This window comes from Vanellus vanellus (assembly GCF_965231255.1).
Source record: "Vanellus vanellus genome assembly, chromosome: 1".
Classification (NCBI taxonomy): domain Eukaryota; kingdom Metazoa; phylum Chordata; class Aves; order Charadriiformes; family Charadriidae; genus Vanellus; species Vanellus vanellus.
Window position 1 is genome coordinate 128,303,195 of NC_138905.1, and position 72,089 is coordinate 128,375,283.

The 72,089-nt window shown below is 40.9% G+C and overlaps 1 protein-coding gene across 1 annotated transcript; it reads left to right on the forward strand.

Annotated features, from left to right (window-relative positions):
- Nucleotides 1–19,391: 19,391 nt before the first annotated feature.
- Nucleotides 19,392–42,626, forward strand: TMEM47 (transmembrane protein 47; the record flags this gene model as incomplete). The annotated part of the gene is made up of 3 exons (XM_082489248.1): nucleotides 19,392–19,617; nucleotides 33,358–33,498; nucleotides 41,385–42,626. The coding sequence occupies 3 exons, from the start codon at nucleotides 19,392–19,394 to the stop codon at nucleotides 41,561–41,563; spliced, it is 546 nt and encodes a 181-aa protein (XP_082345374.1). The 3' UTR covers nucleotides 41,564–42,626.
- Between the last annotated feature and the right edge of the window lie 29,463 nt (nucleotides 42,627–72,089).

Here is a 72,089-nt window from a genome sequence, read left to right on the forward strand (position 1 = left end):
TTAGACTTAGATTTTTTTACACAGTGAAGCGGGAGAAATGGACTTTCTCAGTCTTCAAACTGGGCAAGTCTTCCTGGCTTGGCACAACACAGCCCACAGTTGTGCATAGGAGAATATACTCTCCTGTATCTCCTACTGTCCTGCAATTCCCAATGGCAAATAAAAATGGGAAGACAATCTTGCATTTAAAAATCAAAACTCAACAAAAATTCTTATTTTTTCTTAAGTTGCTAAATACATAGCACTGTTTTCAGTGAAAACTTAGCTCTGTTTATAGCTCTTATTTTTCTGTGTGCTCATGTTGTATCTACTATGTGAGTTAATGGAGTTGTAACGTGCCATATACAACAAATGAAAATGATGTTGTCATGCAAAGTCACATGATTGCTACCTTATAAAGTACTGGAAAAAATAAGTTCATATTTTTGCAAATATATCTGGTCTTTCTCTTACATAAACACACATTCCCAAATGCAACTGTTAAAAAAGGACTCCCCCTGATCCAAAGACAAAAACTGCATGTTCACATAGAGGCCCAAGTTTGAATTCTTGCTTACCAAGTAGTGGAAAAGACTAAGTAACCAGGCTCGTACGCACAATTCATTTTTTGAAGCATATTACCGGGTTGTAAAATTAATAGATACAAAAATCTGAAGAAAGAAAAGCAGATACATAAGCTTTTAGAAAGGTAACTCTGTTGTATCACTGTAACACACAAAAAACCATGACAGTATCATCACAAGGAAATGTTATTATTCTGTGCAATTTTCACATTCTTTCTAACAGCGAGGCTTTAACTTAATAATGTAGGACCTAAGTTAACAAAAAGAATAAGAAAATTTCTTGAGTCCCCAATACTCCATTTTTTTCCTTAAATATATATATATTTAGTTCTAGATGTATAGGATATTAGCAAATATATTATAGCACTTTTTACGATGTAAGAGATGTTAATAACTGTAATTGCCCATATGCTAAACTTAAAGTGTAAGTTCTTTGCAGACATTTTTTGCAAACTGTCACCATTAGAGGCAGTGATGGTAGCAGGCAGCATGAAGCATGGTGAGGCTCTTCATGTCAGGCCTTTTTCAATTTCTGAATTGGCTCTTTATGACTAGGAGTATACACATACCACAGCTTGAGACCCCTTAATTTATGTCAGGAATCTGGGTGAAAGCAGTGAGCTCATGTAGAAGGACTGCAAAAGTTTTTGCTTAACCAAATGAGAGAGGCTGAGATTATTTTAAATAACATTTGTGGCAAATCACTATATTCCAGTTGAACAATAATGAAGAAAACTCACTGATCTATAATGATTTCTGTTTCTTGTAAAACCTTTGATTGTTCAGCTGGAGAAGATCTCTCAGATCTTGCGGTACGACCTCCTGGGTGGAACATGATATTCCTGTACAGTAAGCCAAGAAGAAATGTATCTAAGTTATTTTTGAACACCATTAATGAGGTGACTTAGGTTCATTAGTAGAAAGCATTTTTCCATTATCTAATTGCCTGTCTGCTAAGAAATGTTTCATTTTATCTAATCCTGATCTTTTAATTTTACACCATTAATTCTGATTTGATTTTTAAAAAGAAAGCAAATAGTTATTCCTTCAGCTTTCTCTTCAGATGTAAGCAACTGGTAAATAGCTTCAAAGACAATTAAGTAATGCCAACTTGTGCTCCATAATATACGATAATCACATTTGCCATGGCTGTTTTTCAAATAAGACCAAAAAAAAAGCAACTTAGAAAGGTACTTGGTTTAACAAAAGGGTTTAAAAACGATCTCCTGAGTAGCCAAATCAAAATATTAGACACAGGAACCAAACCCAACCTCTTATAAATAATGTATTTCCTACTAAAGTGAGGGATACATTTAGTTTGTGTTAGATCTGAGTGGATACTTTCAAAATACTCTGGCAGACAAAATATTAGAAATCTCAATTATATATTTGCACTGAAGAACATACTGCTGAATTAGATTTATTAGCACAAAATCCCATGATAAGCCCTCAAATCCATTTGAATGCTGCCTGTAACTATTGCAATTGTGACCATCCCCCTGTACTCAGCACTGGTGAGGCCCCACCTCGTTCAGTTTTGGGCCCCTCACTACAAGAAGGACATTGAGGTGTTGAAGCGTGTCCAGAGAAAGGCTACAAAGCTGGTGAGGGGTCTGGAGGACAAATCTTATGAGGAATGACTGAGGGAACTGGGGTTGTTTAGCCTGGAGAAGAGGAGGCTGAGGGGAGACCTTATCACCCTCTACAAGTACCTGAAAGGAGGCTGTAGAGAGGTGGGGGCTGACCTCTTCTCCCTGGTGACAAGCGATAGGACGAGAGGAAATGGGTTCAAGTTATGTCAGGGGAGGTTTAGATTGGATATTAGGAAATATTTTTTCACTGAAAGGGTTATTAAACATTGGAATAGGCTGCCCAGGGAGGTGGTGGATTCTCCATCCCTGGAGGTGTTTAAAAAAAGGCTAGATGTGGTACTTAGGGACATGGTTTAGAAGTGGTTTTTGTCAGTGTAGGTTAATGGTTGGACTTGGTTGGACTTGATGATCTTAAAGGTCCCTTCCAACCTCAGCAATTCTATGATTCTATGATTCACAAAAGCAGGAATTAGAAAATGTGCAACAAACTTCTAATTCAAACCCTGAACTGTGCCTTTGAAATGTGTGCTGTAAATAGGAAATCATCTAAGACATCAAATCGGGAAATAGTAAGTATCTTTTATGACTTGTTTTCATTGTGATGCAAAGTCAAAGTTTTTCAAGAAACCTTTTAAATGATAGGCAGGAAATGAAGGTTTTCTGCTGAAGAACATTGCAAATTCGCATCTCGGTGAGTGATTATGAGCATTGCCTGATGTCAAGAGCCAGCTTATACCCTACTCGGCTCTCCTTTTAAGTCCCAGGCCTATAACACACTGTTTTCTCTAAACTCGTTATAGTTGGAACTAAAATGTGCCAATAAGTCATAACATTTTCCTAGAGACCATCTGGTGTCCAAAGTCACGGGAATGTTGGCTGCTCTGCCTGACCTCACATGCAGTTAATCTTAAATGTGTTACTCTTTGTTGAGCGGAGGAGAAAATGAAGTCAAGAGTGTCTCCTTCGGTTACAAAGAAGGGAAGTTTAAAAGAAAAAAGAAACATTTGAAATAGACTCCAGAACAGTACGCGATAAAACCTAACCCTGTGGAGCTGAGGTTGAGAGCTTAAAAGCTCCTTTCTAATTTTCAGATGAAAGGCAATTATTACACAGCAAGCTTCGAATTAAAAAAAAATAACAGTAAAAGTTGCAACACGAGAATTGAGACAACAGACGAGTGACTATAGAGAAAACACCCCTTTGTTTCGGTCACAGCTGAATTTTTAAAACAGATCTTCCTTCCCAAGGAGTGAAAGTCCTGCCTGCTGCCGCTGTGAGGGGTCCGACCCTGCAACCCATCTGCCGCTGGACGCTTCCCCGAGAGCCGCTTCCCCGCAGCCGGTGCGTCTGCGTGCCTAAGAGCCTCCTGATGGGGTATGCACACGAGGGGCGCATCTCCTCACCCTGCTGTGGCAGGATGCTCTGCATTGTCCCTCCAACAAGAAGCTGCCCCTAGGCAAGAGCAAAGTGGATTTGTGCCTCCTTCACATGTGTGACACCCTGAGCCTCACCAGAGGCGGCAGCCATAGCCACCAGCTCGATAACCAGCACCTGCACCCTCTCCTGTAAATAACCGCAGTCTGCACGGCTAACCGGGGATGTCTTCACCTAGAAGTGTTCTTGGGACATTTTTCCTCTTTCTCTTCAACACAAGACTAAATCCACATCTGTCAAGCTGCTCAGGGATGGTGGAGAATTGTTTCTTCCGTGCTTTAAGGAGAACCCCAACACATAGACCGTGCTCAGAGCAAATCCTTTGACCACATTTATCGTCATCCTACAGGGAAATGAATAAAGCCCTTGTCTGCCAGTGTTTTCTGCCAGTTTATTCATACAATCAGACATGGTTACTTTACTTGTATTTACTTTTATCCACTGAAAGTAAATAGCATTCTTTTTCCAGAAGATATTAATTTTATTTTATTTTTTCCAGAGAAAGCAGCATACCCCAAATTGGAAGATGTACACTTAAGGACATTATAACACTGAAAATAAAACAGCAACCACAAATCCAGCAAGAAGTCTGGGAATTGTTCTGAAAGGCAAATAATAAAATGCCGTTTTACTGGTGATTATGCCTATTCTAGACAGACAGTGACAGCTGAGTGTCAGTGATGGATGAAGCAATTCCTGTGTGCATATACACAGGCACTAGCAAAACCACCAGGACTTTGTATTCTTTCCAGTAATGTTAATTGGGGTTTTGCCATTAAAATTAGCTTGAGCAGATTTAGGCCTCTAATTACCATGAGTCCAATTGTACGTATCTACAAGAAAGGACTTAAATAAGTAATATTTTTAAGCCTCTTCAACTATGTGAATGAGTATTTGACACCCAACCAAATGATTTTAAAGTGAGATACCCAGAGACCACCCGAGCTCAGACCTAGATGGAAACCAGGAATTAATTTGTTTCCAGAGGCATTAAGCATATAATTGCAGGGTGAATTGATGTCACCTGGCTAAAAGAACCCAGATCCGCAGATGTCAGGTGTCCAGTCAACCCAAAAAAACGCCAAACCAACTGCACAGTACTGAAGATGGATATAGCATTGTTCAACCTTGGCTTTAGACAAGTAAAATGCTTAAAGAGAGCATTAAAGTTGCGGGATGAAAGAATGAAATATCCCTGTGGTAAGTGGGTGTTTTGAATTAAATGGCAGATGTGTGAAGCTGCTGTAAGATTTAGTACATTATAAACCTTGAAAAGATATATTAATAAGCCTACCATTGGTAGTATATGTAATGGCCACTGTTACATAAAAACATACGCACATCCTCTTATTTGCACAAAATTAAAAAAAAAAGTGCTGATGAGCCAATGTTGCGACCCTCTTTACATTTGATCGAAGTACTTCTTGTTATATCTTTGACTTACTGAATTCTAACATGGGGAAAAGCATTTAAAAAGTACTCTGGTCTGACAGACATAACGTTTCAGAGACTGATGCTTAACATAAATGACAATTCATCTTTTGTACGCCAAATTTCATAGCTAAGCACTGTAATCTAGTTCTTGATTGTAACCGTTTGATAGCAATCTATGCACAAGGCTCAAGTCTAAAACTCTTAGATCAACTTTTATAAAAGAAGTTTGGCTGACAAAGTCTGAGAGAAGATAGAAATACCAGGATTCCTGCTAATAGTAGTACTTCATGTAGGAAGTAGAATTTATCTGAGTGGGACTAGAGTATCAAGGTGTTCACAAGAAGGTATATTAATAATGATTCATTTAAGGCACTGAAGTCCCTCTCAGGTTGCCCCGTGGGAACATCCCACACCTTTCAAAGAAGCAGAGATATTAGCAACCCAATGATAATCCCAATTGCAAGAAAACTAAAGTTTACTTTCATTTCAAAGTGAGCTTAGGCATTTTGAAGTGCCTAAGGTATCTGATCTTACTTATTTCAGGAGTTCCATATTAATACACAAAGTTAGATAATTTATAGTCAATCATGAAAAGTTTTGCCATTTATACACAGATCCCTATCTTGTCATTTATTTATCCTGAGGTATATCAAGGTTAATAGGGTTATACTAAGTCTCATTACCTATGAATGCAATTACCAAAAATTTGACATGTAGTCAACCTTCAGCAGGTCCTGCTGCTGGACACAAGTTGCTATATTAGAACCTCTCTGCCCAAGTGCAGACATTAATTTTTACCAGTGTTCGTATTAAATGTTTGATTCTGCACAACAATAAAGAAAATTGAAGGGAACAGTGGGGATCAATGTTATTCATATTATGTCTACAATATGCATACATCTGGGGCTTTACCAAGGCAGAGGGATATGAATTTCTGACAGTTACTCTTTTCTTCCTTCACTTGAAATATATGTGGTGCAAATATGTATTTATAGGCACATTATATTTAAGCATATCATATGTAAGTTGTATGTGTTTCTATGCATGTGTGTATATCGGTGTGAAGGTAAAGTAAAGCCATCAAATAAGAAATTTTGCCTTTATTTACATTCTTTTCCACAATGGGTATGTAAAAAAGTGATTAAAAGAATACTGCAACTCAAAATAGATTATCAGGCAGTTCCCTCATCTAAATGAACGCCTATGTTTCTGGAAAAAATAGATTGCCTTTTTAAAAGGACGAAGGTACCTTCTGCTGTGACTAATCTTATCCAACCATCTGAGAAAGGCATAGCAGGAAACAATTTATTGAGTGTAATTATTCAGTATGCAGGTAGCAGTAAATAACAAACATGAGCCTCTTAGAGTATACAGTCAGTAGAAGAAATACCTAATTACTGAAGATTTTTGCAAGTCTCTTTTTAGACCAGAGTCAACATCCAGCTCTTAGGAACAGAGCATCACGATCTGCTACGGAAAGACTGTGGACTAACAAATCAGCATTGGATATTGTTGCTGTATTTCTGTGACAGTGATAAAATGGACAATATAGCCGAATATGGATAATATAGCAGTCTCATTTTATGAAATATAAGAACTCATAATTGTTCAACCAAGCCGTTAATATAATATAAAATAATCCTGATTAAATGTTTCTGCTGCATTATCCTCTTCTCTGGCTATATAAAATGTATATTGTTTCAATTACAGTATTTTGGAATCTATCAATTCATCATCTTCTAGATGGCTATTTTCAGAAACTATATGAGCTTGAGATATAAGATGGGTGAAAATGTCATTTAGACTTCATAGTCCCTCCGAAAGGAAATCAAGTATTCATTACATTGATCTCTTCAGCATATAGAAAGGGAGTCTAAATGTGCCTTCCAGAAATTTGGCATACGCAACATACAGAATGCTAAAACTAATATTCCTCACTTCCTACTGTTCTGCTCCCTTTTTGTCTTCTTTGGCTGCTTCAAACAGTGAGATGACTCTTCTGGTAAGAGATTTGTTCTTATTTCTTGGCTTCTTTCTCGTAAGATAAGAAGTTACTGGAAATAGACCATAGCTGTTGTTCCCCTGAGAAAGAAACTTCCTATTTTTGGAATGGGTTCCTTCCTGTCCCTCACTCTGTCAATGGCTATCAATACTATATTATCTTCCAAGGACCTGAAAATCCTTGAATTTTATTATTTCATTTCAATCTCACATATATTTTTAACTTTGTTTTTTAAGTCATACTCAGGTATGTACATGCATTAAAATTAATAATAATTAATAATTAAAATTAAATATTTTCAAAGATATTTAATTTCTTAGTACTAAGCTGCTATTCTAAGCACCTTAACATCAAGGAAGTGTAAAACAAAGACAATGCTGGTCGCATCACCTCTGTTCTGTACTTCCTCTTTCAGAGCCTTGAAAGATTTGCAAGTATATCACCTGGATTGTTTGCTTTACACTCTCTTTTAGATTCTTTGGTGAATATGTGAAGAATTTGTATGGCTGACAATCCTATAGACAATGCCACATTGCCCAGTATTCTGAACGCTTGACCAAAAAAAAAAATCAAAGGTGTTAATGGGCTAGTAAATAGTCACACTGGGTTTTGGCATATTTTCTTCCATGTTTGCTGGTATTTTTCATAGTGGCAAGAGCTGTTCCGATTGCAATTTTATATTTAAAATTAAATTTAATCACCTTTACCTAAATGCAGACTCAATTTTGTCATCTTTGTTTATTGTTGATACCACATCAAGAAATATGGAATAATCCTCCAGTAATCGCATTTTATTCAAGAGCGTTTAGTGGGTTTCTAGGTGACTTGGATGTGTTATTCCATGATATTTCATCTCTTTCATTCTGCCTCTTTTGCTTGACATATATATTATTTAAACTGTAGGCTGGTGTCTTCCCATATCTTTTGCTGTTTTCAATGTCTTTCCTCCTATAAATATTCTTTGTCCTCCCTCTTTATGGCTCTTCATCGTCATGGTATGAGCTTAGTCCCATTGCTTCTCTCAGTATTGTCATTCTCATATTTACAATATTGGTGTTATTGGATGTGGTATCTCCTCTGATGCTAACATATACATTCTAGTGTTGCTCTTTTATGGAGTTTTTTTATGCTTTGAATTGACTTATAGCTTCACTAGTATTAGACTTTGCTCAGACAACTTCGGATGCCTTGCATCTATTATCTACCCGAGCCTATATTCTTCTTAAAACCCTATACACACAGTTTGATCACAGTATGAACAACATCAAGCATAAACTCCATGTGTTTCCTTTTCCTCTTTCCGTTATCCTTTAAACGTTACTTTTTTAGAACGGTATGCCTATTAAATAAGCCTCAATTTTTTGTGTCTCTATGTGTAATCCATCTTTTCCATGTCAGTCACAGATAGCACATAGACTATTGGGTATCCAAACCTTTGAATTCAGTAATGCATGAATGTATCTGAGTTTCCACAACTGATTGCTCTTAACATTGTCACCGGGATTACAAATCCTATTGTATTGCACTGACATTTCTGCAGTTTCAGTTTAGCAGTTCAACCTCGCTGCTGCTTCCTGCACATTCTGAATACCTCCTTGTACATAATCATTCTTTTCATCATTTTGTAGGTATTCTTGGCGTTCTATTTTTTTTTATTTTTACAATTTCTGTTCAGGATCCTTGACATTTAATCCCCACCCTTCTTCAGCTTCCACTCCAGCCTTCTTAATTTTCCATTGCATTTCTCCTTATTACTTCCCCAACTTTTCATCAGCTTTCCTCATAGATAGCAGTTCAAAGGGATTTGGAAGGCTGTTGTATTTTTATTTTTTTTTTAGTTTCTCTGTACTCTCTGAAGAAAAAAACACATAGTTCTGAAGCAAGGAAAAGGCAGAGTTCCCAGCCTTCTAAGTATGAAAGGTCAGCCTGATCCAGGAGTTTTCAGAAAACCTTATTAAACTCTGGCTACACATTACATTGTCTTTCAAAGTTCTCAAATGTAAATGTGTAACAGCCACCAAAAGCAAGAACAAATGTATATGGCTCATTAATACAAAGAAATAAACCAATGCATAGAGCGGAAGTCAGAGTCATCATTTTAAAGTGCTTTGAGATAGGAAGGTTATTGAGTATTTGACAGAAATTATCGTCTCCAAATTGCATGGCTATTTCTAATTCTCACAACAGTCCTTTGTGTCCTCCACCCACTGGGAAGTACTATTCTCATCACAGAACTCATTAATTTTAATTAAGAAATAAATTTGAAAAAACAACACATTTTGCTACTACATTTTGAAATTCTCATTCTTCTTGTTTTTTTCTTGGAGTGGGAAGAGGAGACAAACTCATATGACAAACGTTAATTTGCATAGTTTTGAAGCGAGGGACATGGAGTCACTCCAAGTCAATATGGAGATGCGAGTTTATCATGTCCACGTACACTTGTTCATACATAGCACCATCTGATGCTTATGTGCTAAACAGAAATACTGGCGTTAAGCTAAAGTTGTCACACAATTCAGCAAGGTTTGAAAATAATTATGGCACAGACAGTTTGGATCTGATCCCAACCCTCACGGATGTCACACAGTTTCCGTAAAGTTGAAACTTAAAAAAAAAAAAAAAGACAAAAAATAACAAAAACCCCATAAATTTAAAACTTTGGGTGGTTATAGACAACAAAAGGGAGTAACTCACTTAAAATAGCAAGGAGCGGAGAATTATGGGTAAATACTTTGAAATTAATTTCTATTTTCATTGGAAATAGTCAGGCTAAATTCTGCAGTGTTTAAAAGTTTGTGCTTTCCGCTAACTTTCTTCTGGCAGGCTGTGAGGCTGGTTCCAGCCCTGTTCTCTGCCAGATGGAGTGCAAAGAGGGAAACATCTGCCTCTGTCTGCCAGGACACTGAAGACATGTCTAACCTAAAGTATGTGAATACTCCTTCCAGAGTGGGAATTGGTGCACAAAAGAGGCCAGACATTGTTTCCTTTTGTATCAGGATACCTTTATGTCACTGCACTCTACCAAAACAATGTGAAGTGAATTGCTATAGATGAGAGGCTGACCCAAAGCTGCTGTAAAATCACTGACATTCACACAGCGGACTTCCCTGTTGGGCACGCTATTTCAGGGGGGAGGCAGGGCAGTGGGATACGAGTTGATGGAGGCCAAAAAAGAAGAACAAACTCTTCCAACCAACCCCTGTCTCACGCCATTCTTTCACAGTGTTGGGAATTAATGTGTTTTCGGTAGCGTGCCACCGTTTCTAGTCAGTTTTTGGATCCCAAATGCCATTTTTAAAGACCCAGACATAAGATGCAACACACCCAAGGAATCCGTTCTTCTCAGACCCCAGACCTGCACGGCCAACCTGCAGTTGTCTTCACGCAAAGGCAAGCACCCAGCACATGACTCCCTCGCTTCCTAATACTCCTTGTACATTCCGGCCGCATCCACTGGTGAATTGGTTCCTTCGCTCTTCACATTGATGGGGCTCTTCAAACGGTTGAATTCTACTCAAAACAGAAAAGCAGTTTCTAAGCCACATTTTGGAGATGGAGGGATGCAGAGTGCCAAAGGTCTATATCTGTTCATCTCAAAATGAGCAGCGTACCACAGACATCTGTTCTTAGTGTGCCTCTGCATACGCTGCCTACAGCCAAGGCTCCAGCAGCCGGGCAAAACCAGCAGCGCTGGTGCCAGCAGCTGGCTGTCATCCCACTGTGGTCCCAGAAGGACATAAAGCTGTGGGGATTATATAGTGTTTCTGTAAGCGATAAAAGAAAAGGGAAAATCTCGGCGCAGCCCTGGACTCCTGAAATTGAAAAGGGACTTGAATGTTTTTATTTATTGATTTTTAAAAAGCAATACCAAAACGCAAATATTTCAAGGGGCTGCGAAGGGGAGAAAGGGGAATGAAATGATACCGCAAAAAAGTATGGGATGTTTATTACCAGTGTTTGTTCTGCACCTAGTCTGCATCCCTAATGTATTCATCTACTCAAATCAATAAGAGTTTGGGTTATGCAAAGAACCTGGGACTGGGTTTAATTTTCATGCTAGTCAAAGTGATTTTTCTTCAATCTATCATACACTGTATTTGACATATGGCTTTTCTCTCAATCAGTAATTGACTGGTACATGCTTTGTGCTCCAGTGAAGGTAGATTTAATTCACTGGACATCAGTGTGAGCTATTTTTGTTTTTGAATGACAAATTTAATTTTTGTAAGTCGTATTGTACTATTGTTTCTACTAATTTCACATTCTTCACCAGCTTTTGGGTCCCTCATTTCATAACTAATGTTTTACTTCAAGTGAACAAGGATCTTGAAGACATCAAAGGTGCCTTCACATCTCTCAATAGACCATGACAGCATCCTTCATTCTCCATATTTCTTAATGTGGAGACATCCAGTGAAGGAAGGAACACAGGACTGTGGTAAACAGATTTAGGAATAGCGACTCACTGTTTTCTTCAGTGATATTACCAGTGGATTTTCATTGCCGAGATTAAGTGGACTAGGGGATTGAGCAATTTACCTAACCAGCTAGCTGAGTGATGCACACGTTAAAAGAAAGTGTGACAGTCATCTTCCATGAGATTTTTTTTTTTGGCTCAAACTTAAATTCACTATTCTGTTTTTAAAGGAATTTTGAAACTTGATTTTGTCTGTATCTTTTCTTTATAAAGATGGAGGCTTTTGATGAAAAATAGCTCTAGAGAAATGTCCTAATTAACAGCCACTATTTTCTCAATCTTCTAAAAATTTGCCCTATTTGCTGAAGCTTTGTATTCAAAGAAGTTGTATTCTTAAGAAGTTATTTTGAGTTCTTAAGACTGCTCACTGCAAGCCATTCTTGGCTGTATTTCTGACTGCGAGCTTCCCTTTACTTTTATTTTTACTACTTCTTGTATGACTGAGAGAAGCCAAATGAAAATCTTTTACTGGCAGTGTTAATATGAACAACATAGCAACTGGAGCTGTAGAGTACCACTCCTTGGCTAAAAACAAGTGGTGAGTGTGCAATGTGGAGGAGGGAGCAGGAGGAAGGGGAACTGCTGGGTCTCAATTTTCTTTTTCTTAAATGTTAAACATGCATTAAGTTACTCTGGTAGAAGAGGAGATTACGAGAAACAGGATGGGTCTAAAACACAAGCTATAGATTCTCAGAGTATCCGAAACAACAGCCAGGAGACCGTCCTTTCCCTCATTCAGGAGAAAGATCTGAATGATTTGCTCGAAGGCAGTGCAGAGTACAGCTGTAATTCCCCCATATAATAACAAAACAATAGTCTTGCTAGACTACTAACAAGGATTTTAAAAAAAAAAAAAAAAAGGTTATTTAGAATTAGCCTCCTGGATTGTCCTCACCAGGCATTAGCTGCCCTTCCTCATCTGCATTTCTACTTAAAGGCAACACAGAAAGAGAGGAAATGTGAGGAGACGAAAGGGCTGGAGCTTAGGAAGAGGGAACTGCAGGACTGCTGCTGGGGGACGTCTTGTGCCTGGTATTTTTTGTGTCAAATGGACCACAGGAAGGTAAAAGCCTGAGGGAGCACAGACCTGGGATATGTCTCACACCTGGAATAGCAGCGAAACTTCCAGCCTTGGCTGTCCTTCCCACTAGCAGGGGAGTTAGATCCACGGTATGGAGGCTGGGTAGGAATGGCTTTCTAGGTGACCTTCGCGTTACTCAAAGTAACCAAGGCACATGGATATAGCACAAATCCTGACTTCTTGCTGTGTTTTGTAAATTCCCATATACCCCTTTTTTCAAATGCTGATTTTCGTCATTAATTTTAATTAGATTAGCTCTAACATTGCAGTTAGAGGCGTTCTCTTAATATAGCAGAATAAAACAAACCAGCTTGCTTTCTCTAAATACTTTGCCATTTTAAGTGTAGTACCAGGAGAAAAAAAACCCACGCAAACCAAAACAAAAACGAATGTCACGTTACAAATGCAATGAAAAAACCAGCAACATCAATCCAGCCAATGAAAAATGTATTTCTGTTGATGCTCGAGGGCATATGAGAAGTGTTAAAATATATGAGTGAGGAAATGCACTCAGTCAGATGTACAAATGACAACGATTTGGGGAAAGATTCAAAACATTGTGAAAGAAATTCCAACAGGCATCAACAAGCAGAACAAATAGACTTTCTCAGATATGATGTCTGGGAGGTTTCGCAGTAGCTCATTTGACCATACGAGGTGATGATATATCAGGAGATAACATTTTTACAATCCCAGCCTCTGCAGAAAAAAAAGGATATTAAAATTTGCAGTAATGATGCTCAACATCTTAGTTTTGGATAAACTAGTCACATTGAATTTTCTGTGTGTCACTAGCTCAACCATACATTTTCCCTTGGTATATCTACCACCTGTTGCAAAGAGTAGTTTCTACTTAACTTTTTTATTTTCTTTAATGTGTCATATTCAGCTTCATTGCGGTCTTCAAATGACATTTTGTTTTCTTGTATGGAAATAACACTATTTTCTATTCCTGCTAAGGATAAACTTTTCCCATGCTTTTTCAGTATCTGCCTCATATTTTTCTCAGTGACTGTGCACTTTGTGGCACAGCCAGTACTAAACTACTACTGAGACACTAAAGGTTTTTCTTCTGCTGCATAGTGACGGGTTCACCGTAGTTAAGGAAAATGCAGTAGCTCTTAGGTGGTGAGGTACTTCCCAGTTTGGGTGCTATTTGGCTTTGGAATCTAATTTAAAACCAAGCATGCTAGCAGCAGCGACCTCAACCCATGCATAATTCAGACCCTAATCCACTTCAGGGAAAGATAACTGAACTGCTGCCTCAGTACTGCTGCTATTATCGCAGGGTCTAGTCCTAAGATACTATGCATAATGGAAGAAGTCCCACAGAAATCAACATCTTGCTTACACGGATACCTGTTTAAAGGTTGCAGGGCTGGAAACTTCTCAGGGGACCTCTGCCGCACGGTTCTTCCTGTTGGATCTGCAAAGAATTGACAACAGAGGTAGAAGGCGGCTTGGTACCTATGGGCCTGGGCTTCAACTGCTTGTTACTGCTCTCATGTAAGAGTCTTGTTCACGACTAAAGGGGGAAAAGGCTTGGTGCCCTCTGTTTTCCTTACGCAGAGTCTGTCATGTTCAGGTCAATCTCTTCAGCTCTTTGTCTTGGAAAGACCCTTGACTTGGCATACAGCTGTTGCAGCTGTGACTTATGAGAGCATGGGGAGTACTCTCTGCAAATTTGCAGACAACACTGAGCTGGAAGGGGAGTAGCCAATGCACGGGAGAGCAGGACTGTGACTCTGAAGGACCTGTTCAGGCTGCAGTAATGGTCTGGCAGGAACCTCACTAAGTCCAAAACCCCAAATCTTGCACTTGGCGGGCATTACCCCATGCGTCAGTATAGGCTGGGGGGTGACCAGCTAGGAAGCAGCTTTGCGCAAAAAGACCTGGTGGTCAAAGCGAGAAGCAAGCTGAACAAAAGACAGCAATGCACCCTTGCAGCAAAGGTGGCCAACACCATTCCAGGCTGTCTTAGCAAGAATGTAGCCAGCAGGTCCAGCTGGCTGTTCAGCATTTGTGAGAGCATTTCTGGAGTGCTCTGTCCAGAATTTTGGCTCCCTAGTACAGGAAAGATATTGACATACTGAAATGAGTCCCGGACACGGCAATGAGGATGGTCAGAGCACTCAAAGTATGAGAAGATGTTGAGAGAGATGCCTTTGTTCAGTCCAGAGAAGTAAAGGCTCAGGGAGACCTTATTACTTCCTGACCAGACGACACAAAAATGATGGTGCCAGACTCTTCGCTAAGGTGCGTAGTGATGGGACATGAGGCAATAGAGAAAAGTTTAAACGTGGTAAATTCTGATTAGATATTAGCAAAAGCTTTTTTACCAGGAGGGCGTTCAAACACCAGGGCGTGAGGGCCCAGAGAGACTGTTGGATCTCCATCCTTGGAGATGTTCAAGCTGTGAGTGGACACAGCCCTGAGCAACCTTATCTGATTAGACATGATTAGAGCAGTGGGTTGGGCTAGATCACCTCTGAAGGTGCCCTTGCCACTTCCAGGCTAAATTATCCTTTGAGTCTATGGCCTATGGATGTAGTGGTACAATGTACAAGAGAGAGAGTGCCAAAAGAAAAAGAGAAGTCAGAGAGAAAGAAGTGTGGGGGGTGGGAAGGTGGAGAGGGGAAAGTTAAAAGAGCCAAAACACTAACTGGAGAAAAAACAACAGAGGAAGGGTAAATGCTGATGTTGTGGTGATATCCCAAGAAAAAATACCTGTGTTGAGAAATAAGGTGTCATTTTAGAAATTAACTAATGCAATGTTTACTTTTATAACATCCCTAAGTATCTTAGAAAAATACTACTCATTGGAAATGTTTTCCATTAGAATTAATCTATTTTAAATTATATGTAGAATAATATACTGTATTTTAAAAGATATTGTTGTTTCAAAGTGTAGCACTTAGAAGTCTGGAAATGACAAGATTTACACTGATTTAATTCAGCTGCTTCTACACATGTACTGAATAGCATTAATGGTGGCATACTAACTTAACACATGAGAATAAGCTATGTTTCCAGAGGATCGCTGCCTCTCCAAGGAAATGAAACAGGCAGTCAGTACTTCTCAGAAGCTTTTCTATTTATTCATTGCATTTTACCTCCACACTGACTATTTATTGAGTACAACAGCATTAATTCTGTTGGGATACTTCTATGGTCGTGACTTTATGGTGTGACTTTAGCATATGGGTTATCACAGACAGTAACAAACACCTCTGTCAGATTTGGAGATGGTACATTTTTTCTATTTCATAAGAGGGATTTCATGTCCAGACTGATCGAGGTACATCAAAACTGTCCACTGATGGTAAGAGAAATTTGGGCGCTTTTCATCTAATATTTGAGAAGATTTAACAAGCTTGTAATATCTTACATGTTTAAAACATTCGTGTAATTGATTTCATTTGTCAACATGAGCCCCAAACCTGAACCCAGGCAAGTCATTCAGACATTTCAAAAATGAGTAATTTGTACAGTGGAAATGCATGCTGTATGAAATCACACTGACTGGCAACTTATGTCATCAGCAAAGGTCAGGTCTTCATAGTGGCACTGGGGAGATCCTTATGACTTGAACTAATAGCTTCAGTAGCTGTTCCTTCTGTGGACTGACCCCCCCAGGGAGGCCGAGCAAAGACTTTTCCAATTGATTTCATATCCATTCACTAAAGGAAAAAAGATGGTCACAGTACTCCTTAAGTCAAGGACAAATATCCGAGGCAATGGTGCTTGTTACTTCGTTATGAACTCCGCTGTTTCAGTTTTTCCTTGCTGTCTTTTCCCATGTTGCCTCTATTCACTTAATCTTTGCTTGTATATTTACGCTGCCTCTGCCTCCTTCGTTCTAGCCCTCCCTGCCCTCTGTGAAGCCCAGGTTCCCTCCCTAGCCCTTGAACCCTTGATGCCTGACAGTGCCCTAGGATGAACCATCCCACCACTCGGGCCGTTTCTCCCATGTTCCTCGAGCAGAACATCTCTGAGGCGGGAGGACATCTCCATTCCCGCAGTGGGCTCTCCCAGCTACTTCAGGAACCGCGGGTGGCCAGAAGGCAGAGGCTGGAGCCCGCCTGAGCATCCATTTGCTGATACACCATTCATTTGGACACAGAAAGCTGTAAATGGATGCAGCACGCTCACTACAGATGAAATCCTTGGAGAATTTAAGATGCAAACACATCTCTCCTGAGCACAGCAAACTGCAGTGCGGTGTGCAGGTTGTGGTTGGGTTTGTGGTTTCGGGGGGGGGAGGGTGTATGTCAACTTTCTGCTTCTCAGTGAGAAACCTGTTGAAATTGGTTGTTTTGGGTTTTTTGTAGGCAGTGAAAATATGTATTTTTCAGACTACATATGACTGAACTGTAGCTGGAACTTAAAAAAAAAAGAAAAAATCAACCTGAGGCAGATATCTTGCAGAGGCAACTCTAGCCCAAACAGCAAAAATTTAATAAAGTAAAACCAAATTAAGTCTTGTAGAGAAAGTGCTGGCAACGTTAACTATAGGCACCAGTGCTCTTTCTTTATATAATATCCCAAGTTTTCCTATATACTAGTAAATTGTTAACAATTCTCTTCCTTTTTGTGAAATACTAGAACAGGACCATGATTCTGCATTTCATACAGTTTTGAGATAGTGTGTTTAGCTTGGCACACCTATGCTCTTTATCAGTTTTTAAATCCTGTCATTTTTTTAATTGTATTTGCTATGCTCTTCCAATAATTAACATTTTACAATTGGGAGACAATACAAACATGACTCAAACAAATTAATTGGCTAACATAATTAATGTCTGGTACATACCTACTGAAGTAATACCAAACGTTACAAAAAACAAACAAAAAAAAACACCACCAAAACCAAAACCCCACAAAACCCCAAACCCAAATATCTCATTTCCTTCCAAGTTCTAGCAGTGACAGGTCAAGGAAATGTATTTCTTCTTCCATATTAATGACAGACTGGTGTTAGTTGATTCACAGATACCTATGGCTCAGAGCCCAGAGAAATACACCTCACTTCTGCTAACATCACACAGTTTGTATATGCACTCTGATACACCTATTGCTGTATCAGGGTACTGAGCTTTGGTGGTTGTTTGTAACAGAGGCGGCACCTAAATATTAAAGAAAAGGAGAAATTGTTGCAATACATGTAAGTATTCTCTAACCAGGACTGGACCTCATACCTAACTCCTATAAACAGCTGTAAGAGCAAAGCTGTTTGTGCTCCGAGGAGCTTGCCATGTAAATAATATTCTTTCTTTCTGTTTCTGCCTTAAAGGACTATGAACAGAGGGAAATGAAACTTGGAAGAAAGTTGTATAAACCATTATGATTTAGTCCTTTTGAAATTAATGAGAACATTCCTATAGTTAGAAGAAAGATCATGATCTTAGAAAGAAAACTGAAGTTTGGGAGGGGGTGTAAATAGTATTAATAGGGATATAGTACTTAGCACTTACGGGACAGATTTCTTCTGTTTCTTCACCAGATGATGGCTTTCCTGGCTTGATTTTTCCCTTACCATTTTATCGTTCTGCCTGAAACGTAAGTAGCAGCATTCGCTTTCAAATCTGTGGCTTGAATCTTCCTCCTCTGCTTTTTTAATAACCTTAATGGACGTTATACTCTATCTTCGTATCTGTGTGTGTTTCTATCTCACGAGGGAGAGCTGCTTTAGACAGTGAATTATACTAGTACCCGTGTTTAATAACTAACCAAAGCATTTGCCCTTGGCACTCTCAGCACCGTAATGCTAATTAAGCAAAATAAACAGAAACGAGATGAAAACCGGGCAAAGCACTCATCCTTCCTCAAGATTTAATTTGGGATCAGAAACGCGGCTGACGGGAGAGGTAAGGGGGAATTGCAGGTACGTCCACGCACGGAAAAAAAAAAAAAAAAGAAAAAAGAAACACTGATTTTTTTATTTTTTTTAAACCTTCCACTAACAGCGTGCGATTTAAAGGTCACTTCAGCAAAGGGAATCAAGGTCAGACACCGCTAATCCCGCCGCACCCGAAGCGCCCTTTTCCCTTTCTCCCCCTTCCTCGCCGCACCGCCGCGTTAACGCCGAGCTGGCGGCGGGTGGGGGGCGCGGTGGGGGGGGTGTGGTGGTCCCGGTGCTGCCCAGATTCCACCCCCCTCCTCCGCCGCCTCCCCCCCACGGCGCGTCCCGCGGCACCCTTCGCTCCCACGCGTTACGCCCGGCCGCGCGCGCGGGGCCGCCGGGCAGACCGGTGCCCCCCCCTCCGGTGGAGGGGTGGGAACGTCGGAAAGCGGCGGCGGCGGCGGCGAAGGGGGAGGAAGTTGCCCAAACTTCGCCGCGGCGGAGCGGGGCGGAGCGCAGGGCAGCGGGGCCGGCGGGGGCCGCGCCCCCGCCCCGCTCCCGGCGCACACGGTGGGGCGGTGGCGGCGGTTCCCGCCCCCATCCCCGACGGAGCGCGGGCCGGGCCGGACCCCGCCGCGGCCGCCGCCTCCCCCGGCAGGGGCGGGCAAGGGGAGGAGCGCGTCGGGCCGGGCCGGGCGGTGCCGGGGGAGGGGGGACGGGAGTAGGGGGAGCTGCTGCACCTGATACACCGGGGCGGGAGCGCGGCGAAGGAGGGAGGGAGGGAGGGAGCGGCGCTGCCCGCCGCCTGCGAAAGCCTCTCCCCGCCGTTAGTCAGCGCTGGTCTCGCTGCTTCTCCCTCCTCCCGCCCCTTCTGCGCGGAGCTGGGCTCTCGCTCTTGTTCCCCTCGGGGCCGGCGGCAGCGCGTCCTCCTCCTCCTCTTCCTCCTCCTTCCCCCCGGGCTCCATGGCTTCGGCCGGCAGCGGCATGGAGGAGGTGCGCGTCTCGGTGCTTACCCCGCTGAAGCTGGTGGGGCTGGTGTGCATCTTCCTGGCGCTGTGCCTGGACCTGGGAGCCGTGCTCAGCCCCGCCTGGGTGACGGCGGACCACCAGTACTACCTGTCCCTCTGGGAGTCCTGCCGCAAGCCCGGCAACTTGGACAGCTGGCTCTGCGAGTCGACGCTGCACAGCGGTGAGATTACGGATGACCTCCCTCCATCCATCCCCCCCCAGTTCCCCCTTCCCTCTCTCCCGGGTCCGCTACCCCCCGCCGGCGGCACCCTGACCCCGCAGCCGCCCTCTGCCCGGCCCCTGCCCCGTCCCTCCTTCGGCTCTTTCTGCCTTCCCCCCCCTTCTCCCCGGCCGCCTCCCGCTCCCCCGGCCTCGCCCCGGGCGCTGAGACTTACCCCGCCTCCCCGTGCCCTGGCTGCCCCTCCAGCATCCTCCGAGCCACCGCTCCCTCATCCCTGTCCCCCCCCCGGGACCATGTCCCGGCCCCTTCCCGGGGCCAGTTCCCGTGTGCCCGGCGCCCTGCCCCGCCACCCACCGCTCCCCCTCCGGGCTCTCTCGCCTCGCCTGCTGCCGCCCCGCACCTCCGGCCGCCGCCGGCAAGAGTCCCCGGCACCTTTGTCCTCCCGTTCCCAAGCCGCTTCGTCCATCCCCATCCTCCTCCCCGGTCCCGGTCCCCGGGCAGCGCGGCCCCGGCCCCGCTTCTCCCTGGTTTGCGGGTTGGGGCGAAGGCGGCGGCGGTCTCTGTACATGGCCTGTGCTGGGGGGGGGGGGGGCGGTTGGAAGCACCGAGGGTCCCTGCTCGGCTCGTCCTTCTGCCAGCGAGACGGTCTAAGGTGCAGGAGAGGTTGGCTGCTGTGAGCGAAAGGGGTGGCTGATTTCCTATCTGCCTTCTGAGTGCGTTTTCACAAAACATCCCGAGTTTGGACTAGTTTTTGTGATTTATTTATTTTTTTTTTTTCCGAGTGGCAGTTGTTCTCGTACAGTGAGAAGCTGCTGGGGATCAAGGATCTTGTCTTTATGATTAAGATTATTATGGGGACCCCTTCGGCCCCATCTCCCGAAGTGGCTAGGCTTGGAAAGTTGGGGCTTGCTAAGCAAAAATGATCGCTGTTTTGTCCCGAGCGAGGGAGGACGCTGGACTTGGGCTCTCTCTCCGTCCCCCGGGTGTGCTTGTGGGTGTCTTTCTCCAGCAAGTACTGATCTTCTCATCGCCTTTCATACTCCTTTGTCCTTCTTGCCACACTGCCTGTTTTGATTTCTTAATGCTCATTCGTTCTTCAGCTTTCTAGGCCTTTGGTCATAGACATATTTTTTTTTTTTACGTTAATTTCACTATTGCTTGCAGTACTTAAAAAACGGGTTGTGAATGATATAAACAAGCTGCTTGTTGAATATCTTTCAGTAAATTCTTTTGTGGTACCATAATTGTTTATGCTTTCGGCGGTTGTTTTATTTACTTTATGCCTGATAGCAACTTCTGGAGTCCCAATAGAAACAGTGACAAATGAAGCCAGCCCCCCCGCCCCCCTCTTTTCATCCCCATCCCTGTCCTCCCTGCACACATGCTTGCATTGCTAAATCACCCATTTGGATGCTGTGCTCTCCGGTTGGGTAAATCATACAGGGACAAGATGTTTGTTTTGCAAAAGAAGGCAAAAGAAGGCAAGGGGCTGACTGTATGTTCTAGATGCTTTCCTTTTTCCTTGCTTCTCTGAAATCCTTGTATAGATTCTGGGAAATAACTGATTTCTGCTTGACTAGAAATTGCACAGGTTCCTTTGCTGCTCTGCTTATTTATTTATATTTTTTTCTGTCGTTGTGTGGAGTAATATTTAAAGGGTTTTAATGTTGTTTGGGGTTTTGTTTTAAATCAGGTAATGCCAAAATGACTTGTAAAGAAATGTCTGTTTCAATCAGTTACCAGGGCATCTACACAAACTTTGGAGAGCTTTCTTTTGCTTCCCCAGTATAAATGGAAATTTATGTAGGAATGTCAGCTTCTACGTGTCTCCTTAGCAACGTGAATCCTTTGCCCCTTCTCCCTGTCTCCTGAAATAGTATCCCCTTGATTGCAGAAAGACTTTTCAGATGGCTTGAATGAGAACTTGCTCCCAATCCCCCCCCACCACCACCTCCTCACATGCTTTATTGGGCTCCCCCTTCAATCCATCACCCCCCCACGCATGCGTGTACACACACACACACACACAAGAAGTGGGACATTAAGAAAGCAGGACAGCTCATGGAACAGCATAAAAAGACATTAATCTCTCTCGTTCCTTTATTGGTCACCTGTCTGTTTATGGGAAGGTGGAAGATGAATGGGTGAGGATGGATAGGAATGAAATGTGGTGGTGTTGGATACTGTGTGCTGAAAATTTGCCCTCTCCTGGTGCTTTCTTCTAGCCTGTGCAAAAATTCCTGCCTGTCCAGTTTTATTCAAGTTCCTTGAATGAGCTTTACTTATTTTCCTTAGATACTTTCCAGTCCAGTGGAGCCAGGTTTCACAAGCTACTGGGGAAGAAGTGAATGATTGTTTTATTTGAGGTGACTGGAATAAGCCCTTCATTTTCCTCACGTTTGGCACACAATGATGCACTCAGAGGAGACCTGAAATACGAGAAACAGTACTGTTCTCCCTTCGCCTTCTGCGAGTGTGTTACAATTCCCATTAAAGTCAATGGGAAGGCTCCCAGTAAGTTCACCAAGTTGGATTTGGCTCGTATTCGAGACCATTTTGTGTGCTTGCTTTAATATTTGAAGTGCGCTTGCCTCCTACATCAAGAATATAGCAAGTGGTATATTTTGGAGAGAGAGGAGAGCTCCCACAGGGAAAGCTCTTTTAGCTTGATACCAGTGCAAGCAGCTTTGTAGCCAGCTAGCTGTGAAAAGCTGTAGCACACACAGGAAAAAGGCATCTTCACCCATGGTTTTAAGAGATTTACTTCATCATCCCCTGAAGGAGAGCACCTCAAGTGGCACCATCAAGGGCAAGCTCATGTTAGGAGCCGTTAAAGCATATTCGAGGTTTAATTAAAAACCTTTGTAGTAATTAGATGTAGGACCCCTGACTGCTATCAAAAGGGCAACTTAGTAGCGGAAAGCAGGAGGAAACCTACAGAGCATGATTAGGTTGGGTGTTATAGCAGGAAATAATCCTTCCCAGTTTTCCTTTAGCATTGCTGCTGCTTGGAGTATGTGTTCTTGCACTGTTTCAAGGGTTTTTTTTTATAGCTTGCAAACAGTCCTTTGCTCTTGCACCGCTTTTAAAGTTGTTTAAAGACTTCACAATATTGCTGGTTCAAGTATGTAAAATAGTCAAATTAATTTTTAGGTATCTGAAGATGAAAAAATATCTCATCTTAATTTACTTTTTTCCTTCTGAATCTTTAGGGCCTATGTAAATCACCTGTTCAATTTTTTTTCCTGTAATTGCAGGAGCTGGAAAGGTATCCTTGCATATCACTTGTCTACCTCTTCCCTTGATGAAATTCTAAAATTCCAACTAGTAGCAACTTCAGGAGCTGAAAAACTAACAAAGTTGCCAGTATGGAAAGCTTCGTGATAAAATCTTGAGATCCAGCAATGCTGCTTTACAGTTTCACCAGCTGTCTGGGCATAAAATTATTTTCTATGATCAAAGCTTAACTTGGCTAATGCACAAGTTGTCTTTAAGTCAGCTGTATTTTAAACTCATGTGCTAAACTAAAAAAAAAACAACTTTCAGGGTTTGGAGTGTTCCTTTGGTGCCTTGAAACAAATTTTTTTTTTTAGACCTCATTTGAAGTGGATTATGTCTAATTTGTGATGGTTCATTTGCAGATTTATCAGGAGTTGAGTTATGTATGAATATTTATTTCTATCGCAGCATCTGCCTAAAATTAAATGCATTTTATGTACAACTGTGTGGTGTGTCTGTACCTGTAGAGGTAGTTATCTTCTTCCTGCAGAATTAATAACAGTAAATTTGAATGTATGCAATAGACTGCAGCTGTTATAGTTCTTTAAATCAAACATACACAAATATGATGTGGAAGACATAAATGGTTCCATAGAATCTGATCTGCAAGTAAACATTGTGTGTGTTGGCTTCAATACATGTATATGCTATTCATAGAAAACAACGGCTCCTTTGCAGCATTTCAGTTTATTGTGAAAATAGCGCATATAAAAATACGTTTGAATGGTTTCATACTGCTTAACTGCATTCATTCTGGTTTAGGGGGGGCATACGACTTTGTTACTTCTCATCCTGTATATTTGCTTTTGCAATGTTCAGTTTTCTGTAAGATCATTATACCCTAAGAACTATCCGTGAATGTTTGAAAGACAGAACAACCTCAAGGAAATAAGTGCAACAGAGTCTCTCTGTGTGTTTAAACTTAGTGGTGAACACCATAAAGGTAAGCTTAAGTTATAGCATAGTTCAGTAAACCAACCTGAGTCTAGTTTTATGCTTATAATTCTGTTTTAATTTTTTTCTTAAAATAAAGCATCAGAGGCTGCTCATTTGGTAGCACTTGAAGGGGTTTAACCTTAATTATACATTAGACGCAGGTACGTGAATTAACATGGCTCAATAGTCTCGGATGCTGTCTGCTTGTTTTGAATCTAAGGAGTTGTGTTCCAAGGGGAAATAGCTAGCTCAAAAGCAGCTTCCTCCTTAGAAGATCTGGATCATTGCTCAGAGTTGATGTTGACACATTTGTAAGAAGCTCAGCAAGGCTGATAGTTTGCTATAAAATGTCATAAGAAGAACAAATGCAGTTTTACTGAGTCTGAAGAAAGTGGCTTATACAATGTAAGGAGCAATTAATAAAACATTCCGTCTGGTTTTGAAAACTGTAGTCTGTTGTTTTGCATATTGCTCTCTTTAATAATCATCCCCAACACTTCATCTTAAGGTAGACATAAAATCGAAAGCCGTACTACTTCAGACTCACCGTCTAAGACCCTGAGTAAGCTGATCTAGTTTGAAGTTGAATCTGGCTTGGGAGATTGGCCCTGCTTTCCATGGGGAGCTGGACTAGGTGACCTCCAGAGGTCCTTCCCAACTGAAATTATTCCGTGATTCTATGATGAATGTTGCTCTGTTTATGCCTGATGTCTGCCTGGCTCCTTCAATGTGTTCAGAATGCCTTAAATTTCTTAACAAGCCCTCACAGTAGCCTCAGATAGAATATTTTAATGCTCCCTCCCTTACGTACGGTCCAGTTATTTTAGCCTCAGACTTCCCAAGGCTCCGTGGGAGCAGCAGGTCTCAGATTCCTGTTCAGTAGTCTGGACCTTTTGTATGATGGAGGCTACCATTTCAGCCACCCTTCTCCAACCAGCTAAGAGATGTGGTCAGAGCACATTCACGTGTAATGTGTGAGGTTTGTGTGAGTTTATCTGATCAGATCAAGAGCACCGTACATCTTGTCATTGATAATGCTCTCAAAAAAAAAAAAAAAAAAAAAAAAAAAAACCAAAACCCCAAAAAAAAACAAACCCAAACCAAACCAAAAACGACTTCTAGCCTTACCGGGTTATTGGTACTGCTGTTGTTCATTGCAATTTTAAAATCAATCATGTATCCTGTTGCTTTAAGTCTTGTTTATTTAATAAAGAAGTCTTGCACCAGTAAGTTAAAAGATGTTTTTTTTGTGTTAGGGATAATATAAGTGGTTTAAATATTTGATGAGATTTTATATTTAGAATCACGTAGAGAGTAACCTTGCCTCTGTTACTGATCTGTGGCCAAAGATGACCACGTAAGATTCAAGGTAACAAGCAGGAGATGGGATACAGTCTATCCAGCTGCATTGCTTTATGTGTTTTTACTTGTTCCATTTCTATAATATAAAGGCCATCATTTTGATGGGAAGTACTCTTTGAACTATTTTAAATGCTAGTTGTTTATCTCAAGGACCATTGGAACGGGTTTTGAAAATGGCAAAAGATTGCCAGTTTGCTTGAAGAACATCAGTAACTGTGGGAAATAATTACATTCCTGTTCCAAAGCAAAGCGTACGTCTTCCTTCTTCAGATAGCTTAAATGTAGTAGTATATATAGAAGAGGTCAGAAAAGGTGAGCTTTTCTTGAAAAGCTTGTGTAACACATCTCCCACACTTCTCCTAATGACATAATTCTAAGATTTCCAGGTTTTTGTGAGGTTCTTGGAGTTGTGGGTGTGTGTTTTGTTTTTTTTTTTCTTGAATGAACGAATATCCAATAATTAAAATGCCATAGTAGTGAGCTAATCTCAGAAGAATGCCATGTATCCAATGGAAGAAATGCCTCAGTACATACTGTACTATTCTGTGAATGAATTATAGATTACATGACTTTCTGTAAGGCTGTGCTTGTCTTGAAGTCCTCTGTTGGCAAAAGTGATGCGCAATGCATGTTGCCTTTAAATAATAAAATAAAGATCTATGTAATGGCAGCACTTAACTCTTCATTTGAAGATGCACTTCATTTACAGGATTTTATTCGGTGATTTTAGAAATACAGGCAGGCCACAGCTAAGAGAACAGCTGTACAAAAAATACCCCGAAGTGTATATTTTTTGTATAAATAAAGAATGTAAGCTTTAATCTTCAGGAGAGATGTGTGTCGTGGGCAGATGAACAAGCACCTGCTATGTTTCAAGTTGCTTATACATCTGTGACTCCCCCCAGGCATTAGACCGTCTTGTCCTGCAAAATCCGTCTCCTTTGCACAACAGCAGAGTTGCTTACCATATTTTTATTGCTTTCGTTGTTCAGGGTGATCTCCTGTAGAGACAGGAGTTAAGACTTGGGATGGTGTCGAAGCACACAGGCGGCTTGCATCAGGGCCACCCATAGCTTGATGAACAGGGCAGCGGAAAACAGAGACATCGGGCAAATCAGTGCAGTCCGTATCTTATGCGAGACTGCCACAGAGATAATCCTGAGAAACTGAGACCATTTCTTCTTCACGTGCTGCTCACTTCTCTGGGAACCAAACTGTCTGCCGCATGCTCAGTGGCATCTTCGGGTGGAAGGTGGGAGAGCTCTGCTTGCCACAGAAAGGTGAGCGGAGTCTGCACCGCGGCTGACCAGTGTCCCCCCCTGACCTAGCAAGCACGTCCTTCCCAGGCTAAGGAGGGTTGGTGGTAGAGCACATACTACCCAGAGTGTCCTGCCATCGGGCTGTTATCTTGCCTGGAACAGAGCTGGCCTCTTTTCCTCTGATCTTTGTTATCTTGCTGTGGAGAAAAGGAAAGCCATAGGAGGAGCCTGAGCCACAGGGACACAACTCTAGGTGGCTGCTGAGGACTTTTCCCTCAAGGCTGAGAAGGAGCCCTGAGTCTTGGCTGCCTTACACTCAGGTATTTTTGTGTATCAGTGGAAAGGTTTGTAAACAGCACTGAAAAGTTGGAAGGGACCAGTTAGGTAAGAGGCACTTCAAAGCAAGACTTGGATTTGGATTCCCTCCTACCTATTTGTTCACAGACCCCATAGATCTCATGTTTATCTTTTCCCAGCTTGGGTCTAGCCGATGGAAGAAGTTTCAGTCTACCCTAGTGGTTAAGAAATTCTTCTGGGCAATGGCAGCAGAGAGCTGGGAAGCAAAGACCTTGTAGTTTCTGAGAAGTCCTCTAGCCCCTGGTATTTGAGCTATATTTGAGCCTGCCTTTCCTCCTTCATTAGTCAGCTGCCATGGTTAGCCATGAGCGTTCTGTGTCTTGGCAAGGCACAGGTGGACCCTGGTTCGTCCCAGTTAGCTGTTTTTTGGACACGTCTGTGTGCTCTAAATGACTCTCCGCTCAGCATCAGGAACGCTAAATCATCCTACAGGCATCTTGTACAGTAAATGGAAAGTGACTGATGCCTCCTGTGGAGCCTCTGAATTGTCCTTAGGAGGCACTTAGGGATTTTGGCACCCAGCATAAAATGCTGAAATTTCTGTTTGGGTGTTTTCAAAATCCTGGTGAATTAGAGCTATGAGAAAGCCTCACTGTTAAGACCGCCTGTGTTGTGCAGGACTTTGGATATCGAGGGCTTTGTCCCGTGTGCTACTGTGTGTGGATGAAGACTGATTTCTTGGGTAATAGCTCCGTACATAAATCTCCTGTTGAAGAAGCAGCCGAAAACAGTTTTGTCTCTTCTACAAACAGCTTCTTTCTAACATATCTGTGACCTCACATAGTTATTTCATGTGTTCAAATGCGTGGCTTTCAGAAGAAAGGCTCGGTGTTGCGTGTTTGAGTTCTGTCTTAAGGAAATTATGCATTCAGCCACGGCTGGCTGGTTCCCACTGCTCTGGTAATGCTTTCTAAGCGTCTCAGTGACTTGAGGATCCACACGCATGAGTCGTTTTCATACTTTGGAAAAATTTTATTCTCAATCAGTAAAACAAGAAGAAAATGTAAAAGCCAGAGTATGTCTGTGCAGGAGCCAGCAGTAATAAGCATACTAAGCAAAGTGACAAGGAGCAGAAAATATTTATTTATTGTGATTTTTGTACAAGGGTCCACTGTGGAAAGCTGTGGCTAGAGCACCTTACTGGAGGTTTGGTGTGGATCCTGCCAGAAAGCGCTTTTCTCTGCAGTGCGCAGAAGTGTACGCTACGGAGTCTCAAAAGATGATACTTGTGGCACTGGCTGTACAAGAGCGGAGGAGTATGGACTGAGGAACGTATGGACACTGGGCTTCCCAGCTTTAGCCAATATCCCCTTCATCCAGAGCAGAAGTCATCTGAGCAGCTCCTTAAAAAAACGTCGCTTTGGCTCAGGTGAGGTTCCAAAGGACCGACTTCTCTGTGGAATAATTTTATGTGAGAACTTCATGGTGACCACAGTACACATTTTACCTCGGTATTTCCAATGGATTCAACGGAGCTTGGCCTCACACAGAAGTCTGTGCATCTGGTGGTGCTGAAGAAAGAGGAAATCTTACCGATCGTGCGACAAATACACTTTTAAAAACTAGATTCTACCTTTGTGTTTTTATATAATTGCTACACTTTTTAAACTTTCCTTGGCTATTCGATGGCTAAGTTGGTAAGTGTTTGTAAACTTAGAAACAGTTTTGAATATAAAGCGATTAGGATTATCTCTAGCTATCTTATTTATCTTAGTTGATTGTTATGACATTCAGTGTGTTATATTTAATTTTCGATGTGTGGGTGCCTCAACTTTCTATGCTTTACTTGACATGTTCTTTCAAATTCATTATTCTTGAATTTGAATGCCGTATTACAATTTCTAAAAATATTTATTGGCTGAGGGCAGATAAGTGGAAGCTTTGCAGGGAATCAGAAAAACTTACCTAAGAGTGTTGTTCTGTTTTGTTTTTTACCAAGGTTTTGTGTAGTGCTAGAAGAAGGTCAGTCATTACCTTCATCATGTAACAGCTGCATGCATTTTCTTACTTCAGCCTCCATGAGAGGACTCAGTGGGGAACCATTGTATGAAAGAAAGGAATACTTGATCGTTTCTTAAGAGATTAATTCAGTTCACTTGCATCATCTGAAAGAGCCATGTACACAAATGTTTCACATGCTCCACAGTATGTTTTTATGTCCACCACTTCTTTTACTGTAGAATACCATGTCGATAAAAATGTTTAATTTGAGGGGAGCTTGCTGAAAATGTGAAATCTATAACAATGCTAGCCTTGCATTGCTCTTGTGTTAACAAATGACCTATTTATTAAAAATAATCGTTTCAGAACTTTGAGTTGTTTTCTTCTTTTATGGCTTTTCCTGATTTTATCTTAGTACTGAAGTATTATTTTGCCCAAGAAATAGAGCAGATATAGAGCTGCTCTTAATTAAAAATGAATATACAGCTTAAAGCCTTAGGTCATTTCATTTTGGGGGGGAAGAAGGGAGGAGAGTCACACATTTCAGTGTGCAACTAACACTGTGATTCTGTATCATTAAGAAACCGGCACAATTTCCAAAGAGCAATGAGACCAAGCTGTCCTTACAAAAAGGCACTGACTTAAAGTGCCTTATGAGGAATTAACTGAAAAGAAACATTACCATCATGGCTTGGGGGTTTCTTTATTTTTTTTTTTACTGAAGATGGTAATTTTTATAAATTTTACACCATATATATTTTGAAAATAAAAAAGTGTTAAGTACCTAGGTTCATATTTATATATGTTTCCAAATATTGAAATACACGTCCCTAAACTAATGGGCAGATTGTTATAATAAAAATTATGCAAATAGTATCATTACCATCAGAACTGCAGTATAGATTTCCCATGGCTGTAGACATTGTGATGCTTCTTGTGCAGTTCAAAAACATGTTTGGATTTTCAGACCTAAAAATAGTGTATATGAAGTGAGGCTTTTCTTAAGAAATCTGTCATGAGTTACTTAACGATTGTCAACATATATTAATTCTAGTTGTTCAGATGGGATAGGTGGCATTATTAGTGTAATTTTTAACGTATTGCTAAGATCATGACCGCTGGAAAAAATCTGAAGTTATGCTTTCTGTTGGCTCTACAGTTATAAACCAACAAAGCAACTTAATTTGGGCATGACTGTGAGATGACAGGGCTTTTTAAAACCTAAAAGTTTATTAAGATTTGTGGGAGTGCAATTTTACTACTTCCTAACGTTTTTCTTTGATAGTGGTTGCGTGGTGTAAATAAACTGTAGTGATGTACAGTGAAAAATACCGATGTACATTCTTAAAGTGTAACCAGATTGTGTTTTGAATCCAGGAAACTAATAATGAGCATCTGTAAGGTCCCATTTTGCTCATGTTTATGCACTTTTCTATCTCTGTGAGAACAAGCAGCCTCACTGAACTGCCGAGGCTCCTGAACCTAGTAACTTATTTGCAAGATTGGTGCGTGTCTAGAAATGGTGCAAGTATATTTTGAATACTCTAAAGTAGGCTTGTGATGTTTATGTTCTGTGTACCAGTAACACTATGTAACAGAGCAATCTGCTGTTCCCATTTTGATGCTGCGTGTTATAAATCACTCCTGGGTAGTCCGAGGAAAACTACAGATTCTTATTGTAGAAAACTGTGTTTGCTGGTTATATTGCTGTAGCTATCATCTAACTTACACGGTGTTCTTCCTTCAGAGGTAGTGACTCAGTTTTCTTTGGGTGTTTCTTGTCTTTTGTGGCCTGGATTTTTTCTTAAAAAATAATTGCTGTTAAGTAGAAGGCCCATGCAGAAGGTTTTACTTCCTTAATCCAACGTAAGCTTTATTTTGTCCCCAGATCAATTGGCTTTCAGAATTGAAAGTTAATAATTTTCTAAGGTGACGGGGAGATGTAGACATGTGGTTTCCATGGTAGGCAATGTAGGAAAGCTCAGTCCGGTATCCTTTGTACACTGATGTCTGATCTTCATGATGTTCTTTAACCAGAATCCTTCTCAGCTGCAGCTCAAGGTAAAGGCTGGTGGCATTGTATGCTCCTATAAATGGAGGCTGGAGGTAAAATAAAGAGGCAATTCCAGACACTGTCGCCCAGAGCACAACGTTCAATACCTGATCCTCAGCTAGTGGTGAGGAACATCAAAAGCCTCGGTTTTGTCCTACTGTCAACATTGCTGAGTAGGTTCTCTTAGTCAAGAAATTAATTTTGTTTAAGTCAGTTCTTCTTCAGTTGGGAGTGTAGGTGTTTTCCAACGCTGATTTGTCCTTCTTCCTCCCACGTCAGTACTATAGTAAGGTAGTTTGTTTATTTTTTAACCTTTCCAAATCCATAGATATATCTGTCGTGGAAGCTAAATTATATTCTAACCCCACGCTTATATAATCTTTGGCTTGGTTATTTTAACTTGTTTGGTGGTCTTGCCAATGTGGTTTTGGAAAGCAATAGGATACTCAACTTTTTTCTTCATTTAGTTGAAAGTTGTGCAACATTGGAGTAGTGTTTGCGTTTGACTTCGGCGTGAATGTCAAGATCAATGTGAAGATAACACTTAATATTTTATTATTTGTAGTGGCTTTCAAAAATCTTAGTTTCTGAGTTTTCCCGTCTGGCACTTTGATTTATTTCAACAATTTTGTATGGCTTTTAACTTCGGGGCAATATGGATTTATGTGTCTAGCCTTTGTATCTGTGTAATTTTCTAGTGCAAGGATTGCTTTCATGTTGTTCAAAAGTGGTCCATTCTGCTTATTTATTTCTGGATTTTATATCTGTAATGCACTCTGATATTGGAAGAATACTTTCTAAATCATCAGTACACTAACCACTTGGTGTTTCTGAAGGATCACATCAGCATTAAAACCCACTCTTTCTAACATTCCTATCCCTAACTAAAATCGTATTTCCATCTGAATAACCGTAAAGCAGTGGGACACACGGCAAACTGACATTAGATATTGCAGGCTGAAGGTAGGAAAATGAGAGATTGTTCCCAGCCTTGGTGTTTGGTCCAGTAAGAAAACAGGGAGTTAAAAGAGCTTGAAAAGTTGGGTACTTGGTAATTAAAGTACTAGTAAACAACATGCCTGGATTTCTAAAAAGAATGAAAATAAATGTGTGTACTTGAACAAACACACCTTTAAAATAATTTTCTCTTTTTGCAATGCTTTTATAGCTCTTCTCTTCGCTTACTTCTTACAATCCCCTTCGTCCTTTTCCATATAATGTATGAAGGCTTTGTGGTGAAAATAGCTGCCAGCCATCCATTCCCAAACCCCGCAGCTGCGCTGTCAGTATCTTCAGAAGATCAGATTGCTCTTGAACCTGGATGTACTGTTTTTTAAAAACACTGGATTTGACTCTTTTGAAAAAGAGAATGTGGATTTTTGTTGTTGTTCTTACTTTAGTAACCTTAAGACCTCTAAGTTTATTTTGGAAATAATGAATCTTATTTTCTCGGAACTATGTAACGCATTTGGCCGTTTTATTCTGAATATCATATGTATTGCTAGTATTTTCGAAGTAATGAGATGCATTGGATCCATATGTCCTTTTCCCACAAGCTGGCTTTAGGTCATCTTCCTTGAACTACTGAGTAGTAGTCATAAACAGTAAATAGTGATCTGAGTGTACTTCTTGATGCCCGTTATTGCAGAGAGACAAGGTCTTAAATACTGTTTTGCAAGGAGAGACAGCACAGAGCCCCTGCCTTTCTAAAATCCTACACATGCTTTTAAGTTAGATCTTTGATGCTGTATAGACCCATGATGGCCATCAGCTTGCAAATGGATTTTGTTTTATGTGATTTAAGATAGCAAGGATGTTGTTTGTAACTGCATCCATTATGTATGAAAATAACTAGAAAATACGCTGGGCCAAATCCAGAAGTTGCTTTTGGGGGAAGAGAAGACAAAGATACTTTAGAATAACTGATGTTTTAAAACGGACTTCAGATTTGACTCGGGCTATATCTAATGATCATTACAGCCTTTATAAGGGCTTAACTTTCACCTTTTTTCAGTGTTGAAAAGGATTTATTTTTTTCTTCCTTTGAGCATCTCCTTCCTTTACCTTAGTTTTGCTATTCATATTATGTGGCCTTGGTACTTCCCAGGTGATGTGTATACGATAAGCCTCCGTGCATTTCCCTTCCTGTGTCACCCTAATCAGCTCAAGCAGAGGTTTGACTTTCACTCTCACGTGGGAGAAAGTTACAGCAGACTGGGGGTCAGCTAACACATGCTAGCTAATCCTGACCCAGCCTTGATTGCTCATGCTAAATTGGACAAAACCAGGGGACCAAATTATTCAGTCTTACTCCAGCCAAAATCCCAGCGAGGCCAACTAAGCCTTGAAAAAGTGTGGGAGGTTGCGGTACTTTGCTCCTGAGTTGCGTCTGTGGTAGAAAGGTGTTTCACTAATTAGGAGAAAAGGAATCCAAAGCCCAGTTGTTTATTTACCTGAGCCTTGATAAGGGCTCTGCGTTCCTCATATTCTGCTGTTTCTGCCTATGGGCTTGTTTTACTGAAATTGTGTTGTTATTTTTTTTCCCCCCCCTAGACTGGCAGATAGCTACTCTGGCTTTGCTGTTGGGTGGTGCTGCCATCATTCTCATAGCTTTCCTGGTTGGGTTGATCTCTATCTGCGTGGGATCTCGGAGGCGGTTCTACAGACCAGTTGCAGTCATGCTCTTTGCTGCAGGTAAGCAGATTACTGGCACCATTATGAAAATTTCATGAGAGCAGCTTCACTTTTGTGAAGGAGGACGTGCCTTGTTCTGCATACTAATCCAAAGGCTTTTGGTTTACTTCGGTGTTAACTCCGGTGAGGTTTTTCAGGATACCGGTTCTGCACGGCATTAATCGTTTCTGCAGTTGCGCTATTATTGGTTCATACACAGTTATCCATTTCCATTATATTTATTGTTTCGTGAAGTACCTGTAGCAGGGGCAACTACAGAGGATAAATTTCAAAGTACTATTTTTAGGCTGTGACTTTGTGCTGCTTAATGTCCCCATTTTTATTCTTCATACGAAGCCATTTCTGTTATTTTAATGTACTTGCTTTTACAATTTTAAAACACGATAATTAATGCTCAAATGTGAACTCTTGAAGCCCTATGTGTGAAAATAAATAGGATTATGTTGCAAGGTGTTTATGTATGCCTCTGTGCTACGAGGAATTCGTTTCATTGTGTCAGCTTGCTTACTTAGTTATTAATTTAACAAGCTGTCACAGTGCAGTCCCTGTTTGGTTTTAAAAACATGAAAATGGAACAGTTTATATAGACTATCACAAAATCTTAAGGGAGACCTATGAGTTTGGATTGTCCGAAGACTGGTCCAGTGAGGTATAATTACAATATCAAATCATCTCCTTTTGTACGTTCTGGTGTTTTGGGGCTTAGTCGGCACGGATGTGTCTCTTTCTCCTGAGGCTCACCACGCACGGTTTGCCTTCATCCTGTCACTCATATCTGCATTGGAACCAGCAGCTTAAGCCCTTTCAGATAGGCCGTAATGAAGAGGATGACAGAACCTAGTCTTCGGGATGTATTAAAAAAGGCACTTACAAGGATATGGAAAGATAAGGGCGCAGAATTTGCAGGGTGTTCAGGAATGAAGCAAAGCTCCGGGGAAGACTCCTGCTGCCCCCTGCTGTTAGCGGTGCCTTGATTGAGCCGCAGCGCTTTTAAGACGCACTTTTATTTGCTCGAGAAATGTTGGTAGGTTATATTTCATCTGCTTTTAGGAAATGAATGCAACCTAGGATCAGATTTCCCGAGTGGAAATCGTCTCTTTTTTGTTCTATGTGTCGCGTTGCTCGCCTGGTTGAATGAATAAAGGGCACCGGTGTCGTAATTTTAAAATTTAGTATTAATTCTGAGATTATAAAGCACGCTGGGCAGTTAACTTTGGAAACAGGGTTATTGATTTTCTGTAGTGGTTTCTTATTTGGATTTTGACTTAATTTCTTGTAACATTGTGTCGTAATTTAGTAATTGTTCAGCCATACGCTGCCTATCTTGCCATATTGCTCATTTAGTATACAGTTAAGTTTGTACTAAAAAAAAAGAAAGCAAAAAAATCCTCAAATACTGCTGTTTGGCTTAATGCTTATCTGTTTTCCTTTGCATAAAATTAGTTCTAGTCTTTACTGCAAAAGTTAGGGAGGAAGGGAGGTTTAAAGCCTACTGGCATCAAGAAAGGAAAATACCCTGATGCTTTAGCTCATGAGCGGTGTCCACTTCTTTCCTTTGCCTCTGTGTGTGTGTGTGTGTGTGTGTGTGTGTGTGTGTGTGTATGCACATGCATTTTAAATAGCCATGACCTGAAGCATATAAGAAGAGAGATGATGAGGCCGAAACAGCCTGCCCCATTCTTCTTCATTATCTGGCAAATCTGAGGAGAATCCTTTTGGGACTTGATGCTGACATTGCTAGTGTCATTTCCTACAGATATTATCTTTGATGTCAGCTATTTTTAGAGGTGAATATGGACTGGCATATCTTGAGAGAATTATGGAAAGAGTCCTCTACTGAAGAGGGGAAACTTAAGATTGCGGCACGGTGGAGTTTGTGCCTTATGCAACTGTCCATGGATTCAAACTTTCACCTGTGGATTTCCCAGAAGATCTTTGAGGATAAAACCTGCCCCAACCTGTGAATCTGCTGACAAGACCAAGTATTCTGTATGGCTCTGCTTCGGAGTCTACCAGCTGCCTCTGGAAGAAGGACACAGGATGAATTGCCCAGAGATATTTAATGATCTGTGTGAGTGTCAGGTAGAAAACGTCACTGTGTGGGAGAAAATGGAAAAGTGGTTTCCGGGCACTTCAGAGTCAGAATAGTTGGTGCCAGGTGTTTTTTTTTTCTTCTAGTTTTGATTTATTTTTATTTATCTTTCTTTTTTTCTCAGCTTCAGGTTTCAGTTAGCAACTCTGTAGGTGAGGAAGAATGACTGTGTAGGACTGGAAGACAGGAGAAAGCAAAGGGACAAAAAATAATTCAACCTAGAAACTGATAATATGCCAGTGAGTGATCAACAGATGTGAATGTGTTTAAAATACATACTGTCAGCTCTGTGCAATGGGGAGAGAAACAGAAATGCCTCCGGTAATGGAAAAACATGGAGCATACAGAGAGGCAGTTCTCTTCCCAGCATTTTTGGTCTAGTAGAGGTGTCACTAGCTTACATAGTTGCTGGGGCATCTTTGTGCTCGTGAACTGGCCCTGAAAGCTGCATCCTCAAAGTACAAGCTCACAACTTGTCAGTCTCATGATATCGTTACCAGATAACTGGGTGCTAACTGAGTCATAACTTCGGGGTAGAGAGAGGAAGTGCAATTGTTGAAAGTTCATAAAAGCAAATAAAAAAAGTAATTTAAAAGGTGTTTGCCTTCTGGGCTTATGTTTTAACAATGTTTAGAAGAATAACCTGGTGAGGTTAGTAAGCTTTTAACACATTTCACAGGATGCTTTTACATGTGAGCTAGGGAAACAGTGGCTAAGTGAAAGTATTCTAGGTGAGACAGTAAAAAAAAATGATGGCCGATAATATTTGGAGACTACTTAGAGGATGTATCTTTCCATTCTGACAGAGAGTCAAAACACGGTCTGGCTGGATTGGGTCCTGAGTTTTGTGCTATTACCTATTTTCATAATCATATGGAAGATAGAACAAAAGTCTACTTGTCAGATTTTACAGTGAGGCTAGAAAAAATTGCAGATACAGTGGGGGACAGAATTTGATTTTGAGAAATCGGTAGAACGGTCAGAAAAAGTAGGACTGACTTCAGTGGGATATAATGCAAGTTGCTACAGGGCAGCAAAAAGAGTCATAGCGTCAAACAGATATTGGTAGGAAAGATACTCTGTAGGTCATGTAGTCCAACCTTCTTGTTGAGGCAGGAAAGTCACTAACACCAGGTCAATCAGCTGCAGCTTTGTCTAGACCAGTCTTGAAGAACTCCAAGGATGAAGATTCCACAACCTTTCCAAGCGTGTTGTTGGGTGCCATACTACCCGCCTTACGATATTTCTTTTTTTCCTGATGTCCATCCTGAATTTCTGAAACTGAGATTTGTGTCCATTGCCATTATCTTAACTTGCCTGGCATGACAAAGAAGAGGGTTGTTGTTTTTTTTTTTTCTGTCATTGTTGCAGCTACATTTTCAGGTAACTGTAGGCTGGTTTGAAATTGCTCTTTAGCCACCTCTTTCTGAGTCTAAAGAAACCTGGCTCCCTCATGCTTCTCTTAAGGATGATTTGGTCCAGGATTCTGATTGTCTTGGCAGTTCTTTGGACCCTTGTCCTTAGTTAGTGAATCCACGTTCACTACCGATTGGTGCTTGGATCTGTAGGGGCTTGGAGGTGGACTCCAAGAGGATGTACTCCATAATGTTTCCAGGGATTGAGTTGTGGCTGACCAGCCTATAATTCTGTGGATTTTTCACTTCTAGCCTTTTTAAAGATGGATGCATCATTAACCTTTTTACATTCATCTGAATATCTCCTGATCACTATGGTTTTTCATAGATGATAGAGGGCTCAAGATCACGTTGGGCAACTCTTTCATCACCCTTGGGTCAATCTCATCTGTCCCCATAGATACGGATGCAACTCTAAGTCATCCCTAACTTGTTCCTGCACTGCTGACACCCTGCCAAACCATGTTACTTACGGGTTTTGGAGAAAGCGTCACGGTGCATCACCTGTCACTTAGATTGGCTTTCCTGTCCATCATTGTATAAATATGGTTTCTGAACTTCATTTTGCAACTAATGCACCTGTGGAAATCCTTCTTTATTACTCTTTTTGCCATTTCCCAGCTTACTGTTGGGCTCCAGCTGGGCTTCAAACTTCCTGATTTTGTATCCAAGTATGAAAACAGTGCTTTTATACTCCCCTCTCATTGTTTCCTGCTCATGTGTGCCCCTTTCTTGCACGTTCATTCAGAAACTCCCTGTTGGACCAGCTGGGCCTCCTGCTGAAATTCCTGGCCTTCCTGTGTAGCAGGGTAGTCTGTTCTTGAGCTCGCAATATTTTAAAAACCAGATTGGCCCCCCTTTCTCTTCATGCTGCTTCCCAATTAATGCACAGGTTGTATTAAGTACAAACAACTTCCCAGTTAGCAGTTGCATGCCTGTTGATCTTTGAAACTGCAACACCCATTGGTTATTAATGAAGTGCTTTGCTCAAGTGAGTGAGCAGGAGGAAAGGTGTAGAGAACAGAAATACAGAACCTACTAGCCAGCACCACCTTGTTAATAAGTATGGACCAATTAGAAAGCCACGTTATAAGTTTTTCTGGACAGCAAAACTGTTATAGTCACAGAATCACACAGAATGGTCAGGGTTGGAAGGGACCTCTGGAGATCATCTAGTCCAACCCACCCGCCAGAGCAGGGTCGCCTACAGCAGGTTGCACAGGGTGGTGTCCAGGCGAGTTTTGAATGTCTCCAGAGTGGGAGACTCCACAACCTCTCTGGGCAAAAACTTAAACAAGGTCAAAACTTAAACAAAGTCAAACACTTAAACAAGGAAAAAAAGATTATACTTTCCTAATTTTAAAGTGTTCATTGTGATTTTTTTGCATGTTTAATATAGTGAGTACATCTAATTGCATATATTTCATGTAAATGGAACAAAACTAGTATTCCTGTTCCTGTGCAATTGTCTTGCAATCATCATAGTGCTAGTCATAAAAATGGGTCTAAACTTGAAGTGGATAGTCTAGTTTGAGATGACTAGTCTTTTTTGAGTAGCATTTTGAAGGAGAGTTTGTTTGTTTTTTTTTTTTTTAAGATTTCTTTTGCAGCCTTTTTTTCTGCAGAAAAAGACTAATGCTTCTCAAGAAAAGTAGTACATACACTTCCCATAAGCAGGTCAAAATAGCATGCGGTTCCTTTAAATTCATTGGAAGCAGGTCAGTAGTTGCAAGCATTGGTTGTAACATCTTTTTGGTCATATGGTCATTCTTCATAACTTCACTAACTGTTGTTTCTAGCCTGCACGGGTCCCTTCCCACCTTACAGGGAGCAACAGCAGTGCAAAGCGACGGCGGTGTTGTGCAGTGGGGTTGTTTCCACTGGCCAGTTGCTGCCAGCACTTCCTTTGAGTTTTCCAGTAGCACAGCTGGGCCGGCAGTAGCAAAAGCAGGAACCCTCACTATAAAAATGTCTAAAATACCTGTTGTGGGTATTGCTTCCTTAGCCACGTGTTCCGTTTCCGACAGAATCACTGTTTTGTTTTGTTTTGTTTTGACGTGTCCAATCTGTAGACTAAAATTCAGCATCTTTCATATGTTAGATTGGGGGAAGACGTAGAGCTTCCTTGGTTGGCACTTGACACGCTCACAACAGAGTAATTCCTGTGCTGACTCAGCAGAGATGCTGCAGCCTTGGTTCGGGAAGCCACTGAAGAATTTGCTTATATCCATTCATCTTAGGAAATCCTTTTTGACTTTGAGTGGTCTTAAAGGTATGTCTGAAAGCTGAGCATATGTTCAGGTATTTTTGAGTGTAATGATGCTCTCATTATACAGAATTGGAGTGCATAATCTTTTCCTTAGTGTAGGCTCTTCCCCTAGTGTACCCTGTCAAAATTTCTCCAGTGTTGCGCAGTAGTTTGTGAGCTGGCAGACAAAAATTATATTAAAATGGAATAACACAAAGCAACACTTCAATAATTTCAGGATTAAAAAAAATCCTGAGGATTTTAGTATCCACATCAGAAAATCCACTATCCAAACGTTATTCAGATTGTCAGTCTCAAGTAAGAGTCCAAAGGCGAGTCTGGAGGCTAAGTGGACGGGGAGGGGGGGAAGAAATATCTGTTGACTGTTTTGTAAAGTGTTATCACCAAGGATGTTTAATGAGCATTGGAAATCATTTCCCCATACCAGTCCCCGTCCAGAGGACAGGACAGCATTAGTCTCCAGGGCTAACGAAAAGTGCCAACACTAAAGAGTGCGGGACTGAAACAGCAAATGACAGATTTTCAGTGTGCAAAGTGTTCAAGCAGGAGGAGAATATAATTAATGTTATTTTATTTTCCTGTAATTTTTCAGTGAAGTTTCAGAAGGGCTTCTGTAGTCCAAAGAGGTCTTCCTTTCTATTATCCACTGGCATTTTATATCTGCGCTGGCTTTAGAACAATTCTCTAAATAGCGTTCGTTCTTCTCATGATACCTACTAAAGTGTGAAAAATGACTCGGTCAATGTTGAAGGAAGTAGTTATTATGGCATTACATTGCATACCACTGAACTTTCATCGGCCTATGTCTCAGCCCTGCAAATGCTTAAGCACGTGCTTAATGCTGTGGATGTGCCCACCACGACTGCAAGCCGGGAGCTGGGGTTGCTCGCAGAGGCAGTCGCGTGCTGAAGTCTTTAAAAATCGCTAGTGTAATATGCTGGAAGGGAGCACTGCGTTAAGGCCATATCGTATATTTGAGGGGCAAAAAGGGTGTTTTGTACATTCCTGTGACGTTTTGTCTTTTGTGGGTGGCAGAACTAGAAGCCTGAAGAATCACTGCATCGTACAGCTTGTTCTTGTCTTCAAACCAAGTGTAATTTTCACCTGCTTACCTTGGAAACTGTTGTCCCAGTTTTCTGTTAGCTGTGTGCCTGACTTTAAAAGAGAATGGATGCCGATGAAACTGAAATCTTCTTGTGAAAATTGGGGTTCTTCATCTGTGTATTTTCCTTTTCAGGTTACTGTGTGGGGTATTTTTTTGATGTAGCACAATAATTAACAAGTCTGCTGAATTCCACTGCAGACGTGTGGATCAGGCTGCAGGAGATCTGGCTCTCTCAGAGACAGTGCTGTAGAAAGTAATGATTTTTAAGCTTTTTACTGCCTTGGATTTGATCTGTTTTATTGGCTTTTTTTTTTTTTTTTCATCATGAAGCATTTCTGATCCACCCCCTAAATTCATAATACAAGGCAAAGTTTAGCCCGTTGGAAGTTTAGTGACTGATCAAACTTTATTTTAGATTCCTTGGTATTCTGTGTAACAATATCATTAATTCTGATTACAGTACACAGCACTGCATATGAAATATGTAATTCAGTGAGTCTCTACTGAACATAAATATGTATCACCTACTACGATGAATTATTGCTAGGCTATTAAATGATTTGATTCTGAGCCATATTTCTTAATATTCGCTTATTCTTGCTTCTCATTTTGACTTATTTATAATAGCTATAGAACAAGTGATCTTAGTTTTGTTATTATGGAAGGAATAACGACTGCAAACTAAAATACAAAGGAGAGACAGAAAAGAATTGGAAAAGATTGCATTCATTGTTTATTTCATGTACACCTGAAGGATCATTGTTATACCATATCAATAACATTTGTTCATCAACAAGGGAATATGGAAGAACTGCTCTGTTCCCTGTCAATGAAACTAAGCTGATGTTTGTTTGGTTTTGGTTTTTTTTTTTCAAAAAAAGCAGTATTTACAAGCTAAAAATACACCAAGAGCATTTCAAATGTGAATTTCTGTTATGTGATGTCTTCCTCGTTTTACGGAAATTAATTAAGGCTTCTTTTGACATTTGTTTTTTTCTCTTTCAGTTGTTCTTCAGGTGTGCAGCTTAGTCCTTTACCCAATCAAGTTCATCGAAACGGTCAGCTTGAAAATATACCACGAGTTCAACTGGGGCTATGGCCTGGCTTGGGGCGCAACTATATTTTCATTTGGGGGTGCCATCCTTTATTGCCTGAACCCTAAGAACTATGAAGACTATTACTAGAATCGTTTAATGGGAAGAAAAACAACAAAAGGATTACCCCATCTTTTCTAACTCACGGTTTTTTTAGAACACTTGTGGAGCACCAAACCGTCTGCTCTGTTGATAAAATAGCCTTTGCCTTTTGGGTGTGAACACTGTAACCAGCTTTTACAACCATTTAAAAGAACTGCAAACACTAGGGTTGCTGATCTTACATAGGCAGATGCCGCAAGCTGCTGATACATAAGCTTCATTTTTCCTGACAACAAGCAAAAGGATCTACGTGACAGCGATCATTGTGAGAAAACTAGTTGGAATGAGAATGCAACGCCAGCATCTGCTATTGCCTTCAGGGGAGCAGCTGGTATAGGCTCCATTTAGAAGTTTCCCTGTATCATAGAGGATTCAGATGGCTGATAAGCAGGCAATGGCATCTTGTACAATAGGCTGCGTTGGCCCCTTGTTACTCGCTCAGAAAAGCTCTTAAGGAATTAGTTGCGAGTGACTGTGTTGAGGGCAGTGAACGTAACTGGTTAATGACTTGTCTAATATCTGCATTCAACGGTCTTCTAGGAGAATAATAATAAATATGACAAAAACCAAGCCACCAACCAGACAGGATTTCATGAATTGGTAATCGACGTCACCGTGCCAGCTGTAGCAGATTGTTGAAGGAAGTCCAAAGCCGGAGACATGTGCTTCTGACTGCGTAGTTGGAAGTTGTCTCAGCTCTGAGTATTTTGCTGGGAGGGTGGAGATAAGGGGGAGCAGAAAAAGACCTCCTCTGTCCCTGAGGCATCTAAAATGCATGAATGAATTGCAGTTGTCCGAAGTACCCATTTAACTTCATGAAAAGGATGCATATGGAACAAGTTCAGTTATATTTTTGAAAGGTATTTGTTAGTATAAATGAATATATATAGAACAAATGTAAATGCAGAGGGAGAGAGACGATTTCGTCTCAAAATTGTAATATGAGCTGTGATGCAGTGGTTAAAATACTAACTTTGTACACATTCTTGAGAGTTTTGGATTGGTACCCCTAATTTTGGCTGCTGTTACAAAATAAACATAAAACGGTTTGTCTTCTGTATATGCCCTTGTACAGACTCTGTGTTATGGGAAATGCTTAAAAGTTCACATCAACTTAAGGTAGAACTGGACAAAAAAACTATTTGTTATTCCATGTGTAATCTAGTATTTACTAAAAATTGTTTTCTAAGGCTGTTGTAACGAAAAAAACTGCCGTTTTTTAAAATCTAGTTAGGTTGCGAGTGTCTCTGATCATCAAGAATACAGCTGAGACCCCCACCATGTCCGTCTTAAAGCATTAGTACTGCAGGAGGTAATCTCTTGTTCATAAAAGCTGAGTTTATAATGGACTGGCTGATGATTATGTACATCTAATTACTCCTTGCTTAGTACGTTTCCCACTTAGCGCATCCAGAGACTGTACGCGTGAAATGAAACCCAAGATAAAATAGGGAGAACTTTTACATGAATTTAATCCGCATCACTTTTATTTTTGTTTATGATTTGCCTATTTGGATATTTTCAATTAATTATGAACATATTTTTATACAAGTCTAATCTTTAGAAATAACTATTTTTTTTAATGGAGAAATTTAAAATATATTCTATGTGGACCTCTGCAAAAGCAGGTACGCTGGGGTTGCACATCCACCGCTATACAAAGGGTTTTGCTGGTGCCATGGAAAAGACTGCTGAATTACTCGATGTTAAGACCCCATCCACGGTGTTAATAATGCCTGTGCCACCGTTCCCGGCGCGCGGAGGTTCTGCAATGACCGTGGGACCACGGGGCTGCCTTTAGGAGGCTGGTGTGAAAGTATTGCTGACGTATGGAGATGGCTTATAAAACTCTGGGGCTCTCGAGTTAAATCTTTACTACCGTGGCAGAATATTCCGTATCAGCAGTCTTTCCAGGACCAGTGGTGATTAATTAGATTAGATGGAGCAAAATGATAGCTTGACTTGGAAGGGATTGTATGGCAATGCCTGGAGAACAAAAAGGATGGGAGGAAAAATTATGTCTACTTCTTTCACAGGCGCCAGAGAGCATTTGTAACTCTGTTATTTTCCTGAGACTGACTTAAGGCGGATATTCAGTATATAGTTAACTCTGTATCTTTCTGAACAGCTGTGTAGTTCTGCTTTTATTTAGCAGCATGGAGAACATTGTAGTTTGGCATGGGAATTAGGTTAAGGTAGAGAAGCCCACTGTGAGAAGATTTCTGTACCTTTCTAGGAGAACAGCGTTTTGGTGCTGGCATTGTGCGGCACTTCGCCTGTGCTGACAAGGAGGTACAGTGCTGAACCCATATCATATCTACTAATTTATCACGTAATTTTTCTTTATGTAGAGTTTGAGCGAAAACAAATGTCAGGCCTAAGGCATATGCAAATTAACGGCATGCACTCTGAAAGTCACCCGGCTCTTAATATGAAAGATGTTCAGGCAAAAAAAATCTACAAACGTGAATGCCTAAAGACAAGGTTCTTCATTCATATTTGAGTCAGAGATCTGATTTTCAGTCTCAATACCTGCTTTTTCTCTAGAAGATAATGCAATCTCTTAGGACGCACCTCTCAAACTCCTCAGGTCCTTTGCGTTTGGGCATGTAGTATATAGGTTTAAGTACCTAACTTTAGCTTATGTTGCTACTGCCATTTCTTATTTTTCCCCTTACCATTGCCAGTTTCGGCAAGCATTCTGTTTCTCAGCACTGAACTAAAAGTAAATACATTATGGTGATTTTTTTTGCTAGCCACAAAAAGAATACATATCTGTGTCTTGACTGTACGTACGCCAAATTAACCATTTTGTATGTTGTGCTTGTGTCATGCCACCATTATTTCAGTTGTTTGGTTTTATCTCACTGGCAGGATGTTTCTCTCACACAACAAATCCATTTTTTTTCTTCCAAATATATATGAATAAATATATATATAGCGAACTTGCAAGCAGGGCTAGTTATTTGTATTTTTTAAGCTTAAAGTATACCGTCCGGTGCTGACAAGTACCTAGCACCTCTTCTGGATTTCTTGCACAACTTCGTTTAGCTTTTGTAAATTTTAAAAACAAATATAGAGACACCTATGTGTTTGAAATATAAATGATATATATGGATTAGCATGTAACTGTATATTATTAAACATGCAATGAACTGGCTGGTAAGTGAAGTCTAATCTTATGGCTAGCAATGTAATTTATTCAGACTGTATTTTTGTACAGAGCAGTGCACACTAACCTATTGCCTCTGTGTCCTCTATAATGACTAAAACTGTGCCTAGAAATTTCATTTCTGTCTTTAAAGGGAAAAAAAAAAGACAACTAAATGCTTCATGTTGTTGATGGTTTTTCTGATGTTGTTCTTTATTTATTTTTGAGAAGTGTATGGTATGTTTATTAAATGAATCCATCAAAATATGGTTTGTTTTAAATGGTCATTGTTAGCAGGGAAAACCAAATTATTTTTTTTTAAATCAAGACTTTTAAGTTTGCAGTTTTAATACCATTTCTGCATTTCACGATTTTTGTAGCTTACATGAAGTTATATGTGAAAAAGTAACTGAAATAAAAAAAAAAAAAAGTTGTTACAATAACCAAATGTGCCTGTTTTGCTCCAAGTGGAATATATACGTAGACAGCTGAAACTGGCCCTGGTTTTCTGTTGGGCAGGCTGAGAAGGAACAGTCTGCTTAGACTGATGAACGTGCCTGGTATTCAGTTACCATGCTAAAGGAGTCTTATCAAAATACACAGGGGGAGAGGTGCCGGATCTTGCTGATGTAAGCCCTCCCTCTCACTCGGCCGTAGAGCGAGTAGCACAGGGTAGGTGTCTGGGTGTCACAGAGCCCCTACTGCATTTATAAAAATGCAAGTGTTGTCACATCAGAAAACCAAATTGCTTTTAATGTGGTAACTAACAAGGCCATGGGAAATGGGAATCTATCCTGAACACCTTGTTCCAGGGGGGGAATTTATTCTTTATATACAGGTTTCTTTTTTTGTGTTTCCAATAACTAATACTTTGCCGTGTTACTTTTCACCCTGATACTATTTATGAACCTGAAACGTGGTGTTGCAAAAAAAAAAAAAAAAATGGAAAAGCATGTTTAAAGAGATGATACTGTGTTGTTTTGGCTGTTTGGTAACGTACCATCATCCTCTGCATCGCTGGGTGCATCTCACGAAAGCGGGTGGCAGCGTGAAGAAGAGGCTGCCGGCAGAAAACGATGGGAGAATCGAGGGGAGAAGTCTTGGCTTCCGTGGGCTATCGCAGTGAGCGAGTACAGCACGAGGGTGGGGTGCGAAGAGTGGAAATCGAGTAATGGAAAAGGAATTCAGAGCAGGGAGTGAGTGTGATGGGTGCTGGGGGGTGGGGGAGGACGGGAGGGTGTCTGAAGGTTTTTCTTTTGGACTGCAAGTACAATGAGGGAGGAAGTTCATAGGGAACTATGAACCCACAGCCACTGGGGAGTGAGGGAGCAAGCCAGAAGTGATGGAAGGTGTATTTCTTGAAATCTGCATTAAAATTCTCGGTGTAGTGAGTGTGGCTTTAGGGGGCATACTGCCCAAGAGTTTGACCTGGGCTTAATGCCCAAATTTTAAGTCATCTGTGTGCCTACATGTTGGCACAAGGTCAGGGGGCCCACTGGCTTACCCAGGGGAAGGAATTCAGCATAGGGTGAGGGGTGCCTTACCCAAACCTTGTCTATCCAAACATGCTGAATGATAGGAGCACTGGCCTGGCTGGCGTGAGCTGGCATGCCCTCATGTACCAAAGACGTCCCAGGAGACTTAACAGTCTTGAGCGGTGTCTCACAATGTGTTTGGAATCCACTATAGAAGTAGGCCTGAACTCTGCTGCTGAACCAAATGGAGAGTGGATGGGCTTTGAGGAACCCGGTTTAGTGGAAGGTGTCCCTGCCCATGGCAGGGGGGTTGGAACTACGTGATCTTTAAGGTCCCTTCCAACATAAACCATGTTGTCAACAAGAGAAAATACGTGGAAGATGGTGTACGAGCCCATTTGTTCCTACCAAAATGCTGTTTGAGCATAAGCAAGTCACAGAGCACTTGGTGGAAACAAATGACTTGAGGTCTGCAAGTGATGCTGAAAACTCCAGTGCACAAACGCAAGCAAACGTAGCCAAAACAAAACTCTTTGGGACTTCACAAAATCTTCTAAGTTGATAATTTGGTGGTTTGTCTGTGGACAGGGAGTCGTAATGCTTGTTTCTGTACCTTGAAGGAGTAATTCCCAAGTCAACATTTTTGTGTTAGGTGCTGTGGGATTTTGGAGATGCAGAAGATTTTTCTGCTGTGTTAGTGATTTCCTGGCACTCTCTTGATGGAAAGCAGTACTCTTGGGCTTTTCCGGCAGGCAGTAGCTTTGAAGAAGACTTTAAATCTTCCAGGTATCAAAAAAGCCGAGTGTTTGTCTGGAGTTTGATGCGACAAGCCTTGCAATCTCCAGGAAGGCTGAGTTGTGTGATTTTTCTTTTGTTCAGTTAATACTTACACCAAGTTTTTTGATTTGTGAGGAGAAACACTGGATGCAGGCAACCAGGTAGAAAACAGTAGTTCAGTGTCTCATTAAGAACATGGTTTGTACATAGTTCCCCCACAATAAACCAAATGGGTCTGCAATCCAGTAGGCTGTTGCCTACTCTTAGAGCAGCTGCTTTGATTTGTTATATAGAAACTTGTAATTTCTATGAGGAATGGGTGAATTGTTAGTGAGTAAAATAATGTCATTCAACTAAATTTTGAATTGTAATAGCAAGGTCACAAAAGGTATATTCAACAGTATCTGCTATTTCTTATTTTACTTCTGCCTTCCTTTCTTGGTCCATTTTCTTTTGCTTTTTCAGACCCATGATACCATACTATTGAACTATAAGATTTGGTACATAAATGAATGAGTATCTTCGACCTGCCACTTGAAGAGAATATCTAAAAGCACACAGCTAGACAGCAGGTGTTCATGGTGGACAGCAACCAGGGGCATGTTATCGCTGATAGTGGATTCATCTTGGTGGAAGCAGTGTATCCTAGGACAGATGAATGGTGACTTTGGGGTTTCAGGGACAGTATCTGAGTTGGGTTCGGTTCCTGACTGCAGTGCAGATCCTCTGCCTTGCAGCCTCCTCCCCCTCACCTATAAGAGGGAAGGGAATTCAGCACATTTCTGTCAAAGATGCTGAAGAGTGATATGGCTGAAACACCTGAAGTGTGAGTATTGGGACAGGCAGCAGAACTGTTTTGTGTATCTGATCATAGTTACTGTAGTGGTACCATGTATGTCATGTCACACTGAAGAGGTTGTACAACAGGGCAGCAGGGAGAGGAGTTGTCTGTTTACCTTTTGCACTCTGGATGTGATCAAATCCTCTTCTGAAAGGACGCTGCCCTTCCCTGGGGTCTACCAGGCACACTTGATGTTTGGAGTTCAGGGTAAAATGAACGGAGAGAGGGACAGCACAAGTGAGCACTAAACAGGGAGCCTGTTGTCCCACATCAAGGTGAGAGACACCTGGGAGAAGTAAGTGACCTTCCCGCCTGCAGAAGAAACGTACACAGAGCCAAGCTTCAAGGGTGACAAATGCTACAAGACTCCTCAGCTCAAGCCCTGAACACATTCCCACCCAATGTAAGCTTCCTGCGATGCTTTTGCCCTTGTAGGTGCCTTTGGTCACTACTTACCTGCTGAGCATCTGTGTACTCTACTGTGCACCGTAACTAAAACCCCGTCCTGATGTGGCCCACTGTGCAATGAAACTTAAGCTGGGCAGGACATGGTGGGATTTGGGATGGTCCTTGGTCCTGCCACATTTCAAGACTAGGTGCAGACAGCTGTGTCTCTTGCTGAATGTGAAACTAGCTGTCACTGAGATAAATTGTAGCGGTACAGCAGGGTACAAAAGAATTTCTGCAGTAGCAGACAAGCCTTGGTATATAACAATGATGAATGGATTCATAAATGCTTTCCTAAATAAGAGGAATATTTTCTGAGTGACTCAGAGCTGCTGCAGGCCTAAATACTTACCTTTGTCTCCAGGTTGCTGTTCTGAGAGCTATCGCAGGAGGCAGATTCAAAGCCATTATCTTAAATTATTTTCACTGAGAACAAGTCATGTTTTTTTTCTCAGAGAATTTTATAATATTAGAATTATTTAAAACACTTAAATGTATTTGGGTTGTGAAACTTCAACTCTTTGAAAATAACTTCTCAGCTGCCACATCTGTTTTAGGTTTTGGGTTCTTTTTTTCCCTTTCAACTGCTTATCTATTTTTCTCATCAATAGGAAAAAGAAAGCTAAAACACTTGAGCCACTTGGAAGTTAAGAGAATAGGAAAGCAAGGCTGAACGTTATACTTATCTTGGAATAACAGGACCAGGGGAGACTAATTTCATCTCTATCAGCTGATAGCTCGGTAATGAAAATGTCTGAGAAAATGTGAAATGAATAGCAACTGAGAAATATGGCCCCTCTTTCCCACACGCAAACTTTGTTTCCATCTGTTCACATTTCTTCCCTTGATGCTACAAGAAAAGAAATATTTATTTCAGGATTTGCCCTGGTTATCATCTTTTGAAGTAAGTATGCCTGTTGTAAAGCTGTATAACAAAGTACTCGTTAAACTAATATCAAGAATTTCTAATGGAAATGTTTAGAATACCTAATTTCCAAGGCCTAATTGGAAGCAACTTAAATTATTAGATCAATAAAATTTGCTTGAGGGGAAGCCAAAAGGGATTCACTTAATGAAATAAGAAGCCTTAGCTGGATAAAATTATTCTCACTGCAGAACATCTGAAAAGCTTTGCAGCTCTTGGATTAAAAGAAAAACTACCGAATTATTCTGAATTTTTTAACACATGGACATTTCAACATAAAAGATCGTGCAACTTGCAGAAGGAACAGGCAAAGAGAAGCTGAGAAGCGTAAGTGTGAACAGATTGCACTCCATTTGTTTGAAAACAACCCTTACCTGACTGGAGTGCAGTGCCATTATACTCCCTACCAAACATCTTGTAATTCTAACACAATTATTTTTATGGCTGTTTTTAAAGCTGTAAGACTGTGACAACATAGTGGTCTAGGCCTCAGGTTTTAAAATCCCAGCTCTCTTGCAAACCCAAGGTGCAAATCCAAACTACGCTCAGCTGATGCCTTCATCCTGCATTTGATGCTATTTGCAGCTTGTGATTCTCGAGTCTCGTGGACAAAAGCTAACCCCCAAGATTTTGACTGTTCTGTGTCTATACAAAAGCAGTCTTTGCAGCAAATGTGGAAGCGGAGACTGGGATGGAGCCATTTCAGTTTTCCTACAAATTCTCCCTCTCTCCCTGCAGTTATGCTCAGGCCTGTGCCTGTCCGTGGGCAACAACCCTCCAAATCAGAGGCTGCTACTGAAGGGCTTTGGCCGGCTGCTCTCACGCTGTCAAAGCAGCTGTGAACTTAAGGAGTATCTGATCGTTCCCTGCTGGAGTCAGTGAAGATTTGTGTGCATAAAATGTGAATGAGTAAAGGTGTAACCAGCTATCCTGGTGGTGGTTGACCAAGTCCCAACCTCCTTAAAAAACGTTTAAATTGTCACTAAGTGGGCAGGGCTCTGGTGCACCTGTGTGCCTGTAATAAATGACCTAAGCTCACACACAGAAGATGGTGAAGCTTTTTGCACAGGCAAAATCTTCTCGGGAAATAAAATATATTACAGTGTTGGCAGGGAAGGGTATATAACTCATATCCTAGACTTATTCCATATACAGAATACCATCAAACACACGTACATGCTTTCAACGTATAAACTTAAAAAATAAGAGTATATATCAATGGAGAGTATAGGGACACCATTCTAGGATGCTGTTCACGCTATTACTTTTTAGCAGAGCTTAGCAGAAGACAAAGTAGGTCTCCATCTTATTAAGAAATTAAGAATAAGGAGAAAAAATGAGAACCTCATAAAAAACTAGCAAGCGTTAAACTTTCATTATTCATGGGCTACACATCTTTCCCACAAAAACTGGCAATTGGAGAAGAATGTTTTCTCAGATTTGTATTTTAAGAGGAACACTTCTTGCTCATCAGGTAATGTTTAAAACTAAAGCTGCTTCACAAACTTTATTTTCTGAGAATTCTGAATAGATACAGGTTAATTATTAGCTTACGGTAAAGCTCTGAGGAGAGGCTGAAAGAGTTTGGGCTGTTCAGCCTGGAGAAGAGAAGGCTCTGGGGAGCTCTTATTGCAGCCTTCCAGTACCTAAAGGGGGCTTACAGGAGAGCTGGGGAAGGACTTTTTACTACGGCATGTAGTGATAGGATGAGGGGGAATGGCTTTAAACTGGAAGAGGGCAGGTTTAGATTAAACATTAGGAAGAAATTTTTCACTTTGAGGGTGTTGAGGCACTGGAACAGGTTGCCCAGAGAGGTTGTTGAGGCCCCATCCCTGGAGGTGTTTAAGGCCAGGATGGACGTGGACTTGGGGCAACGTGGTCTAGTGGGAGGTGTCCCTGCCTATGGCAGGAGGGTTGGAATTAGATGATCTTCAAGGTCATAGAATCATAGAATCATAGAATTGCTGAGGTTGGAAGGGACCTTTAAGATCATCAAGTCCAACCATTAACCTACACTGACAAAAAACACTTCTAAACCATGTCCCTAAGTATCACATCTACCCTTTTTTTAAACACCTCCAGGGATGGAGAATCCACCACCTCCCTGGGCAGCCTATTCCAATGTTTAATAACCCTTTCAGTGAAAAAATATTTCCTAATATCCAATCTAAACCTCCCCTGACATAACTTGAACCCATTTCCTCTCGTCCTATCACTTGTCACCAGGGAGAAGAGGTCAGCCCCCACCTCTCTACAGCCTCCTTTCAGGTACTTGGCCTTGTTGAACCTCAGACCATTGTCCTCGGCCCATCAGTCCAGCCTGTCCAGATCCCTCTGCAGAGCCATCCTACCCTCAAGGAGATCAACACTTAGTTGTCACTAGATGACACTAGCTTAGTGTCATCTTCAAGGTCCCTTCCAACCTAAACCATTCTATGATTCTTCACACCTCTGATTCAGTTTTGTGGGTTTCCTGCAGCTGAAGCTCCTGAGAATAGTTACACTAGTTCTTTTAAATATCCCATTTTTAGTATTGCAGCAAAAGTTTACAAAAAAGTCAGATCAGCAGCCTGTGCCTCCCAATGCAGTCACATATCTGCGGAATTCAAAGCACAGTTCTCTAGAAGTTGCTAATTGCCTGTCAATCTTCTGGCACACTAGCAGTTCACACATTTTTGCTATCGACCTAGCAGATTAATGGTATAACCCAAACAAAGGAACAAAGGCTAAACTGTTCAATTGGGAAGGGTAATGTGTGGTCTTTTCAGGCCAAGATTAACAGAGAAACAGAAAAATGGTGTTCTTTGTAAAACTAAAGCTGCGGTGACCTTAACTCTGGCAAACAGACTGAATGAGTTCAGCACTATTTGCCAGCAAAACCTGAAACAGCAGTGCTTTAAAAAAAAGAAAAGAAAAAACAAAAGGAACCCCCCCAAACCTTATACTGAAAGATCTTTCCAAGCAAAATGAAGTAAAATTAAAATTAATTTGGTTTCACTTTTAGGATTCAGCAGCGTAGCTAAAATATTTCACAAAGCAATGCTGGAAATTGTTGACCATTATGCCACAGCCTTATGCTGAATGTATTTTTAGTATCTGTGTGAGTCTATTTTCAGGATAAAACAGCACTGTTTGAAAAAGAGTGTTTAAATTTTCCTCTTTGGGACTTGTATTCTTGGATTGAGGTCAGTCAGAATAAGGGTACTGTTATTACTGAAATGAATATTTTTATAGTTACTTGTATATCCATCATAGCTAGGAATTCCAACCGAGACTGGGATTCCAGTGTGCTAGCATCGAGCCAACACCAAAGACGAGCCCCTGAAAATTTCCAGTCCCTCTATACCGTGGAGTTTCCAGTTAAAGCTTCATAATTAAGCTTGCAGTAAGATTTGCTCTCTCAGGAGAGCAGTACTGGATGAAGAGAAAAGGGTGACTTGCATGTGGATTGACTGCTCCAAAAGGCATTTTAGCTACCTTTATTGACATTTACTTGGTGTTAATTAGTTACCATCTGGAAAGCAAAATTCCTTTCAAGCTAAAAGGAAAAATACACAAAATGGGCCTCTGTTCTTCCTTTATTTCTTGAGGCCGATTTTGTTTCCAAGGGTGTAATGACATATAGTTTTCCCTTTACCTTTGGCTGCTTGTTCCTGCTCACCACACCCATGTCCACATCCTCAGTTGTTCTAATACACTATTGTTGCAGGACTGCATGATAAATCTGAGTCATTAAAAGTGATCCACTACACAATGAAGTGATTGGGAAGTGAGTCTTCTCAGCCCAGACCATTTCAGCAACAGACCAGCAGGGGTGAGCACCAGCCGATGGACAAGGGAGAACTGGCACCAGCTGCATTGCTGCAGCCAATGCATCATATTATCACACCCTCAGCCTCTGTATTGTGACCCCTTTTGAGAACAGTTATTCTTTTTATTGCTGCTGTTGCCAGTCCCAAATAATATCTGCTTTCTAGGCCAGATGAATCAGAAGCCTTGGAAAATGTTAAAAAGCAAAAATCAGAGTCTGAAGCAAGAATCAGCTATTCTGATATAGTCTGACCTCTTAACGAGCCCAGAAGGCTCTCCCAATAATTTTTGCAGAAATTGCTTAAATTCTGTTTGAGCAGTAACTCCATCCTCTGCATTCATTGCTCCCAATGGCTTTGGCTCAACCTTGTAACGTCTTTCTTGCTTGTAGTCTCATGATCAGCTTAAATCTACATTTGCTGCCAAAGGGTCAGTTCCCATCAAGCAGTGGCTACGTGTTCAGTCACCTTCCTGTGTGCCCACATTTTCGCATCCACGCTGCTGTGCACTCAGGACGTCGCGGCGCCTAATCCCAGAGAGGATGAAACCCAGAGCTGTTAGATTTAAGCAGGGCTCCTGTTTAGGGTGAGGCAAGGCCTGGAGTCAGTGTGAAACCACATCCCAAGTGGCTTAAAGATTCGAGCTTTGTCACAGCCAAATGAAAGGAGGAGCAGGGACGGCAGCATACAGCTGGGTGAGGAGCCTGGTGTTTTGCAGGTCGTTCCCTCAGCCGAATTCTCTGCACCCCCGGGAGTGCAACTGGCTGAAACACAGTCCTCGGCAAGCTGCAGCACTGGGAGTTCGTCAGATGCTCGCAGATATTTTAACTTGTGACAGGAAAGGCTGTGTGAGCCGTGAGTTTGGAGACTTGTTGTGGCTGTCTTAACCATCTGCGGGCCACCACATACTCTCCCAAAGGGTTCACATACTTCATATGGAAACCTGTCGTTTTCCTTACTGATATACTATTGCATCAGTGGCCTCCACAAACTGTACAATGGATGAAAATGCAGGAACTAGCTTATCTTTCAATATAATTAATGAATAATTCTTGTGACTAATAATTCTTGTGTTGGTCTGAAAAGCGCATGTCAGTTAGCCATCCTGAATGTTTGGCTTTGAAATTTCAAGATAATTTAAACTATCTGTGTGACTTATAGTGCTGCCATTTTCATTCCCTGATTCGATGCACATAATTCATATAAAAGGATTTCTAAAATGCAGCCCTAAGGTTGGATTCAAGTTTTGTTTTCTGTGAATATTCTGTAATATTAATTTGAAATTTTTCGTTGCTAGGGATAGTCAATTCAGTAAACTCATTCAATCGCCTATAAATTCTTGATGAGTTATAAGGTATCCACCCTTCTTTAGTGAAGGATGCAATTAGCACTATTTCATCTTATAGTCATAAAAAAATAGGGAACTTTTAGCCTGGAATGAGAGCCAGGAGACTTTCAATTGCAGTCAAAGAAACTAAAGTAAGGGCATATATTAAATGCAGGTAGAAGAATATTTCAGACCTTAGAAAATCAATTGAGAAGTAATGAACATTGATGAACATATAAAACTTGCAGAAAGTCTCATTTATTCATTGTGAGCTTCAATAAAGGGCATCTCATTTGTCTGCTACAGAGCTGTAGCAGGATGGATTACACTACATAGTGAATATTTTGTTTTGCATTTTATTGATCTGAAGGGAAATACAGATTGTACTGTAGAGTATGAACTGGATTCAAAACCACTAATGTCAATGGAAAGATTTCTTTTGACTTCAGGGTGTTTAGAGCAGCTTACATCTGTGAAGTACCAGTTGCACAATCAATGTAAAATGGTTACACAATCCTGGACAAAAGTGAGGAATATTTTCTGTCTGACCCAAATGAACCATAGCTACTTCCTAGCTTTTTGTTCTATGAACCTAACCACATAGAACAAAACTAAAATCTTTAATTTAACAGATCATCTTAGATAGGAGAGATTGCATCCAGTCTGTGTGTGCCCATAGAGGCACATGCATGCATGTATTCTCCCACCTTGACTTTCAGGGCTGCCTGTAGAATATGGGTTTAAAAAACTAAATTTGGGGCAGAAATGGTTAGATACTAGATGGAAATTTTGTCCACCATCTTAGAAAGACACTTCACAGATATGGGTGTAACCCTAAAATTACTGTAACCTTAAATGATAATCTGAATTGTATCCAATGGGTTGTGCCTTGGAGTAGCAGCACTCAGGGGTAGGGTTGAAGAGAAAAAGATCCTTTTTGGGAGACCAAGCACCAGATGTTGGGAAGATGAGGGACATCAGAAGGGGTATCCTTTGTCCTTAGGACTGAGTCTGGTTGAAACATGTCCAACAGGCAGAAATTTCTTATTCTTAGCCTCCTCCATCAGTGTTTGAAGAATTTAAAGGTAACTCTAAAACTGAAGGAAAATAGAGACCTCCCATGTCAAAGTATAGACAATGGGGAATGGATGCTGACTCTGGAGGCACGGATTTTAAATACGTGTGCTCTGTATCCTTTTGTTCCATTGATATTTTAAGGTAGATTTTTTTAGAGCAAATGCACTGAACTTCACTTCCAGTTGCAGCTGATTCTGACAGTAACTTGAATTGCAGGTTCTCCTTTGCGATACATGCGCACAGACTGTGAGATAGCTCTTTTCCTCTTTCCCCTTTTTTTTTACTTTATTTCAAGGTATTGGAAAATTCTCTGTACCCCAGAGGAATAGGACAGATTTCTCCTGATACTTGAATCATAGAATCATAGAATGGTTTGGGTTGGAAGGGACCTTAAAGATCATCTAGTTCCAACCCCCCTGCCATAGTCAGGGACACCTCCCACTAGACCAGGTGACTGAAAGCCCCATCCAGCCTGGCCTTAAACACCTCCACGATGGGGCATCCACAACTTCCCCGGGCAACCTGCTTCATTGTCTCACCACCCTCACAGTAAGGAATTTAAACCCTCTTCCAGTTTCAAACCATTACCCATCGTCCTATCACTACATTCTCTGATAAAATGTCCCTTCCCACCTTTTCTGTAGGACCCCTTTAAGAACTGAAAGGCTGCTATAAGGTCTCCTTGGATCCTTCTCTTCTCCAGGCTGAACACCCCCAACTCTTCACAGCCTGTCTTCATAGAAGAGGTGCCCCAGCCCTCTGATCATCTTTGTGGCATTCCTCTGGACTTGCTCCACCAGGTCCATGTCTTTATTGTGCTGAGGGCTCCAGAGTTGGACGCAGTACTCCAGGTCGGGGAGAATCACCTGCCTTGACCTGCTGGCCGCGCTTCTTTTGATGCAGCCCAAGGTGCAGTTTGCCTTCTGCGCTGCAAGTGCACATTGCTGGCTCATGTTGAGTTTTTCATCCACCAAAACCCCCAAGTCCTTCTCCTCAGGGTTGCTTTCAATCCATTCTCAGCCCAGCCTTTGTTTGTGCTTGGGATTGCCCTGACCCACATGCAGGACCTTGCACTTGGCCATGTTGAACTTCATGAGGTTGGCATGGCCTCCATCTCAAGCTTGTCCAGGTCTCTCTGGATGGCATCTCTTCCCTCCAGCATGTCAACCACTTCACACAGCTTGGTGTTGTTGGCAAACTTGCTGAGGGTGCACTCAATCCCACTGTCCATGCTGCCGACAAAGATGTTAAACAGCACCAGTCCCAGTACTGACCCTGAGGAATGCCACTTGCCACTGGTCACCACTTGGACATTGAGCCAAATGACAGTGGAGCTCAGCTCCTGTATGGTACAATCTGGCCTGAAATATCAGAAATATAAGATAGATGTAATATGCTGTGCACTGGCTACAAATTTATCACAAAACATTAATACATCACAAAGATGTTCTTTGTTCGGTGATTTTGACAACTGCAGTTTGCCGTTAGTTAGTCATGATGAAATATGCTAGTTAAAGGTGTCCATATGCATATTTTAAAAAACCCTTTAAACAGGCATTAGAAATCTCTCACTATGCTATTTAGTCTTTACTAAGAATTGATGAGTCCTGCTGGGCTTTGCTTCAATTTTCATATAAGTCAGAAGTGACGTGTAATTTGTTTTAGAAACTGATGAGGTTTCAGATATGTCCTACTTCTGGAGGGAGTGTAAATTAGGGTGGCTGATGAACATGTGGCTACTTGTACTTCTTCTGCTGTATAACTCAGTAGTAGAAATGTGCTTCTGGGAACAATAGAAAGTGCTGAATGGGCTTGTAATGTTCACTTAATGACAAGGAGAGAGAGAGGGAAGATTTGGACTACTGCAGAGAAAAGGATGCTTTTGGCAAGATGAGCGATTTCCTTTCAGAGCTGGTTTTCAGCTGGACTGTGGGTGGCACTGGCAAAGCTTTTCACAGGAAGACTGGGCATTATCCTCTATTCATATTCTGATGCTGCTCCCCTTGCCAGGGCTGCTAAGAAATTAGAAATATGGTCAGATTTATACAGCCTGTCAGAGAACTGCATTTTATCACTTTCTTTTCTCCACACAGAGGCCCTCTGCCTCTTCTGGCTTGTACCTTTCTTCCAATGCACTGCTATCAGTCATGCAGGGGGAAAGATGAGCTCTTGATGTGCTAGATCCTGGACAGCCTCATCAGCCAAGAAGACAGTCAATGAAAGCCCCTCGCCTCAAGACTTAATTTGGAGTTCAAACATAAGCACTTGCAAACGATATAAAAACAATCACCATAATTGCCAGTGTAGTCTTCAGTCTGGCTCTAAATTAGCTTCTCTTTAGTGTCTCTTCAACAATGACAAAGAACAGACCAAATCTTTAATCCCCTTGTATGCTATGTATTGGAAAAGTCAGCCTTAAATAGTTCTTGAGTATTTCATTGTGTCATAGGCTTCATCTTTGGATCTATACCTACTTTTAAAATTGCCCACTGCTACAGCACACAATGAATTTCTTGCACTTCAAATCTCCAAACAAGCCAAATCCTACTTCTGATTGGGATGTTCAATACCATAAATACCAGAAGAGAGGAAAGCTATTATGGCTTAACAACTTTTTAGTTATAGATCAAATAGTTACAGTGAGGACAGTGGGAAAGATTATATTTCACTCCAGATACTGTGAATATCTATAGTAGGCTCAAATACCAAGATGTCAGCAGTTGCTCAGAAGATCTATTCCTGAGGTAGTCCGTACATTAATTTTCTGATAATAGGAAAGAAAATTGTCTTCTCCATAGGTTCTTACGGTGCTAGAGTGATTTATCCACTTTTCTTTCAAAAGGCTAGAAGACTATGAGATCTTGAACTGTCCTCAAGAGTGCTAGCGAACAATGTGTACAATGGAGCAGTAAAAGCAAGGAAAGCAAAGGTAATTATTATTATTGCTTTTTATAATGATGATGATGACTGCCAGAGCTAGTTACTGGTCTTTAGTACAGAACGTGTCCACAACCTTCCCACAATTTTCTCATGTTCTAAACACGGAGAATTATTACGTCTTCATCTTTTCACAGCATATAGCAATATACCCTTCAGACAACAGGGATACAAGAGGGATACTAGATTCTAACCCATACAGTCACATCCTGGAAATTATATTAAGTGGACTAGGTAAAACATTAATTTCCACGAGTTCAGTGCTCAATTAACATCCCAAAGTGCTGCAAGATCATCAAGCATGACGAAGAATAAGAAGAAAAAAGTTGTCTTCTGTATTTTACATTCAGCAGCAGCCACACTGCATTTATCTACAGTAAAAATGCTTGTGCATCTGCTTTCTTCCCAGGGCTTCAATGCATACTAATTATTTTCTCATGTATATTAACTAGGATTTTATAGCTTTTGTTGCTTTGTGCACTGTTTCAAATCTTTATCCCATAGCTTTTCTGATATCTTGCTTGCTTAAAGCTGAAAATATTTTTTCATAAAAGTCTGGTGCAAATTCCTTCTTGTACATGGCAAGAGTCTTGTAAGTTTACTAATACTGCATAGTACAAAGACCATACTCTTTAGAGGAGCCTTACATTTCCTGGGCAAAGTGAAGCACTGAAGTATACTAAGGTGAATTGCCTTGTTTTATGATGTTTGCCTTCAGCCACAAGCTGGACAGGCCAGGTCCCTCTATAAATGCCAAGGGACTCATTACGAGCCCCCACACTGATGACTAACCCTAACACACACAAACTTGGTACATATGGTTTACAGATGCTACAGGTGTTTAAACGAGGTATTTACAGCTCTAAGCTCTGTCCTTATTGTCCACTTCCCACCATTCCTCCTCTCTCTTGCTTTACTTGAATTCCTAGTAAAACATCATCTTTTTTGAAATAATTCACCAGTCTTTGACATATCACCCTGATATTTATTGAGATCTTGGTCTGGCTTTCTCCTATAATATGTTTAAGTGAGAAATTAATATTTTTTCCTGTTGTTCACTGGAAGAGAAATATTCCTTCAGCATACTAAGTCGTGATTAAAGTCAGCAATTTCCTCTTCTCTCTCCTCATTTAGCCAGCACTGGAAATATCCTTTTCTATATTACTGCTTGGCCTAAATAATGTGTAATTCACAATTGGTATTAATACTGCATCTGGCCATTACACCTTGCTCTGCTTCAGTAGTTCTCTCCATGGTCCGGGGGTTACCTTTATTAGCAGGTCAGACTGAGAAGTGAGCCCGCTGGACAAGAACTGCAAATAGGATTCCCAATCCCCTCCTAACTGTTCTGACATATTATCTAATCTTTGCAAGCCCATAAAACCTAAGATGAGAACTACCTACACATTTAACTTTACAATACAGTCACACTTTGCTGATTTTGAGCTTTGTCCCCCCACACATACAATTCGAACAGGTCCGGTTTTTAATTTGTTGTGGGAATAGGAGGCTGGGGAAAATATATTCCAGGGAATGCTCTCAAAATATTTATAATTGCTAGTTGACAGCTGGAAGCTTATTGTATTATATGTTAAAGAGTTTTTCACATCATCTTGTGTAGTGAAAGGGATGTGGCCTTGTGCATGGTGCTATGCAAGCATTTGGCTAGTCCAGCTCATCCCACTGGAAAACAAAAGCCACAGTTCCCGCTTTAAAACAGTTACACCCAGTCCATGGCACCCTTGACTGCTTGACTGATTCAACATATAATGCTTAAAATGAGGCTAGACTCTGGAAATTGACTCCATATAAGCATAGTATGGAGACTTTCCACATTTGCAGTGTCATGTGGCACTTCTTTCACTTTGCTTATGCATTACTTTTATTTGTGCCTGCCGTTTTTTAGCCCTGCACCCTGGCCACGGCAGTCACATGCTGCCACCTGCAATAATCTGCCACCAAATTATCTCTTCTTGGGCAATTTGAGAGAGCTGTGTTTTTTTCAGAGGTTGCTTTATCTTTGTAAAATTGTGTCCGCTTCCTTCCGTACAAAGAAGAAAGAACACCTTGAAGTTTAGGGTTACCCTAATATCCAGGCAGCATACGTGGAATTCCCAGGTCTCCCCAAAACTTCAGGTGTGATTCTGGGAGCATCCCTGAATCTTTTCATATTAGTCGTCCTAATTCTTATGATGGGGCGATGGCTTGGTATCTTTCTACTTAACAGGGTTAGGAGCCAGCAGTAAGAAGATATAAAAAACATGATCAGATAAGTACACTAAAGAAGAGCCAATGACCATTTCAGTAGACAGAGTCCATTTCTAAGGGTAAAACCAACCAGAATTAGATGAAAACACTGAGGCATGTGGGAGATCTGCAGAATGGCACCTCATTTACCTCTTTTATGTTTGCTGAATCTGCAGAGCTAGAATCACAGAACCATAGTCATCATGTAGCTTGGAGGGTCCTCTGGAGGCCAGCTGGTCCAGTTCTTACTCAAAAAAGAGTCAACTAAACAAGGTTGCCCAGTTGAGATTTGAATGACTCCAAGGACAGAATTCCCATAGCCTCTCTGGACCCCTGTTCCAGTGTCTGACCACCCATTTTCCTCGTGTCTAATTTCCTTGTGTTCCAACCTGTGTCTGGTGCCTCTTATCTTTCCACTGCATCTTTGAGAAGAGTTTTTCTTCTCTATATCCTGTCATTAAATAGATGTAGACTGCAGTATCTTGACCTCTCTTCTCTCTGCACTTAACAAATCCAGATCTCTCAGCTTGTCCCTATATGCCAAGTGCTCGAGCCCCTGGAACACCCTGGGTCTCCTGTGCTGGACTTGCTCCAGTATGCCAATATCTTTCTTGTACTGGGGAGCCCAAAACTGCACAGCGCTCCAGATGTGGTTTCACAAGTGCCAAGCAGAGGTGAAGGATCACCCTCCTGGACCTGCTGGTTGCACTTCCACTAGCGCGGGATGCTGTTGGCCTTCAAGGGCCTGCTGTTGGCCTTTAAGGGCCCATTGCTGGCTCATGCTGAATTTTCCACCAGGACCTAAAAGTATTTTTCAGCAAAGCTACTCCATGACCAGTCGTTCTCCATCCTGTAAGCTCAAGCAGTGGGCTGTCCCATCCCAGGTTTGGGGCTTTGTTTTTGATTTTGTTGAACTTGTTGAGATTCTCCAGCCTCCTGAAGTCCTTCTGAATTGAAGCCCTGTCCTCCAATATATTTTACTGTTCTTCCATTGGTGTCATTTGCAAACTTGCTGAGAGTGCTTTCTGTTTTATAGTCCAGATAATTAATAAAACCACTAAACAATATTGGTTGCAGTGCTGGTTCCTGAGGGTTGCCACTAGTTACTGACCACTAGATGGACTTTGTACTACTGACCCTGATGGTGAACTTCTGAGCCAGGCTGTCTAGCCAATTTTCAAACCTATTTACTGTCTCTTTTTCTAGTCTGTATTTCCCTACTTTATCTACAAGGCTGCTGTGGGAAAACACATCAAAGACCTCACTAAAGTCAAGAAAACCAAGATGGAACAGCTCTCCTGTCATCCATGCTACCAGTCACCACAACTTGTAGATGACTTGTAGAAGGCAATCAGGTTGCTCAAGCATGATTTGTTCTTGATAACTCCGAGTGTTCCCAGTCACCTTCTTGATCTTGATAAGCTTGGAAGAAAACAAGAAATTAAAGCTTTACACCTTAATTTTAGTGACATCTGAGAAACTGATATCAGAGTGACAAAATCTGGCTGAATATTGACGGAGCAAATCTGATGATCTATTTCAGAGTAGAACCATGTTTTGGTTTTATTATTTCCCAGGCTTATCCAGCTAGTGTAAAAAAAACCAAGACAACACTGCATACTGTCTCGTGGTAGAAGGAGTCATATAACCACAGATGTAGCTGAAGGCTTTGGCAACAACTCCAGTATGAATAAGTTTAGGCTCCTTATACACACGCAGTTACTGCCATCCTGTAGATGGCAGTAATCCTAACAGATTATGTTAACTGAGATCTGATACCTTGAATTCAAAGCTTATCATATCTGTACAGCTATTGAACTTTTTGAAGTGTAGGGATTGCAGATAATTTCCTTTAGAATTACTACCCATTCTTAATCTTAACTGCTTTCTTAGGTTATTTTATTTAAATTCATATTGAAGAACTTCATGTTCCTTATATGAATGTTTATTTTAATTAAACAGGGTGTTTGCTACTGTGAGTGAAATCCCAAACCAAACAGAAATTGCATAGTGTTATCTCCGGGTGAATGTCTTTTGAGATAATTCCTGTTTGCACTGTCTCATTAAAGTTGTCTGGCACATATTTAGCTCTTAAACAAAAATAAAAGAAAAGAATAAAATCTTATAAGTATTCCACTTAAACCCATTTGCTTGGTAGGATTTGCTCACCTTGTTTATAATTATCTCTACTTTTTAAATGTCAGTGTTATAAGGTTAACACATCCCACTTTCTGCAGCGAGTATATTTGAAGGAGACAGTGGAAGGCAAACCCCTTCCTTTTCCCTTTAAGTTGCTAAGGTGGTACAGGCTGCTGTCAGCTGCACCTTATCAAGTACTAAGAACACCTTATTAAATCCTTCAGTTTTTGCACTCCAGTTTTACTCCTGCATGACTTGTACTATGGATTATATTCATGTTTAATCTATTTTTTAAGGCTAATTCACAAGAATTCAGATTTATTACTGTTTATACAATTGTTGCCAAGGAAATAGCAGTGAACAGTCTCAGTGCTCTTTCATAAGAAAAGCGTATGTAGTTGGGGGCAATTGTTTCCTTTCATTATTGGACAATGATTTTCTTTTAGATTATTTTTTCTTTTTTTCTAATGTATTTTTAGATTTTCTCTTAAGTAAAACTAACTGTGCTAATATCTCTTTAAGCATCTCTAGGTAGAAAATATTTAATCTTCTGTTACACCATTGTTATCATAAATAAACACCCGTGTGAATGCAAATGCTCGCAGTAAGGAATTGCCACTTAGCGCAAGGAAATGGAGGCATGAAGCATCTGTATGTTTCAAAGGTTTGTTAATGTAAAGCAGAGCCATTCAGTTCTAGGCCACCCATTTATAACAGACCCAAGTCAGAGGTGGTAAAAAATCTTTACATTCAGATGGTTGTCAAGTGGCTTCAGCAAAACAAATGCATCTACTCTCTAGTTTCCAAGGAAGAGTGGTTAAAACATCAAATTGTTGCCGCAGCTGCAAATCCTATCTCCTTGGTTTCCCCTCCCCTTCTTCAGCTGCAATGAGTAATCCAGGAGTGTGGACCATGCACCCTCTTCTCAGAGAGGAGAGAGTTCTTAGATTTGCTCATCGAGGTCTGTTAATATGGGTACATCCTTTCTGTAGGTACCCGCTCTTCAAAATCTGGGATTACAATTTTTTGTAAGTGACTTCAGGTATAAAAGCTTAGAAGCCCAACTGAAGAGATCTGAAGAAAACCCATTCTTTAGTAAGCGATAGATGATTTTCTCTGAAACTTTCCAACTGATCTCAAGCAGGGTATCAAAAATAGCATAGAAGTATTAGGACAAGTCACTGTGAAAACTCTTTGTTTTGATGTAAAGTGTTTTATAGAAGCAATAATCTATAGAAGGGCTACTGTTGATGTAATATCCAAGAATAACATGCCAGCTTGACAAACCATTAGCAAAGCTCTAGTGTGGAAGAAGAAAACTCCTCTAATGAGCTGAAAATGAAAACACCTGGCCATTATTTATTAAAAGCTTCTCTGTGCGTCAGGTAAAGTTTTACACAGCTGCCTCAATAACTACAAGGTTTCGTTCTTATATTTATAGCTGCTGGTAAAGGTCTTCTGGTCATTCTGTAGTGTTTTGACATTGTGAATTCTGGGACCTTTTTGAAAGATCAGGACTACGTGAAGCATACTTATATGTATTGCTAGAATGATGCGGGTTGTCTGGACAATCAGATTAAAACCACAAACAAAACTACGTAGCTGCTTATGAGACAACTTGATGAAGTATTCTATGTAAATTTATATTAAATGTGTAGTCTCTGGCTCTTTTTTTGTTTTAAGATGAACATAGTAGCAGAGGCGCAGAGGGACCTTTGCTAGGTGGTATAAATTTCCATTATGAACATCTTTATATGTGACTTTTACTTATACTCTTCTCTATCACATGTCCGCCTTGTACCTTCCTCCACCGTAGGCCTTACAATCCCTCCAGCACTCTCTATGTCATCTCAGTTGTAGGAAACGTGTTTGCTGTGGTCTCTCAGTGTGTTCTCAGAGTAGTACGGAGTCCTGCTTTCATGCCACAGGGCAGACTTGCTTCTGGTTTCCCTGAAGAGAGTGCTAAAGCTTCCTTTGTCTGAATCAAGATCCCCAGGCAGAGCTTTTTTTTTAAGGGCGCATTTTCCTTTTGCCATTTTCTCCCCCTTTGCTATGAGGTTGCAGGGATAAAATTTCATTCTTAAGATATTTGTTTGGATCTATAGAAACCAGATCCTATCTGATGCAGTCTTTCTAAATGCTGAACAAACATCACTTGCCTGAAAGAAATGCACTTGCTTACTTCTTCCTCCTTTTAAACCCAAAACAGAAGAGATGATGTTGAAAGATTGCAGCCAGCGGCTGTGGAATGCAACAGAGTAAACTCAGTTTTGTCCAGCTTCCTTTTTGTCTAACTCTTCTTCTGAAAGAGCAGCTCTCTTCTGCCTCCCTCTTTCAAAAATTAATTATTTTCTTGCATGTCCTTGAATATTTTGATCTTGAAGTCATCCTATAAAACCAATCTACTTAATGGGATTTAGGAGAGAATGTAGAAATATATTCCAGAATTATGGTGCGGGTCTTTTGTCACTTGTCAGATGAAATGACTTATTTGTCTCTACCAAATATTTGTTCCTTAATGAGGCTAGACTTATGTTTTGTTGTAAATTAATGTCTCATAGTGAATGATCTTGAAAAGACCATCTTTATTATTTAAGTCTTCTGGCTTATGGGTGATTTGTGATGACTTCTGAGAAGTTTTCTACGCAGTACAGTTCACTTATTTGGGAGTGTTACAAATCTCACATAGGGGAATATGTCAGGTACAGTGTAGTCTGGTGCCTTTAGTAGCTAAATGGAGTGTCAGTGTATAAAAATCAATTGAAACCTAATACTGGCATTGCCTGCAAGTTGGAGTACTCTACAGCTACAAAATGGTATTGTAAAATGTAATTCTGGTTGTGTGGTCCTCCATTTGTCTGATTCATTCTTTTTTCCTGCTCTGCTGTGGCCCTTAAACAAATCAATCCTAATTCAGTATAGATCCTAAAGCATTTTGTGCAAAGCTTATTTTAACCCAGGTCATAAACCAAAAGGTAATAAACAGCATATCAACACAACGTTGTCCTCTGAGCCAGTGGTACTTGTTGTGATCACTTAATAGGCTTCCCCCTGCCCGCTCTCCGCCCCTCTCCCCCGAAATGTGTAGGTTCTCCTGCATTTAAAAAAACAACAACAATGAAAAAAACACCCTGAAAGACTATTTCCCCTGGGAATCCCCTTTCACCATCGATTGCCTTAATTTGAGTTTTATCCAGCAATTCTTGCAAAATTCACTGTGTTAGATTACCAGTCTTGTACTTCTGCTAGCAAGGCTTAATGGGATCTTAATTAGAGAGCTGGCCTAATTATGGATACCTGCCTCACCAGCTCTATCCCCAAGTACTACTTAAAAGTAAATGTAGTGATTTCTCCCTATTGCCCTACTGTTCTCATTCTTCTTTAGGCTGTGCAAACACACAAAGTTATTGATTCATTGATTTACTCCTTGCATTTACTGTAGTATGTCATAGTTTCTGTCTGGGTGGTTCAACTCTTCTGTTGCTGTTAGTTTATCATTGTCACGCATGACAATTTTGGTGTTTGGTACTGTTGTGCTTTAAACAAATCCCATAAAATCCCACTAGCTATTTGCCTGTACGCGTCTCTTGCTTTTTGGGGTCCTAGCCTGTTTTTTTTTTGCAACACTCCATTTTTTTGAGAGCTGATTTGGAGCTCCTGAAAGGTCTCTGATTTTCACAGTACTTTGCTGAACACCTTCTGCAGCCAAGCTTGTCTCAAGTTACCTCTCTGAAGCAATGAAGACAGTACAAGGGGATATAGCTAAGCTAGCTTTAGACTGGTTTTCCTGCTGCTGGTAGCTCTGTGCCGCCAGATCAAGGAGCACAGTTTGCTGTAAAACCCACCTGAGAAGCCGGGCAAATGCTAAGGAGATTAGCACATGCTGAACCCTGTATTGCTGTGGTTACGATGCCGACGAGTGCTCCGACTGTCTAGTTTGAAGTGTGCCTACGCAGCCTCCGTCACTACAGTAGCTGTGGGACCACCGAGCGCTGCGGCAGAGGCAGAAAGCCCAGGCTAAAACCAGCTGTGATCACTGGCTGCTCTGAGCACGTCGTGCTAATGTACTCGTTTCTTACCTGAGAGCTTGGCTCTGCTTTCTTTTATGTCCACAGTTGATTCCTTCTATTTTGGGTAATTTTAGGCATATAATTCGCTGCAATTCAGATACAAACGCTTTTAAACAACCCCTGCCCTTATACCCGGTGTCTCTTAAATGGTTGCTTTTGCTTGGAAAAAAGGTCAAAGTCCCAGTATAAATTCATCTCCTGGTAGTATCTGCCCGGGGGTCTTAAAAAACACTTGATTAACATGGGAAGCTATGGAAATGGTGTTAGATTGCAAGCCAAAAAAGTTTTTGATCCCTGCCTGACTTTCCTAGATTGTTTTAGCTATTTGGTTAGAGCAAGGTTTATAGGGAGAAGTCTACATATATATAAAAATCTAGATTTTATTAGACCAGAAAAGGAGCAAGCTACAGGTATTCAAGTGTTTCATCGCATCTAAAACAAAAAGAGCAGGCTTAAAATATGTTGGGAACAACACTGTTACTACTTCCTTGAATAAATCACCTCTCTTTTTATTCTCCCTGTCTTTGTCTTGGCTTTTTAGGTCTTAAACTTTGCAGGAAAAAGATGTATTCTTTTCCTATATGTTTGTATAACCTATCGCAAGGAAGTGCTGTTCTTGAATGGTGACAGAGGATGTGGGCACCTCCCCACACTGCATTTTTCTCTTTGTCATTTTCTTCCCTGTGAACAGAAGCTTTTTTTTTGCATGTTTACAGCTGGCGTCAGAAGCTAAGTGGAAATATAGAATACCTGAGTCTTGCTCAGAGCACCTACCATCATCTGGCTCTTTTGGGTGAATTTTCTGTCTGTCCATGCTGGTGAAATGGTCAGTTTGGGATCACGGTGTGTGGTCAGAAGCGCTGCTGGAAGTTTCTTGCTCCTGACTGCATAATTTCTGATGTTGGATTGCTGAATACGGTGAAAAAACAAAAGGCATGTGTACATTACAACCACAACAGTTTAAATGAGTTGATCGGATGCAGTAATAGTCCTAGCCCAGACAACATGAGGTTTATTGCTGCCTGATTTAACACTATTTTCCATGCAGATTTAGCAGCCAGAGCCAAGCTCCATGTTACTGGGGCTCGCGGGAGACCAGCGGCAGTGCTAGTTAGCCACAGTCATGGCCGTGGTGGCAGTTCCAGGTACATCCACCGTCCCAGTGCGGGTAGTGAAGCTGGCCCTTCCGCCTTTAAGCACAAGGTAGCTTATTTGTTAATCACTAATTCAAACAACTTTGGGGTCCCTTCAGCAAACATTCCTAAATATGGCCCAGTTCTTTTTGTACCTGTCATGTGAACACCTGCTGAGGTAAGACAGCAGAAATGGGCTCACGTGCTTAACCTCACCTACTTATTTTTTGACTCCCTGACCATAATGCAAACTGGTCTGAGCATAGCCAAGCTCCTCATCTGCCATTCTGTAGCACGAAAGGCTCTTGGAGCTCTCATTTAACTGACCTGTACCTGCATCATATGATTGAAAAATACAAAGCAAATGCCTTAATCTTTTTTGCTTTGCTCTTGAACCAAATGATATAACAGAAGAAGCTTTGCCCATTTTAAAGGAATCCTCTTATAAATTCTAGGTCTGGAAGGCCAAATACCGTATCTGAGTACCTCGGGAAAAAAATTATTTGGTAATAGAAGATAAAAGCACATATGATCATTGGTTAAAAACATCCATAATTCTTAACAATAAGACTTTCCATTTTAACACAGAAAAGGAATCACTTGTGTTGGAGTATCTGTATCCTTCTATGCTGCCTTGTGTTCCTACAGATTCGTTATTAAGGGGAAAAGAAAGCAAAATTCAAAGTAACTTTTATTTTGGGATTATCCATGCTATTTCTACAACTCACTAAACAGTACATGTGACATTCCTACCCTGACCTACCCTTACCCAGAAATATGAATAAGACATCAGGAAACTTAAGGGAAGCTAATGCTATTAACCCTTTTGTATTCTTGACTGCGGTATAATACTTTTCAGATTAAATGGCATAGTATAAGGCATCTAAAAACCTCTTCAGGAAACACGGCCAATAAATATTCATTTGCACACATTATTTATAGCTTTAGAGATAAGCAGTAACTTTGTTTCTAACTTATTTATCTTAATCGGATATTTTTTTCTGGATGAAAAAATAAGCCAGTACCCATTGCAATTCCTGCACTATTTCTTCTCACAGAAAACACATGCTGAGTGACTGATAAATAATTGTCTTAGGCCTGAAACCATGCTACAAGCCAACTTTTATCTGCTGTGGGTACTTCACTCTTCCGTTCACCTGCCCCCCTGCCCTGCTTAGGTCATTAGCGACAAAAAACAAGAGCAAGACTGGCAATCCAGTCTAGTGGGGGTGAAGGAAAAGAGAAAACGTTTCCTCCTCTTTACATTAGACTTCTGTCACAGCACTGAATTGTTCAAATTATAACACATCAAGTTACATTATTTAGTATTAAGAGACATTTCCATTTTATCTTCCCCAAACCCCTATTTCTATTTTTTTTCAAACAATTACTGTTGCTGTGGTTGGTAAAGAGTTTGGGAATATTTTAAAACATGAAAAAAGACTAGATAATTTTAGAAGTTGGGCTATTACGATTGAGATGTTCACACGGACTTGAAGTGAGCCACGAGCTGCACAGAAATTATTCTGAAGCAAGGAGTCTGTTTCATAGGTTTGGTATCTGAATTGAACTCAGCACAAGGGTTGTTGTCACCTGCTAAGCAAGCATCCTTTTTCCAGCAATGCCTACGTAACAGTAGTAGTAATGTTGACTAGATCTGGCATGACCAGATATTGTGAAAAAAAAAAGAAAGAAGCAGTAGGTGACACTGCATCTGGATTGAGACTGCCAGCTTCTCCAGGACACCAGCAACCATTACTGTGAAGTGCTGACACCTGGGAGCGGCTGTTGCTATGTCCCAGGATGTCCCTCTAATTCATTGTTCTTCTTGCCTGCAGGCAAAAATGCCAAACTTGTTGCCCTTCATCTCCCTCTGTTCTGGCACATCACCTGTTTCCCATGGGAGTCTGGCCATTTTGGGGTGACTTTATCCAAATGGAGAAAAATGGATCTGTTTGGCTGCTGCAGCAAGCTGCTGCTTCTTACCCTAAAATGGCAATGTCAGTGCTATGAAGTGGTGCCAGTTCCCACCATAATTTTCCCCCTTTGCCTTATCTGTCATTTGCATGTCCTTCCATGTCTGCGTGGTTCAATGACTGACGCCAGTTTCTAGACAGCAGATGTTCTCGTGTTCAGCTTTCGGTTGAACAAATTATCAGCTAGCAACAACCCATACATCTTTACTTCTGTAATTTAAATGAACTAAATATGGCACAGTCTACCTTAGCACTCACAATTTGCTGTTTTCTTTCAGGAGAGTACTAAAAAGGTGGTTCCCATATGAACATTGATAGGAAAAACAAGCAGTAAAACAGATTGCACTTTGATTCCCCCCCCCCCCCCCCCCCCCCCCCCCGTATCTGTTACTTAGCCGTTTGTTTGGCTATGAATGGTTGGTGGTAGAGATTTAGCCGGAGTCCCTAATTCATATGGTAGTTGCTTTGTAGTTTGCCAGCTGTGTATGGTGGCTTCCCTGATGACTTTTTTCATGTCTTGTTCTTTCTTTGACAAGCTCAGAAAGTGATGTTGGTGTGGAAAAGGAGGACGAGGGATGAGAGTGCCCCGTCCCCGCCCCCTTTCTATGTTTTTTCTTTTAATGTGAAAATTGCTTCACATTTGCTATACCTTCAGTTATAGCAAAACGTTTTGGGGAGTCAGCATGATTCAGTCTTTTCCAGTAGGAAATCATCAGACCTTAGATACAGAAGGAAGTTGCATCATCAAAAGACACTTGCTTTTAAAATTTTCAGGCTTTGGTACAAATCAACTGTCTTTTTGTAACTAGAAATACATATGGAGTTCATGTTTGGAAAAGAAAATTAGCTTTGATAATTACTTATTAACTAATTTTTCCAGAATTATGTTATCCTCATAGTCCTTAGTGTGATTTTTTCCATGTTTATTGAAAATATCCCTTTGTTAGAAAACTAAAACATAACCTACTGTTGTATTGACAAAGTTGTAGAGACTTAATTGTTAACTTGTTCATTCCAGTGCAAGCAGTTGCGCTTTTGAAGCAAAGTCATATTTTACTAAATTAATTGAGCTTTTAATGAACAAAAGTTCTCCCCAGCTTCATTCAAGCGTGGGGTAAATGTTTCTCAAGTGGTTCATTCTCATGCAATACCTACTAAAGTTGAATTTGATATGCCGTATGAAGATTTTTAGCTCCAGAATCTTTTCATAAAGAAGTATCAGGAAACCAAACATGCTATATGGGAATATTTGCTCCAATTAACTGACTAAAATCAATTGTCTTTGCTCCAGGGTGCCCATTTTTCCATATTACAAACAAGATCTTATTCTCTCAACTTGGCCTATAATTTGGCATAGGCGGAAAGCTTTAATTGCTCCATCAATTTTACTGTTTGCTTTAGGTATTTCTTGCCTTTCTCTTAGGTTCTGTAATTTTTAAACTTCTCATTCTTTTAATGATTTAGGAATCTCTGTCTTGACGACTTTTAAGTAAAACCAAATGCAGCTGAAAAATACTTATTTTGAAAAATACTTATTTTGGCTCTATACAACTAGGCTCATTTAGCGCATCTGTATATTGCTGAAAGTTTCCCTGACCTCTGTGGATATATTTTTTTTTTTTCCCCACAGCTGTGAAGTTCCAGGTGTCTCTAACAAAAGTGTCATCATAGCAGTCATCTACAAACAGTTTCTGCAGAAATTTCTTTTTTATCTTTGTGGCCAGTGGGTCAACGATCAAATATATTTTCACTAATCTACATAAGGTCTTTTGTAGCTCTGAAATGAGAGGTTTTCTGAGGTGGTGGGAGCAGGAGGTATATTACCACTAGTGCTGGTTAAGTGAAGACCTAAGAGTACGCCCTAAGCTATCAAATTCCCACAACTATTTCTCACCAAATAAGAACTTCAATATAATTACCGTGAGCTCTGTAGAAAATAAAGATTTTGAAACATTCTACTTACCTTCAAAGGAAATGGCTACCTTAAAGCATCTATGCTAAATTTAACAGAAGACTGACTAAGAAAAGACCTTGTTAAAAAGATTTAACTGGTCTGTTCCATTACTGATAACAGGAACGATGCAGTGAAGCCAAAGGAAAAAGTCTGTAAATCTGGTCCACCAAAAAAAAGAAAAGCCATTTAAGCATTCTGAAAATGCAAACTTCATATGCCATGGTGTTTG